This window comes from Scleropages formosus, chromosome 8 (assembly GCF_900964775.1).
Source record: "Scleropages formosus chromosome 8, fSclFor1.1, whole genome shotgun sequence".
In the NCBI taxonomy this organism is placed as follows: Eukaryota; Metazoa; Chordata; class Actinopteri; order Osteoglossiformes; family Osteoglossidae; genus Scleropages; species Scleropages formosus.
The window spans coordinates 13612992-13685080 of record NC_041813.1 but is presented as its reverse complement, the minus strand read 5'-3'; the positions used below and the strand labels follow the sequence as shown (position 1 = coordinate 13685080).

At 44.1% G+C, this 72089-nt stretch overlaps 1 protein-coding gene across 8 annotated transcripts; it reads left to right on the top strand.

Moving 5' to 3' along the window:
* The first annotated feature begins 12309 nt into the window (after nt 1-12309).
* tcea3 (transcription elongation factor A (SII), 3) lies at nt 12310-39965 on the top strand. 8 transcript variants are annotated; one of them, XR_001966240.1, is made up of 18 exons: nt 12310-12568; nt 14750-14812; nt 16834-16939; nt 17123-17243; nt 17463-17600; nt 24082-24177; nt 25921-26022; nt 27054-27119; nt 27391-27459; nt 29525-29587; nt 29783-29857; nt 31168-31337; nt 32790-32846; nt 36462-36616; nt 36864-37010; nt 37375-37446; nt 39397-39486; nt 39922-39965. XR_001966240.1 is itself a non-coding variant. In XM_018754825.1 (17 exons), the coding sequence occupies exons 1-17, from the start codon at nt 12500-12502 to the stop codon at nt 39403-39405; spliced, it is 1578 nt and encodes a 525-aa protein (XP_018610341.1). In that variant the 5' UTR covers nt 12310-12499; the 3' UTR covers nt 39406-39611. The 8 variants fall into 8 exon arrangements, 7 of the variants coding, with proteins under 7 accessions (XP_018610341.1, XP_018610340.1, XP_018610345.1 ...); XM_018754825.1 differs by lacking the exon at nt 39922-39965 and having other exon boundaries at nt 39397-39611; XM_018754824.1 differs by lacking the exons at nt 39397-39486; nt 39922-39965 and having other exon boundaries at nt 37375-37611.
* The last annotated feature ends 32124 nt before the right edge of the window (nt 39966-72089 follow it).

Genomic DNA, 72089 nt, shown 5'->3' with positions numbered 1-72089 from the left:
GTGCGGCGTCTGCAGTAATGCGGTCATTGTACCGGTCTGTTGTGGTGAAGAGGGAGCTGAGTCGTAAGGCGAAGCTCTCAATTTACCGGTCGATCTACGTTCCTACCCTCACCTATGGTCATGAACTCTGGATCATGACCGAAAGAATGAGATCGCGGATACAAGCCGCAGAAATGAGTTTCCTCCGCAGAGTGGCTGGGCGCACCCTTAGGGATAGGGTGAGGAGCTCAGTCACCCGGGAGGAGCTCGGAGTAGAGCCGCTGCTCCTCCGCATCGAGAGGAGCCAGTTGAGGTGGCTCGGGCATCTGTTCCGGATGCCTCCTGGACGCCTCCCTGGTGAGGTGCTCCGGGCTTGTCCCACTGGGAGGAGGCCTCGGGGCAGACCCAGGACACGTTGGAGAGACTATGTCTCCCGGCTGGCCTGGGAACGCCTTGGGGTTCCCCCAGAGGAACTGGAGGAGGTGTGCGGGGAGAGGGAGGTCTGGAGTACTCTGCTCGGACTGCTGCCCCCGCGACCCGGCCCCGGATAAAAGCGGAGGAAGATGGATGGATGGATGGATGGATGAAAGTCAAGGGAGAAAAAAACCTCAGGGGGGGGTCCAAGTGTCAGTGGCTGCCCACCCATCCTGGGCATTCTAGATTAAATAAAACTGCTAAATCAGATTACAGGTAACAAAGGCATTGTTGCTGTATTGTAACTTGATTTCTCAGTTCAGCAAGGCACACCTCATCCATCATGGTAGTTGGTTGTCATCTTCATTCAGCACGTCTGTGACCACTGGCCAGCCTCCTCAGGTCTTATGTATAGAGACAATGCTCAACAAGGAGTAATAGTTAGTAATTTGTACTTTACACACACACACACACACACGCTTTCTGAACCGCTTGTCCCATATGGGGTCACGGGGAACCGGAGCCTACCTGGCAACACAGGGCATAAGGGGAGGGGACACACCCAGGACGGGACGCCAGTCCGTCACAAGGCACCCCAAGCAGGACTCGAACCCCAGACCCACTGGAGAGCAGGACCCAGGCCAACCCACTGCGCCACCGCACCCCCTGTGCTTTAAACAAGTACATTTAATTTGCATTGGTATAAAGGTGGGAAGAACAAACACAGCCAAGGGGAATTACATTTCGAGGTGGAATGCCTGAGTAAACATGTAAGTCTTTAGTCTGGATTTGAAGATGGATACAGATGGGACAGGGGGCACAGGGGCACAGTGGTGCAGTGGGTTTGGCCAGGTCCTGTTCTCTGGTGGGTCTGGGGTTCGAGTACCACTTGGGGTGCCTTGTGACGGACTGGTGTCCCATCCTGGGTGTGTCCCCTCCCCCTCCAGCCCTATGCCCTGGGTTGCTGGGTTAGGCTCTGGCTTGCTACAACCCTGCTTGGGACAAGCAGTTTCAGCAAGTGTGTGTGTGTGTGTGTGTGTGTGTGTGTGTGTGTGTGTGTGTGTGTGTGTGTGTGTACGTACACACACACACACAAATGGGGTATTTCTGACTAACTAGTACACTATTCCACAGTTTAGATGCTGTATAACTAAAACGTGTCACTTCCTACTGAGGTCTTATTGGTCACGGATACTTTAAGGTAACCTGCATCCAATAAACAAAGATATCCTCCTAAGATACAAGAATCAATAATGTCACAAAGGTATGCTGAAGCAATGCCAAATTATCAGCAAGATAATTTCCTCTACAGTTATTAGTCAAAGCTACCGAAACAGCACGGACAACAAATATCATCATCGTCATAATTGCTTACACTGGATAGGACCAAACCAGATGGCACTATGGATTCCTGGATATTCTCTTATTCATTATTGAAAAACAACATAAATTCATCATTAGTAATGGTTGCAGAAATACATTGTTTCTCTGTGTGTTTCCCAGTTATGTAAGCAATGGTATTAAACAAGAAGCGAGGGTTTTTCTGATTTTCATCAAATAACTTTGCATAGTATTCGGATCTGGCATGAAAAAGTGTTTGTCTATATTTTTTTTAGAAAAGCAGACTATGATACGTAATAAACGTTTAATTGAACACCATTACACTCTAATTTACAAAATTCTAACTTTATTTCATGAATTGAGTCATTGAACCACGGCGAATTTCTTACAGTTTGAATAAGTTTAGTTTTTGGTGGAGCCGCAGAATTAAAGGTGAATTTTACCACTGAATTATACTCGTGTTATTTTATTGTTGACCATCATCTTTGTGACTTTGACAGTGAGCCTGGAAGGTGCCAAAATAGTTGTAACATAAGAGGAAAAACCTATCCACATAGGGTTACACATGGACCACTTTAAGATATAATTTATTTCCAGATACTTAAAACCGTTAATAAAATGCAGAAAGGTTATTTTTGATCCTTTAAAAACTGATGGTCTGCAAAAAAAGTTGAGTGTGCTGTTTGATAACCCAGGACCTTATAGTGTTTTAACGCCCCCTGTTGAGATCTTTTGAAAATACAAGGAAAACTTTTTTAGAAAGAGTATTTCTATTTCCATTCATTCTCTGCTGAATGCTTCCGTCCAGTGATGAGCGTAAGTTTATTCGTATATTGATTCTGCTTGAAATCAGTGCATATTATGCTGTTCCCTGAGAGCCTCAGAAAGACCTGAAGTGCTGTGATTAATAAACATTGTAATAACTGCATTAAACATGTACTTAATACTATTAATACTGAGCTTTTCACCATATCATTCACTGTTTTATTCATTCAGTTCTATTCTAATTAAATTTTAAGAATTAAGTGAAATCATCAGAATCACATTATCCAGACTCTAAGTGGATGCAAGTGTGTCAGCCTTACAGAAATTCAAGCATATGTTGATTAAAGGGTACAATATAAACAACTCATATCAAACCCTTTACCTTCATTATGATTATACAACCAATATGAAATCCCAACACAGTACCACTGTCAAGCAAGGTGGAGGGAGCAACATGCTCTGGGACTGTTCCGAGTTTAGCTGGACTGGGACTTTGGTCATGACAGGTGTAGCGTCTGGACAGGAGTCCGACACGGACGCGCGTTGTTACGTCCAAACACGGACGAAAATTAAAATGACCGTGCAGAGTGGTTTTTGAAGTGTACAGTGCAAAGTGTGAAGTACTGGGTGGAGGTGAAACAATGAACGCGGGGCAAAGAAATGCACATATACTCGCACAAAGGTGAAAAGTGAAACGTGAATCTGTGAGTTGAGCTTGAACACGGAGGCGTGACTAAATACTGGACTGGAACACTGGACCAGAACTGGAGAACAAGAGGCAGGAGTAGACAGAACGGGAACTCGGAACTGGACCGTAAACACCTATGGAACAAACTGAGAAACCAAGGAACTACTGATCACAAGGAGAGCACACTAGAAAATACTGATTAAGAATCCACAACACGTTCTCTGCCGCTTGCTCCTTTTATACCTCAGGAAGTATCAAATTGTGAACAGGTGCTTGGGTCTGGGCCAGCTGCAGTGAGTGGTACCTCCTCTGGCCTGTGGGGGTATTACCCCTGGGGGTCGTGACAAGATGGCTCAATAAAAACAGCTAGGTTTAATGTACTGGATGGTTTCTGTATCCCTTATTTTACCTTTCGATCCAAAGTACCCTTTACTTGATACAGCTTGTGTACAAGATCTTCAAGATCAGACTCATACATCCTAACAAATGGAAACAGAAAAAAGCCAGGCAACGGCTGTACCAACTGAGATAGCTGAGGAAAATAAAATATATTTCTCTTTTAAATATATTGTCTTGTTTGCACAGTCTACAGAGTTGACTAGATTAACATTTCACTACAGGTTGTATGTGTGTATAACTGTGTATGTGACAAAATCTTGAATCTTGAATCTTTAATCAGAAGATAATTTTCACAGAATGTTTCACTAGATGGATTTAGAACTTGGATACCCCTCATTATGTCACAATTTTGTTCTGAAAATCTAGTCCATTTAGCATCATGTCCAAAAATATTCCTGCTCTTAAATACTCTTTGCTTTCAGAGCTGCTTGACTTCCTGCCGTGGACATGACACAGGTTGCTTCTTGCTTATAGCTTAGTTTCCTTTTTCGTTTCGGAATGGTTTCCGTACAGATATTACACAGTTCAGCTATACCCAAAACCGTTGCCCAAACGTCATCAAATACCTGCTCATTCCTATAATTTTTAAGAGTGCAAATGAATGCCTCCACTAGGTCTACTGCTTTTGTCAAATCAAGACATGAAGACTGGAACATGTTCGAAAGGAATTTTGCATTTACAGAAAGTTTTTTAAATGTTGCTAGAAATGCAATAAACTCCAAGTCATTTTGAAACAGAAGGCCTTGGGCATCTACTGACCTTTCGCCAAATTGTTCCCCAGCTATTTCTTCTAGGACTCGTACTACTGCTGGCAACCTCTACCTTTGAATGTCACCTTCTTCCAGTTTTTAAATCCTGAGCTTGCAGTGAACACGGATTCTGTGTGGCTAGAGAGGCTAAAATGTCTACAAGCATAACACAAGGCAGAGTCTGCACTTGTGGAGTATTCTAACCAGGGGTGACTTGTGTACCATTCCCTCTTAAAGCTTCTTCTTCTGTCTCCCTGAAGACTCCTGGGAAACACCTTCAGTCATGGCTGTATTGGACCTTCACCTCTGGACTTAGAAATGTCTGTAAAATAACATTATAATATCATTTAATATGATCCTTCTTCTACATTATTTGAATATTTAGATGCCAATGATGCAAATTGGTTATTGGATTTTTTTTTATGTTTCCAGATACAACTTATGTAACCTACAAACCTGGTGGGCAATGACTGACTACATGAATGTTTCTGCTCATTTCTGATTCTGGTCTGATCTGTGTTGTCTCTGTAGAGCTCTCCACAAGCTCCATCTCGGAATGTATCTGTGCTTCCTCCTTGTCTCTCTTAGCAGCAGACCTTTTCCCCACTTCTTTCCTCTCTATAGCATTCATTTCCCCTGCCTCTTTGTCATTTTCAGTTTTGCTGGTACTAGTCCCTCTTTCTGAAAAAGGAATGTATCTTCCTATCTTCCCCTGCTTTCTTTTTCATGTTCTCTACAATTTAGACAAACACACCTATCATAAACACTTATTATTATTGAATTGAATAGCTACTTACAAAAAACAGTGACAGACTCATAATGTAAACATATGTGGTAACGTTTCTGTGGTAACACTATTTTTAAAAATTAGCTAGCTAAGCTAACAGTTGCAGTAACTTCAGCTGACATTAGCTAAGTTATGCGATATTTAATGGTAAACTAACATTTCTCATGATGAAACATCGCAGTACCTCAACTTTCACAAACTTTCATGAAATGGTAGTGAAATTTAGGTAAACAACACTGATTTTACTCACCTGATGATCACCGTATTCTCTTGCGTTGCTCACTTGCGCTGCATTTGGCTGGAGTAATGCTACCGAAATACAGTGTTACCACTACTACTCCTGCCTCATACACACAGAGGAGGTTTGTGCTGTGTGGACGATTCACAGCTGTTCTGCCCAATAGTGCCACAGACTTTGTGCTTCATAGAACTTTGAGCGGTGAAAAAAAGTCACCTCTCAGCGTTGTCAGAGTGCTTTGCATAACAGGGGTGGCCAGAGGGGTGGCCAAGCTTCAATCAGTGCCACCCACAGCCACCACGCAGCTATGCCCATGTCAGCAAGTACCTAATTGTGAACAGGTGCTTGGGTCTGGGTCAGCGGCAGTGAGTGGTGCCTCCTCTGGCCTGTAGGGGTATTACCCCTGGGGGTAGTGACAACAGGGGGAAAAACACACACAATGTCTACAATTGCATGTCCCGAGTGGGGCTGCAGTAAGCCAGAGTCTACCCAACAACACAGGGCACAGGGCCGAAGGGGGAGGGGACACACCCAGGACGGAACGCCAGTCCAAGGTACTGGAAAGCTGGCTGCACCACCACACCCCTCTTACAGCAGTAATTAAAGCAAACAAGTTTCCAAAAATGGTGTATGCAGATATGCAACAAAGAATTCATTTTTTTCATTATTATTATTTTTCCTAAAATGATCAACTTGGTTGGGGGGGCGCGGTGGCGCAGCAGGTTGGACTGGGTCCTGCTCTTCAGCAGGTTTGGGGTTCGAGTCCCGCTTGGAGTGCCTTGCGGCGGACTGGCATCCCGTCCTGGGTGTGTCCCCCCCCCGGTCTTACGCCCTGTGTTGCCGGGTAGGCTCCGGTTCACCGCGACCCCATATGGGACAAGCGGTTCTGAAAATGTGTGTGTGTATCAACTTGGTTTTCACTTACTTATTGTTGGTTACAAGATCTTATTAAAGATGAAAAAAGGTCAGATGGAATTTTTCGATCTGAGCATTAACATCAACAAAACCTTAAATTTCATTAAGAGTGTGTAAGCTTTTGATATCCACCTCACATATAATTATAATTTAATTAATATATACAGTACATAAAGAACTGGTTCTGTTTGGTTGATTCAAAAACAGAAACCAAACTAAACCAGAGCAAATCATTGCTTCTGAACAGCTGGATTTCTCTATTATGGCACTGGGTATGAAAAATTATATGATGGAAGAATTATGGAAGACTGTATGTAAGTAAAAAAATTTCTTTTTGTTCAGTGCTGGACTGAATTTAGCTCTGTAGATCCTGTGGAAAATTATTTCAGTTTCCATCTTCCAGATCACATGTACATACAGTATATTAAAAACTATTACATTTTCGATGAGTATGAAACAGATGTAGAACACTGTGCACACATTAGTGACTAATGTAATGTTTCTAGGGAGCACAGTGGTGCAGTGGCGCAGTGGGTTGGACTGAGTCCTGCTCTCCTGTGGGTCTGGGGTTCAAGTCCTGCTTGGGGTGCCTTGCAATGGACTGGCATTCCATTCTGGGTGTGTCCCCCCCTCCAGCCTTGCGCAATGTGTTGCCGAGTTAGGCTCCGGCTCACTGCGGCCCCACTCGGGATAAGGTGTGTGTGTGTGTGTGTGTGTGTGTGTGTGTGTGTGTGTGTGTGTGTGTGTGTGTGTGTGTGTGTGTGTGTGTGTGTGTGGTCTGGACATTCTTGGTATTATTGAATGCTGCTGGACTGGCACTGATCACAGGTGTTATGAATGGACTAAGATCATGTGGTTTGAAAATATCAGAATCAGCTTTATTGGCCAAGTGTACCTGAGCATACAAGGAATATGTTTCTGGTTTAGAGCAAACCTACAGTGCACATTCACACACACAGAGGTTACATACACACCTACTGGACTAGACATAGACTAATACAAACATGATTACAGATAGCACATGACAGTTAGCAATGCAGCAGACAAGAACACAGTACAATGCAGAACAGACACAACAAATGGCAGAAACACAGTACCACGCAAACATAACTAAATGACCAAGCATGGTAAACAGTACGCATTGGTCTGTAACAAAGTGACATTATAGTCCAGTGATTGTCAGATGGTTAGAGAACATATTGCACTTGAGTATGATTTTGCACAAAGTAGGGGAAAATACTTGAAATAACTGTAGTAGTACAGGGTCTATTTAAAGAACATATTACACATGAGTAGGGGGGTGTGGTGGCACAGTGGGTTGGACCGGGTCCTGCTCTGCGGTAGGTCTGGGGTTTGAGTCCCGTTTGGGGTGCCTTGTGACGGATTGGTGTCCCCTCCGGCCTTATGCCCTGTGTTATCGGGTAGGCTCTGGTTCCCCATGACCCCCGTGTGGGACACGCGGTTCCAAAAGCGTGCGTGCGTGCGTGCGTGCGTGCGTGCGTGTGTTGCACTGCACATGGGTACGATGTTGCTCAAAAATATAAAAAAACATACTGTACATGGATATGATGTTGCACAACAAAATATGTTCAAGTAGTTAATATTTTAAAGAAATTAATATGCTCTAGAGTGATGCAACAATGAAGTTTGTTTAAACAAAGAGTTTAGGGTAAGTCTCTTACCCAAAGGTACAACAGCCAGAGGTAAGAGTCAAACCTGTGATTTTTGGGTCTAAAGGCAGGCACTCTAACCACTACACTATGAAGTATGACATCCGAAGACCTGTCACTGCCAGTGAAGCAAGCCATCATTAGGCTGAAAAATCTAAACAAGCCCATCACAGAGATAGCAGAAACATTAGGTGTGGCCAAACCAACTATCTGGTACATTCTTAAAAAGAAATAATGCACTGGTGAGACAAGGAACACTAAAAGGCCCCAGGAAACCACAGATAACAACTGTGATGAATGAGAGAAGAATTCTTTCCCTGGTGAAGAAACACTCCTTCACAACAGTTGGCCAGATCAAAAACATGTTCCAGGAGGCAGGCGTATCTGAGTCAAAGTCAACAATCAAGAGACGACTTCAATAGAATAAATATGGAGGGATGTAAACTATTAGTATTAGTAAGCCTCAAAAACAAGAAGATCAGACAAAGTTTGACAAAAAAAAATCTAAAAAGCCTGTACAGTTCTGGAAGAACAGCCTATCAACTTGTACCAGAATGATGGGAAGAGAAAAGTATTGTAACGACCCGCGTTACTGTTTAAATGTAGATAGTTGCATTATGGGAAGTAATGTTAAATGTGTGTAACCACTGGGGGCACTTAGGGGGAAAATGGTGGGGTGACCGTGTCTCCCAGTGTGTTGAGAGAGCTTAGGGGTGCTAAGGCAGGCTGCCCGCCCGCCCGCGTGCAAGTGCAAGTCTTGGAGGAAAAGGGGTCTTCGGACCGAGAGCATTATTCCCTTTGTGTTGGTGTTCAAATAAACCGTTCGTTATGAACGCTGCCTCCACGTCCTTCTTCGCCCCATCCAAACCCACGGCGCTGCGCGCCACATTGGTGTCAGAAGTGGGATGGGGCAGGACGATGAGAGGCTGGATCAGGGAACAGCTGACCACCAAGCATCGGGAAGGAGAGAAGACCGGGACGGAAGGACGGTGTCCGGCGGGAGGAGCGCCTACGACGGTGGAGGTCGAGGCGGACGAGCCGCGGCGGAGCACGGGTGTCCAGGGGGACGCTGGGGAAGCGTGCGCAAGGGCGAGGAAGGCGGAGAAGAGCTGCGAGGTGCCGCTGGAGATGGGCGAGCAGGTCGAGTGGGGTCTCCCTGCGCCCAGAGAAAGAGCGGCAGGAACCGCCGTCGACCGCGGAGGAAAGTCGCGCCGCTTTCTCTAGCAGGACGGATGCCGTGCTGGGCGACGCGGAGCAGTGTGCCTCGTCTGTGGACGGGCAAAGCTCCGTGTCGGAGAGGAGCGGAACCGCCGACGCGAATTCTCCCGCGGAACGGGAGTCCGGCACTTTCGGGGAAAAAGCGCCCAGCCTGCCTGAAGCCCAGGCAAGCGTTGTCGAAGAGCGGCGCGGCAGAGCAAACGCCGCAAAAAGAGGAGGGCTGCGTAGCAAGAAGCGGCCAGTTTTGCGAGCGTCGCGGCGGGCTCAGCGGGCGGCGAATCGGCGGGGGCGGCAAGCAGGGCGGCTTTGCCGGGTCCTTCGCCGAAGGACGGCCGAGCGGCGAGGTGCGCGGCGAGAAGACGGGGGACGCGAGAAAGAGAAAGATGTTCGCCCCCGACAACGGAGCGGGGACGACGCAGAGCGGCTGCGGGGAGCCGTCGCGAAGGTCCCACGGAAGCCGGTTAGCGAAAGCCACGTGGGCGCCGCCATGTTCGGGACGCGCCACGTGCGAGTGAGGGAGTCCTGCAGGGGCCGAGGCCGGGCGGACGGGGGACGAGGATGGCCACCCCGACCCCCGAGCGCGCCGCCATGGGGGTCTCTTGCAGGTTTCCCCGCCCCAACCACCAGCGGTGAGCGTCTGGGACCTGTACTCCCGACCGGATGCACGTGAGAACAGCGCTGGACGTTGGGACAAATGTGGGGCAGGCAGCAGCGGGGACGCTGCTATTCTTTTTGATGGGGGGCTATGTAACGACCCGCGTTACTGTTTAAATGTAGATAGTTGCATTATGGGAAGTAATGTTAAATGTGTGTAACCACTGGGGGCACTTAGGGGGAAAATGGTGGGGTGACCGTGTCTCCCAGTGTGTTGAGAGAGCTTAGGGGTGCTAAGGCAGGCTATCTGTAAGTGCAGATCTTGGAGGTAAAGGGGTCCTTGGACCGAGAGCATTATTCCCTTTGTGTTGGTGTTCAAATAAACCGTTCGTTATGAACGCTGCCTCCGCGTTCTCCTTCGCCCCATCCAAACCCACGGCGCTGCGCGCCACAGTATGCAAAAGGAAAGGATCTGCTCACGATCCGAAACATACCACCTCATCTTCAAAGCATGGTAGAAGTATTGTTATACTGTTGGCATGTATGGCTGCCAGTGGAACTGGTTACTATTTATTGATGATGTGACTGCTGACAAAAGCAGCCAGATGAATTTTGAAGTGTATACATATATTATAGAGGGTGCTGTGGCACAGTGGCGCAGTGGGTTGGACCAGGTCCTGCTCTTCAGTGGGTCTGGGGTTCGAGTCCTGCTTGGGGTGCCTTATGACAGACCGGCGTGCTGTCCTGGGTGTGTCCTCTCCCCCTCCGGCCTTATACCCTCAGTGGCCGGGTTAGGCTCTGGTTCCCTGCGACCCTGTATGGGACAAGCGGTTCAGAAAGTGTGTGTGTACATTTTTATATTTATAGCTGATGCTTTTCTCCAAAGCATCTTACAATGATAAGATTACAAGTGTTAAAGTTACATACTCACAATTATTTACCCATTTATACAGCTGGATAATTTTAATGGAGCAATTTAAGTTAGGTGCTTTGTTCAAGGCTACTACAGCTGAAGATCAATGACCTTTTGATCTAAAGGCAATAACTCAAACCACTGCTCTACCAGCTGTCCCCCATAACATATAGTAGTATAGTCGTATATGTATAGTAAATATATTATCTACTCAGATTCAGCCAAATGTTTCAAAACTCATTGGATAGTGCTTGACAGTGTAGATATACAATGGCCTGAGTATTACCTGAGTTGCCATACTGAGTAAACAACCAAAGACTTTTTAAGGCAATGAAGTGCAATTTTTTGCAATGGCTGAGTCAATCACCTGACGTGAATCCAACTGAAGATACGTTTCACTTGCTGAAAGAAAATTGCCCCAAGCATCACCAGGGAAGAAACCCAGTGTCTCGTGATATCTATGGATTCCAGACTTCAAGCATTCATTGACTGCAAAATATTTGGGACTATGGGACAAGCGGTTCAGAAAGTGTGTGTGTGTGTGTGTGTGTGTATTAAAATAATTTAATTTAATTTATGATTGTTAGTTTTTCCAGTTTTTTTGAGCCCTTAAAATTGGGCATTTATGTATAAAGATAGCTCTAATTCCTACACTGTTCATATAATACATTTGACAAAACCCTTAAATTAAAGCTGAAAGTATACATTTAAGGAGCATCTCGATTGTTTCATTTCAAATCCATTGTGCTGGCATACAGAACCAAAATGATGAAAATTGTGTCACTGTCCAAATACGTATGGACCTGAATATACAGTATCCTGTACACAATCAGATTTTATATCAGTATGGAGCTGCAGAGAACTTTTTTATGTGTAAATTACTTTTAACCACAGGGGGAACTTTATTTTGGCCCAAAAAACCATGAAATGATTTTCATTTTGTCGTTGTTGGTAAGTGCTGTCAATTCCATGTTGACTCTTGAAAACCACAGAGGCCCTCCAAAATGTTCTGTCCTCCACTTGGCTGGAAAAGAGTGGGCCCAGTACAGCAGAGATTGACTCTATTCATCAGGTATGTATAGTATATGAATATATACTGTACAGAATATTTCAGTGGTGATGTAACCCTCAGATATTGACCAGACAAAAAATCAACAGTATAGATATTGACAATTGAAAGCATACTTCAGCATTGTTGGGTTACTATGTGTTTTAAGGTTGTTCAGTAGCAAGGAAAAAGTTTATGAACCCCTAAAGCTATTACTGCATGAATTCAATGATGTATAGAGCAAGGTTTTTTCAGTTGATCAATTCACAGTAAGTATACCAGCAGGAAATGTGATTCAAACTTGGTTCCTCAAATACAAGGCTGTAGCGGTAACCACTGCACCAGCTGCTCCTCCTACTAAAGAAGACCTGTTACGAAAAGTTAAAGTGCATGATACGGAACATTTTAAAACAAGCATTATGTGTGGACTGGATCTTAACGCTAACAGTGCGATGGTTGTAGATTCACAACACGGTCCAACGTCAGCCCTTCGATACTGTAAGTCTATATTTAGGCGTGTCGACGTGCGGCGCGCACTGGCAGGTGGTACGAGTCACGCGCGCCCCTCCTGTCCGGCTGCGTCGCTGAACACGCCCCCAAACTGGCCATGAGCCCGTACTGATCGACCGAGTGGACGCGCGTAGTTTCAGTGGGAGAACTGCACACATTGGTAATGTGTGTGATTATGTCTATATTTGTGGCATAGCCGTTTGTAATAATACACTACAGAGGGGCTCGCTGTCACTCGGTGCTGAAGTTGACGAAGGCCACACGAGTCAGCATGACGCGGGAAGAGGACCTCGTGCGGATCGCGAAGAAACTGGACAAGATGGTGTCTAGAAATAACACGGTGAGCACAGGGCATTCTCTGCGTGTGTCAAACAGCTGCCCCGTTCACAACTCAGGAACAGGACTGTCTTTCAGCTCTTCAAATGGCGAATTTCCACCTAAATGCAGCATCTGTCCAATTTGGCAAATCTTGACATGTCTCTGTGTGTTTCAGATAGACGCATCCGTGTGCGGATGTGTGACATGTCGTGTGTCTGACAGTGGCGTGCGTGTGTGTGTGTGTATATATTTTATATATATATATATATAATCCCCGGTGGCCACTATAAAAGCACTTTATTGTAGCCATTAGTCGACTCTGTTCTTTGATGTTTGTATTAGCTTGTCTTAAGCTGTGTCACTGCGTGAGAAGAGTGCGCTATAAAAATAAATTGAATTGAATTGCATTATATAATTTGTGTTACTGAGACACTGTGTGTGTGAGTGAGTTAGTGAGTAGCACATGTTGAACAGGTGTTGTGCAACCAATACAGAACTGCAACTCTCCACTACCTGCCTGGCCAGTGACAGCTTTTTCACTCCACTACACAGTAAGATCCATATAATGTAACTCTTCACATTCTGTTGAAGATAAATAAACTATATACATTGTTTTTGCTGCTGAACAAAATGCTAATGGAAACTGGGAGGATAAACTGATGCAACAGGTGAACTGATGAACAAGGTAAATTAGTGAATAGGTAAACTGCTGCAAGCTTGCACTCTTAGTTAAGTCAAAAAAGACAAACACACGTTGAACATTTTACTAAAACCTACGATAAGCAAATTGAAAGCCCTTATACATGTCTTTTTGCTATAAATGACTACTCTGCTGACATGCTGTAATTTATTTTTCAGACAAACTTTGGTATAGGATATGCTGATGATTTACTTGCAATAATCATTAAATTCACTTCAATATATTTTTACAAAGCATGTTTTTCATCAGAGTGGCACGGAGTGCTGAACGAAATAACTATGAGTGACCCAGTATTACTGGGTTTGATAATTAACAGATATATATTCTTTTTTAAGATGAATGGGAACCCAATGCAGTGATTTAAGAACCAGTGTGATATGATTGTACTTCCTAGTTCTTGTAACAGTTCTGGTAGCATCACTTTTATATTAGTTGTAACCTGGATATACTCTGATACAGACAGCCCAATAACAGAGCATCACAGTAGTCAAACCTACCAGTGGCTGCTCATCCCTCCTGGGCATTTTATTGTGGAGACGGGGACAAGTGTGGATATCTATAAAAAAAATGAGATGATGTACAATTGTCCTGACAGAACTGTAATCTACTGAAGCTGAATTTGTTCAATAGGCCCGATACATATATTCTTATAATGAAATATAATCTTCTTTTGACCAACATTCGGTTTGGGTGCTATTTTAATCTTTAATTTTTTTTTAAATGTTTTTTTCCATGATTGTCATACATTAAAGCTTATAATGAAAGTTTATTGGTATTTTAACTTTGTAAATTACGTTGACATTGCAGATACATTACATTTACATTTATTTATTTGGCAGACACTTTTCTCCAAAATGACTTGCAATGAATACTATGTAGTGTTATCAGCCCACACACCTTATTCACCACTTGTTCACTACTTACAATGGGCCACTCATCCATATACCTTGCTCGTGCTACTGTAATTATTGCAGCACATGTTGCAGTTAAGTATCCTTATTTAGGATGCTGTCTCAGAACGTAGTGTTCAAGTTGCCATCACCTTTTTTGGTAAAAATGAATAGTTCAATTAGTTCAATTTATAGCTTTATCCAAAACATGTCACAATGTTAGGTAATCAACTTTATGATATTCCCATGTTATACATAATGCCCTTTTTTACTGTTTTTATGCATGGTAAGTATCTTGGTAGGTATTACAGGAAGATGGAGAAATGGGAACCTTCAAACTGCACATCAAGCAGTCAAAATGCCAAAAAACTGTGTGACTACTGATTTATGCCAAAAGCTGCAGTTACTAAATTGAACTTTTGTTTGCAGTTTTAATGACGTTCATATGCTAAGAGGGAATCTTCTCCTGTGTACTGGAACAATTAGTGAAATGTTATAAAATTTAAAGTAAAACTACAGAAGTCTCTTTGTAGAATGTAAGGGGAACTAAAGAGGTATTGTGGGGCAACAGGTAGGTCCATTAGTTTTTCATATGTTTGTGTGACCTTTCTAGGAAGGTGCTCTAGATCTACTGAAGGAACTGAAGGGATTCAACATGACTCTGAAGCTGCTACAGGTACATCTGCTCAGCCTTGACCATCCTGGGAGGGCAGCCTGTGAACAAGGGCCACATACTTTATATAGAAGACCAGTGCTTTCTTTCTCAGTTTTCTGGAACAGCTCTACTAGCTGTTAGCTCTACCAGCATGTAACCTCTCATCTTAGAATAAAGTGCACTAAACCTTTTGACATTTTATACCAATTATGAAGTACCCCGATCCTGAACTTATGAAACAGTTAGAATCTTGTATTTCTAAGGGGGGTCAGCACTTTGTGTAAGTATTTAGAGCCATTGCCTTACACTCAAAGGTTCCAGGTTCAAATTCTACCCGTTACACTCCTATTTTTTCAAACTTATGCCTGGATGTGGAAATATAGGTGATATTTGTTCTAAAAAGAAACAATTGAAAAAGAGAAACAATGCGAATACAATTAGAAATAAATGGAAAATGTTTGTAACTTTAAAAATCCTTAACTCTGATGTTTGTAACATGAAGTCCCAGTGTACAATAACTTACAAAAGGTACTCAGATTCTGCAAATGTTTTAAATGTTGTTTGATTACAAATGAAGCAGTCGTATCTTTGTCCACTTTCTATTTTTCTTGCAATCTTACATCCTCAGAAACCATATTTCAGTTTTGACCTTTAAAATATCTGGAGAGAAATATTCTTGGTTTTAAATATTTCGTCTTTGAATACATGATGATAGTTACAATACTAAATTGATGAAGATCTGTCATTCGTAATCCAGCAACATTTCAAATGGTGATAAGGTCTGAATACATTTACAAGGCAGTATATCAAGGTTTGTGGTCATTAAAAAAATCTTAGAAGAAATTCTTTAATGTCTTAATGTTTGCTGTGATTATGGATACCAGTTGTCATAGGTATGATAAGTATAAAGTATTCAGCTGTTTAGGTGTTACTTTGGTACATTAAGTATAGCAGAACTGAAACTGCAAGTTGTACAGATACAATTAACTTGGCAGAGTGGAAACATGAAGAAAAGGCACAGCTTGTTCTGCTTTGCATGCTCAAACCTTAAATCCTGTGAAATAACATGAAGTATGCGTCACTGTATAATAGTTCTGTAAATGGCTCATTTATATCGAAAGATATATGGTGGGACAAGCGGTTCAGAAAATTGTGTGTGTGTGTATGTGTGGAATTTGCAGCAGGCAACATGAGGGGCAAAGGCATGTGCAGTAGGTGTGATGAACAAAAAAAGCTTTATTAATAGTCTATGTGGGATGTGGCCCCTGTAAACCATAATATAAAACAACAAACTCCAACTGAGGCACCAAAAATAGAACAAATAACCAGTTCCACACCCAGGCCAGCTCCACAAAAGCCCTCAGGCTTCCTGCCAGCAATCCCTAAAAGTCTCCTTGCAGTCCACACACCAGCTGCGTATAAATCCTTACAGATTCGATGCGGGAGCTGTTCATCACAGTAAATTCTGCCCCTTGCAGTGGCTGGAAAGAGAAAAAGAATGTAATATACAAATAAACAACAGTAGTAATTCAACTGATGAACAACTTGGATGTCACTTTACATCACAGCTTCGTGTAGCACTTATATTTTATACAGGGCTGTCTAGTGTTTTTCATCTTTCGCTAAATTGCTATGCAGTTATTGACATGTCTGAATGTTAACTCTCTCAATGTGAGAATTTTAAACTTTTGAGTGAATTTCTTTTTGAACATGCACAGACTTTAATTTGCCAGTTCAGGTCTAATAAATGTGTGAACTCAACTTAGATTGTCAAATAAACACCTTCGAAGAATGAAGGACTAGTTCTTGGAAATTATTATCTAATGAAAGCCAGTTTTATACACAACTACGCTGAAGTGACTTAATTTTTTAGTTGTACTATACCACAGTATAACTTGTATTTCTTATTCTTTTGTTTGCCTCTTGTCTATTTTAGTGAATATGCCTCATTTCAACTACAATTTGCAGCACCCATTTCAAATCCATCTTTGTTACTGTGTCCTGGCCTCATGCTCTTGTCATTTTATGTGTGGCTTATCAAGGATACAAGGATCGGCATGTCTGTGAATGGAATCAGGAAGCATTGCACAGACGAGGAGGTCATCACCCTGGCGAAAATCCTAATCAAGAACTGGAAAAAGCTTTTGGGTAGGATGTAAGCCAAGATGAAAGGATCGCTTTGCTCCAGAAAAATTCACAGCATACGAACAACTGTACATTTTTCTTGAGTTCACCTCAGTTTTGGTTTGCTGTCTACTGACCGAGCAGAAAGTAAAGGATGTAAAATAAGCACAGAAGTAGTAAACCTAGTGGATTCCCCTTGCCTTCCAGAATCAACTCATTCACAGAAGACAGACAGGCCAGGTGATAAGAACAGGAGAGACCCCAGCAAAGCCACTGCTGGAAAGGATGAAGGACTAGTACTCAGGCCATCATCGGAGAAAAAGTTAAGGTAGGCTACTGGATAAGAGTTGAGAGCACAAGAAGAGCATATTATTCAATTATTATACAAACTGATATTGCTTTCCTGTAGATGATCTGAATCGATAATGAAATTTGTTTTTGTATGCAACTAGGTGTTGTTATGGCCTTAGAATCCCATGTCTGTGACACAATTTTACTACTACGTCAATGACAATATGTCAGATAAGTCTTTTGTTTCTCCTGTAAGTCACAGAAAGCTGTCGGCTGAAACTAAACCCATGTCAAACACTGAGAAGAAACAAATGGGTGAAAACAGAAGAGAACAAACAGACGAGCACATGAAAAAATACAAACACGTGGGAAAACACAAAAAAAACCATGAGAGGTGAGACTCCTTATTCTGTCAAGACCTTCATTCCTCTGTTTCTGACAGACTGATTTTAACGGCGTTCCTCTGAGGGTTTTTTTCTTGTGTAATTCGGGAAAGCAGAACTGGATCCTGGTTTTCTTCCCCCCTTCCTCCTCAAATTCATTAGCTAGTTCCTCCCAGGCATCTACCGGTTAAACTAAAGAAGGAGAGATCAGGGTTCAAGGGTACTTCATTTTTATTGGATTTGACTTAATCCAGTGTGCTGCTTTGCATTGATATCACCATACATGAACTGGGGTCCTGACAAACCTCCAAACCAGGGTCCAAACAAACCCCTTGGACAAAACCCCCTGCCTTGAAACACAAAGTAGGACAAACTCTTCTTAATTAAATAATAATAATAATAAAAAAAAAAAAAAAAACCTGTTTTTTTTTTTTTGTTTGTTTTTGCTTCTTGATGCAATTTAATACCGTTGTAACTGGAAGAAAAATATAAATTAAGTAATTTAATACTGAAGTAATCCTGGAAAATATTACAATCTTTCTTTGTGTTGGTTTGTTTCTGAATGGCGTAGGACACAGTATCAGGTGGTAGTAAAGGAAATTTAAATAAACCTTAGCACTCAATGATGTTTTTAATGTTGCTTTTTTCAAAGATATGATATTGTGTTCTTTTAATTATGCTTTTTAATTATTTTTAATTATGCTCCAAAATAATTTTGTTGTAAAACAATGAGCTTTAAATTTATAATGCAAGTGTTAATGTATGCTACAATACAATACTTATAATGCCTTCCTTATTGCAGTCTCATTATATAATAGATGTAGTCTTCTAAAATTCAGAGAAATGTTCATACACTACAAATAATAAGAAAAATAAAAATTTTGCTAATTATTTTTCCTACGGGGGTATTGTCTTAGTGGGTTTTGTCCTATACTCACATAAACCAGTTGAAAATGTCCCTTTGTGCTGATTTTTCAGCATCATGCATGATTGAAAAGAGCTCCTTGATTTTGTGATGGCAGCATGCATGCTGCTATGGAATTATTTTAAGAACATTACCTGTTTTAGTAAGGTCATGACTTCTCTTGGAGTTCATTGATATTGAGAAAGAGCAGTCACAGGATTTTTTTTTTTTTAATCACTTCCATCCATCCATCCATTCATCTTCTGTCCCCTGCAACTTCCTCCAGCTCGACCTGGGGGATTCCCAGGCCAACTGTGAGATATAATCCTTCCAGCGGGTCCTGGGCCGACCTTGGGGCCTCCTCCCAGTTGGCCGTGCCTGGTATACCTCCAAAGGGAGGCACCCAGGGGGCATCCTTATCAGATGCCCAGACCACCTCAACTGGCTCCTCTCAATGTGAAGGAGTAGCGGCTCTACTCTGAGCTCTTCCCGGATGTCCGAACTCCTCACCCTGTCACGGAGATTGAGTCCCAGCACCCTGCGGAGAAAGCTCATTTCGGCCGCTTGTATCCGCGATCTTATTCTTTCGGTCATCGCCTAGAGTTGATGATCATAAGTGAAGGTAGGGACGTAGATTGACTGGTAAATGGAGAGCTTCGCCTTATGGCTCAGCTCCTCCTTCACCACTACAGTACGACGACCGCATTATTGCTGCCGCTGCTCCCAGACTGTGGCCGATTTCATGCTCCCTTCTTCCCTCACTTGTGAACAAGACCCCAAGATACTTGAATTCCTCCACCTGGGGCAAAAACTCTCCCCTTACCTGGAGGGGGCATACCATCCTTTTCCGTGAGAGAACCACGGACTCAGACTTTGAGGTACTGATCCTCATCACCACCGCTTCACACTTGGCTGCAAACCGTTCCAGTGCGTGCTGGAGGCAGCCATGTGACGGTGCCAAAAGGACAAAATCATCTGCAAAAAGCAGAGGTGTCACCTTCCGACTCCCACACAGAATGCCCTCCTGACCTCGACTGCGCCTTGATATCCTGTCCATGAAAACCACAAACAGGAGTGGAGACAAGACACAACCTTGGCGGAGTCCAACACCCACACTGAACAGGCCTGACTTAATGCTGAGTATGCGGACACAGCTTTCGCTCCGTATGTACAAGGACCGAATGGCCCACAGTAGTGGCCCCGGTACCCCATACTCCCGAAGCACCTCCCACTGAATTTCTCAGGGAACACGGTCATAGGCCTTCTCCAAGTCCACAAAACACATGTAGACTGGATTAGCAGATTGCCATGCCCCTTCAATGATCTGTGAGAGGGTAAAAAGCTGGTCCAGTGTTCCACGGCCAGGGCGGAATCCACATTGCTCCTCTTAAATTTAAGGTTCAACTATCGGCCAGAGCCTCCTCTCCAGCACCCTGGCATAGACTTTCCCAGGGAGGCTGAGAAGTGTGATGCCCCGATAGTTAGCACACACTCTCCGGTCCCCTTTCTTAAAGATAGGGACCACCACTCCAGTTTGCCAATCTAGTGGCACTGTCCCCGAGGTCCATGCAACATTGCAGAGGCGTGTCAGCCATGACAGCCCTGCAACATCCACGGCCTTAGGCATTTCCGGGCGGATCTCATCCACCCCCGGTGCTTTGCCACTGTGGAGTTTACCAACTACCTCAGTGACTTCCACCAGGGAAATGGACTCTGACAGCCCGAAAGCCTCCGGTCCTGACTCCTGTAAGGGAGGCATATCACTCGGGTTTAAGAGTTCTTCAAAGTGCTCCTTCCACCTCCCGACAATGTCCTCATCAGAGCTCAGAGTTTCTCCACTCCTGCTAAACACAGCCTGAGCGAAACTCCTCCGACCCCTTCTGAGCTGCCGGATGGTTCTCCAGAACCTCTTTGAAGCCGACCGATAGTCGTTTTCCATGGCCTCTCCAAACTCCTCTCATGCCCGGGATTTTCGCCTGGCAGTACCTGTCCGCTGAGTCAGGAGTCCCCAGAGCCCACCAGGCCCTAAAGGCCTCCTTCTTCAGCTTGACGGCTTCCCTCACCACCAGTGTCCACCAGCGGGTTCTCGCGTTGCCTCCCTGGCTGGCACCAACAAGGTTTTGGCCACAGTTGTGCCTGGCTGCTTCCACAATGGAGGTTTGAACAGGGTTCATTCCGACTCCATATCCCCTACCTCCTCCAGGACATGGGAGAAGCTCTCCCGGAGGTGTGAGTTAAAATCATTCCGGACAAGGTCCTCTGACAGTCGTTCCCAGCACACCCTCATTAAACGTCTGGGCCTACCGGGTCTGTCCATCAGTTTTCCCCGCCATCTGATCCAACTCACTACCAGATGGTGATCAGTTGACAGCTCAGCACCTCTCTTCACCTGAGTGTCCAGAACATGTGGCCTCAAGTCAGAAGAAACGACTACAAAGTCGATCATTGACCTTTGGCCCAAGCAGCTCTGGTACCAAGTACACTTATGAGCATCCTTGTGTTCGAACATGGTGTTTGTTATGGACAAACCATGACTAGCACAGAAGTCCAATAACGTTTCACCATTCGGGTTCAGATCGGGCAGACCGTTCTTCCCAATCACCTCCCCGCCAGATTTCCCAGTCATTGCCAACGTGAGCGTTGAAGTCCCCCAGCAGAACTATGGAGTCTGTAGGTTGGGCCCTGTCCAGAACCCCTCCCACCTTCTCCAAGAAGGCCAAATACTCTGAATTGCTGTTTGGTGCATAAGCACACACAACAGTCAAGGTTTTCCTCTCTGCGACCCTAAGTCGCATTGAGGCAACCCTCTCGTCCACCGGGGCAAACTCCAACTGTATGGCAGCCAGCCGGGGGCTTGTGAGTATCCCCACACCCGCCCGGCGTCTCTCTCTTCGTGCAACTCCTGAGTAGGAGAGGGACCACCCCTTATTGAGGAGTTTGGTTCCAGAGCCAACACTGTGAGTGGAGGTGAGCCCAACTATATCTGGTTGGTATTTCTCAACCTCCCACACCAGTTCCGGCTCCTTCCCCCCAAGTGAGGTGACATTCCACGTACCAAGAGCCAGTTTTCATCGTGAGGGGCCGTGGACGCCATGCACCACCCCGCCCCCTCCCGCCGCCAGGTATCGCTGCGATGATGCAAAACAGTGCATATTCTTTCAGTTGTATTATTTTACAAACATCACTTTGCCTCAACACATGGAAATAATACACAGCTGATATGAACTTCCAAGACACATTACAAGGTATTTGTTATGAATCAGATCAGTTCTGCTTTGGAGCAGTTGAGAAGTACTGGTTCCTCACAACTCTTGGGTTCTGGATATAGATCTGGATTCAAACCCAGCTCTATGTGAAGTTTCCCCATATTAACATGGGCACAGTGCTTTTCTCAGACAGTCCAAAGGCAGGTGAACTGGTGACCCTAAATTGCACTTGGTGTGCATATGTATGAGTAGATGAGAATGTGTAAAATTGCCTTGTGATGAATGGGTGTTGCTTCCAGGATTGTACCCCACAAATGTTGTGTGCTTCCAGAGTAAGCTCTGACTTTGTATTGGACAAGTAGTTAATGATAATGAAAGACTAAAGTCACAGCCAGGAAGAAAGGCCACTGGAACAAATGGAATTGCTGCAGAAATTCTATTACCAACAGGAAGGATCAGTCAAGTTGCTAAAGAGTTTATGCTTGCAAATTTGAAAAAAGTCACTTTAAATGACAAAACCAAAGAAAGGAGTGTGCAAATAGTGATGTTGAAGGTCAATCAAAATTGACTGTATCCACACATGGAAAAAATAATTTCCCCATTCAAGGTGGAATCTGAAAAGGATGACAAGTAGAGGTGAGCTGCTGAAGAAGTAAGAAAAGGTTGCCTTTTTAACTACTGCATTCAACACATTATATGCAAAGTCAGAATAGAAGAAGAGAAACGTGAATTCAAAATTGAAAAAATCACTAGTTTTCAACATGCTGACAGGACCACGGTAATGACAGAATAAAGTGCTGTTTAAAATCCTCTTTAAAATCCTGTTTGAAAAGGCAATATGGAGAGTGAAATTAACTATGATTAAATCTCCTAAAAATTAGAATCATCAAAACCTGCACAGCAGCAAACTTTAAAAGTGATCTTGTAGGATCAGTGATCAACTGCAAAGGATCTAGTGGTCAAGACATACACCAAAGCTACAAGATCTGAAAATGGCCTTCAAATATACCGTTTCCATAAGAATGAAGATGAGAATTGTTAAAGCACTTGCTGCAGTGGTGTTTTTCCAATAAAAACCACATGGATCTGTAAGATGGACACTGTAGCAGCAGTGAGCTAGCAGACTATTGTGCTGAAGGAAATTTTAAGGATACCATAGACAGCCAAAATAATTCTTGGATCAAATCACACCAGAAACTCACTGGAAGCTCAGAACACCAAGATTATCATGCATCATGCTAATTTGATTGTTACATGCTGATACGGTCATACAGAAAACAAACTTTGTTGCCACTAAAGGGGGTTCTGCAAGCTGCTGAATCATGGGGTGCACTTTGTCACACATGGCTTGTGAATGTTAACTTATTTTTAGTTAAACAGTGACAAAGAAAATTCTGTTGTGTGTTGAATTTGTTTGCTTTTACGACTTGGTGAGGACTAGATGAAGGGTAGTTGTAGTGCTGCTTGGAAGTCTGTGAACCCTATAGGGATAGCTATTCTTGCATAAAATTTTAAAATAAATTTTTTAAAAATAAATAAATTATTGCTTTGCACACCTGATTCTACTTACATCCTTGGTTTAGCTAGTGTAACTTGGGGTTCACTTAGTTTTGTACCTGCACCACTTTCGTTTTTATATCACAAACACGATTTCCTTAAAACTCAGGCATGGTATTGGTAATTATGCACCTATTATATCGGATGAGAAAGATTGCTTCTGATTAGATAATGATTTTGTGTTAAAACTAAAGGACACAAGGGGTTCACATACTCTGAAGCAGGACTGTATGTCCTAATATGTAAAACCATAAAGCTGAAACATTCTTTTCATATCACGTTATGCAGTGTGGTTGGTATACCAGTGGTCCCTCCTTCTCATGATAACTAATTTGCTGTGTTAAAATTTGAAAGCTTTTTGCAGTTGACCCAGTTAATCCAAATTAAACCAAGACAAATGACATTCCATTAATTGCCACTGATAATGCCTATCAGCATGATCTGCTTATTTTTTCCTCATTGTCTTTTTATGATTCAGGAATATTGCAGTGTGCAAGAACAGCTGATACTCCTTATTTGTAAACCCATTGTGCTTGAGACCTTAAGGAGGTCTGTTGAGATACTTAACAATTCTGCTACAGAATTATTAAGAGAATCACCACAGCTACAGAATCTGGTTTAAAAGATTGCAGTGATGAAAATGACACTGTATTATTTGTGTATATTTTCGATGGGCAGCGGGAACTAAGTGGTATGACATTTATTTCCGATCCCTGTAATTACCAATAATTAAAATAAACTCAACATAATATCTGGCTTTGCCAAGCCAGCAAAATGCTTGCTTTAGTGAGTGTGCATGTTACCAGGTTTTTTTTAATTATTTAGGAAGAAAGTTCCTGATCCAAGCGTTCCTATTCCTCCTCTCCCTGTTCACTCTCCCAACTCGCCTAAACGGCCATCAGCGGAACACAAGAAAGAGAGGTCAGGAATTGGCCTATGCATGCACTGTGTTCGTGTTCAGTTAATAATGGTGAAAGATGCTTTGCTTTAATGTTTTTTACCATGATATGAGCATTATCCATTACATGATCCATATCAGTGAGTAGAAATAAGGAAAAGTAGCAGTTTTATAGTGGCCTACATATTGAATGTAAAATGTAGTCAGTGGGTATGTTCTTCCTTGGACAAGCGAGAACCAAAGTGCCAAAGGAGACATATGGTCATTCTGAAAAATTTAATGTGTTAAATTTGAACTGTGTAATTTGCTATAGCTGTGTCTGCTATATGTATTTCACATACATGTGTCATGGCTGTTACTTTGTTTATTTTGCTGTCGTATTATAAGTAAACAAGGTGAAGAAAATCCTGTTACATGTGCTTGCTTTGGCAGCACACAAACAATTTTTTAATACTCATAAAAGCAGGTACAGTACTGTGCAAATGTCTTAGGCACTTAGATGTTTCACAAAAATACTTGTTTTGGACGGTCATTTAATGTCTTCTGCATTAGTGTCAATGAGAAAGACTGTATTTTAGATTTCCAAGCATTGCGTTTGCAGAAAGTTACAGTATTGCAGTAAGGATTTTGTTTGTCATTAAAGAAAGTGTACACACATACACACACGCGCGCACACACACACACTGTCTGAGACCACTTGTCCTGAGCGGGGTTGTGGCGAGCCTAACCCAGTAACACAGGACGCAAGGCTAGAAGGGGAGGGGACACACCCAGGATGGGACGCCAGTCCATCACAAGGCACTTCAAGCAGGAGTCGACCTCTAGATCTGCCAGAGAACGGAATCCAGCCAAGCCCACTGCGACTCTGCCTGGGACAAGCGTTTGTTGATGATGGATGGTTACTTAGCTTCGTAGGAAGTTGAGTAATTAAGAACATCATTTTTGGAAGCATTCTCACTTTACAGCCTTTTCCCCCAACCAAGTGCCTAAAACTTTTGCACAGTACTGTATTTTGATATATTGCATATATTAGGGGGTGCGGTGGCGCAGTGGGTTGGACCGCAGTCCTACTCTCCGGTGGGTCTGGGGTTCGAGTCCTGCTTGGGGTGCCTTGTGACGGACTGGCGTCCCGTCCTGGGTGCGTCCCCTTCCCCCTCCGGCCTTACGCCCTGTGTTGCCGGGTAGGCTCCGGTTCCCCGTGACCCCGTAAGGGACAAGCGGTTCTGAAAATGTGTGTGTGTGTGTGTGTGTGTGTGTTTAAATAGAATTGCAATTACAAATTGGATTTACTGTTTGTGGTAATTATTTTTATTTGCTATATAAGTTGAACAGGTCTCTCCATAGATCTGACATGATTACAGAAAAGGGAAAATCAAGGTGATGACAAGCTGGCATGAATGTTGGAGGTTCCATCCTGGCCTCCCCTGTCTGCGTGAAACCCGTGTTTATATGGAATGTTTGTATGGCATGTGTTTATATGGAATCCTTCTGGATTCACCACGTACATGTTCAGTTAAACTGGCATCATTTCTAAATTGACCTAGGTGTGTGACTGTGTAAGTGAAGGCATAAATGTTAGCCCCTGGCGACAGGCTACCACACTATTTGTTCCTTTTGCTTTCTGAAATCAGTTCAGATCACCCTGTTTGAATAGTTTATAGTTAATGAATTTATAGATAAATGGAATGATAGAATTTTTGGCCAAGGGGATAATTTCTCACTAAGTTCAGAGTTGACATATTTCCTGTGTATTATGTTTCACTTAGGAAAATTGCTCTAGACCCCAACCTGCCTGTTCCTCCTCTTGCTCTCCACCTTCATCCTCTACCCCTTCCCAGACGACCATCAGTGGCAAGCAAGAATGAGAGGTCTGGCCTGACATGAGCTGCGGTGTCCTTTGATGCATTAACGACCTTATAACTTTAGCCTTCACATTTTGTGAGCTCAAGTATAAGTGTAAGCACTGCATTATGATGAAACACTGTAACTATCCGTGAATAAGCTTCAACATTAGATTCTCTTGCTTGTAGAAAGGAGATGACAGATTTTAAAAAGATTTTCCTAAAGCAACTGTCTCAGGATTCCAAAAACGAAAGGTTTGGGACAAAAAGACTTATTCACTTATTTATAACCTTACAACTTCTGTTTTGGCCCTCAGGGACCCCAGCTTTTGCATATTCTGTAGATCTTTTCATGTATATTCTTGGTTTTTTGTTTTTGAGCCAGAACTTTGACATTTGGGGGTGTTTTTGTATTTATTTTTGTGATATATTTTAATAACTTTGTGTTTTATTCAAAAAAGCATGTAGCAACTTTCATTAGTAGATTTTGGCTCAGTATTTACTGTGAAGTGGAACATTTCTGTTCTGTTATACAGTTTTATGCTATTGTAGTGTAGCGTGTCCTGAGCATGGGCCCTGTTTGATATGGTCTTGATTAAGTCTTGAGTCTTGATTAATCCCACTTTGAATGAAATCTGTACTGTCAGTTTCTGGTTACGGCAGGGACACTTCTGGAAGTGCTGAAACTATTTCCTGTTTCCAGAGAAGACCATACAGATCACAGACTGCCAAAACAGCCATGTGTGGAAACCAAAGATGTGGAGAAAAACTTAGATTAAAGCCTTTCTAGTTCACATAATCTGCCAGTTTTTTTGTTCTGGTATAGAGATTATTGTGTACCAATTTTTTTTTTTTTTTTTTTTTTTTAATAAAAAAACCTGTTTTTAGCATTAGAACACACTTTTAAGATTAAGTAGTTATTGGTTATTTTACATTTAAGAATTATTTTACATTTCTCTAACACAAATGCATATCTTGCTGCTGCCAGTTACGTTAAATTTGAACATACAGTATGTTTCTCCAGTAGTTACTTTTCTCAAAAAAATGTCTTATTCCAGGAAAAACTCCCCAGATTCAAAAGTTTTGCCTCCTAAGCGACCCAGTCAGGATGCCAGAAAAGACAGGTGTGCTATGGATGTGTGCATTTGTGTGCAGTGATCATCATGTAATACATTGTAGTTTCCCTGGAAGAAGCATTTTGCAGTGAAACAAGTTTGACTAACTTTTGACCTGTCTTTTGATTAAAAAACGTGAGACGTTTAGACTTTTTTTTTTGTTTATCTGCATCTAAGGTGCCATCTACTTCCAGTTTACTGGTGCAACTTTGCACAATGCTTCCCTCCCTATGCAGCTATAACTGCTCCTATAAAACCCTGCTTTCTATTTTTGTTGCAGAAAGGAATCTATGGACTCCAAGACTGCTCAGGCCATGAAGCGACATGTGACAGAATGTAAATCTGAGAGGTACAAACTGCTCATATTTATAGTTCTACATCATTTGCACAGAACAAAGTAAGCTTCCCCCAAACTTGCCAAAGGTATACTTTTACTGCAAGGGTCATGCTACCAGTACCATCGAGTGTAAGTTGTCATAAACACATATGTCTGCAAAGTAAAACTGTAGTATGTTTATTTCCAAGGATGTGTGTACATGCTACAGAAGAAACTTGTAAAGAATGTGCAAAACAAGTAAATAATAAACTAATTTTTTGCCTTACTGCATACACTTGTTCATCAGCTTACAAACACAATTGAGACCGGAGGTCCATTTGAAACTCAATTTCATATCCAATGTAACAAAATCCAACATTGGTTTTACGAGGTTCACAAGTAGTAAATGTTTCATAATATCCCTCAATTTATTTGCTAATTAGGTTCTTAGAAACCTTAGGTAAAGAAAGCTACAGTAAATACAGCAAATACCCTGTAAAACTCATTTTATTTTTTTTTATTCAACTTCAACAACATTAAAATTGAAACCATAGGGGGGGTGCAGTGGCGCAGTGGGCTGGACCACAGTCCTGCTCTCTGGTGGGTCTGGGGTTTGAGTCCCGCTTGGGGTGCCTTGCGGCGGACTGGCGTCCCGTCCTGGGTGTGTCCCCTTCCCCCTCTGGCCTTACTCCCTGTGTTGCCGGGTAGGCTCCGGTTCCCCGTGACCCCGTATGGGACAAGCGGTTCTGAAAGTGTGTGTGTGTGTGTGTGTGTGTGTGTGTGTGTAAAATTGAAACCATGTTAAAAAATCTCTAATTTCCACAACCTCCTAAGCAGGCATGACAGTGTCCAATTAATCCCATTTGCATGTCCAACACTCTTTAACTTCTGGCCACTTTCAGCTTTCTTTATTGTATGAACAATCAAGAAAAGTTTCTAAAAAAGTCTGTAAAAATTAGTTTCTGTAAAATTCTTGGATAAAGCTGTTATATATTAAAAAATCTTTGATTTTCATTTAAAATGATTGGGAAAAAAACACTGTCTGTAAATGGGGGGGGGGGGCATGGCACGTTCAGCCGGTGCCTGCTGTATGGCGTATCTGGGGTTTGAGCCCTGCTTGGGGTGCCTTGCGATGGACTGGCATCCCGTCCTGGGTGTATCCCCTTTGGCCTTGTGCTCTGTGTTGCTGGGTTAGGCTCTGGCTCGCCGCAACCCTGCTCGGGACAAGCGGTTGTTGTCAATGGATGGATGAATGGATATCTGTAAATGTAACATTAACAGTTAAATGCTGTTTTGTTTTGAGTGCATTTTACTGCCTAACAACTGGATGTGGAAATGCAAGTTGCTTTTACAGTATTTTGCAAAAGACATCGTCATAAAACACAACAGTGAGGAAAGTAAATAAATAATCTGTTAAATGTTTCTGTGTTTGAAAATTTGGAAGTGAAATGTTTTTAACACAAGGAGCAAGTGTAAAAGGTTAAAAAGTAAAAATTAGACTGACAATCCAGAATGAAATGTTGCTATACAGCGAACATAAGAGCAGCATAGGACTTAGAGTAAGCAATCATAGGAATTAAATAAAAGAAAATAAATTAATTAATTAAGAGTAACAACACTGTATAGACAAAGCACAATTATTACAAAAAGCAAGGTTAAGAACACAGTCAGATATTTAGAGAAAAATCATGAGTAACACAGAAGAGATGTTTTGACAGTTCCAAGATAGGAAATGAAGAAATGGGTAATTCAAATGAATGTGGGCAGTCACAAGGCAGGGAGCATACTTTATGTTGAGCAGAAGGTCATTTTACAGCTTAGGAGCTGGAAGAAAGAATAAACAATCCTTTCTCATTGGCTTGGGTAGAGGAGGTACAGAGAAGGCAGGTGGAAGTGGAGCAGAGATTACAGCAAAGGCAGCAAGGATAGATGAATATCTGAAGATACTGTGTAGCTAAGCCATGCAGGGACCTGCTCATAAAGCATGAGGATTATAAGGTAGATCATTGCAGGAATGGGAAACAGTGGAGAGACAAGACCAGAAAAGCTCTTTTGCCATAGCCCATCACATCAACCCCTCCTGTGGTCATTTTCTCAGAGGAGACTCAGCTGACACGAAGAATGGCAGTTGCCAACCTGCAAAGAAGCTCTCATATGACAGGTGTGAAGAACATCTCCACACACAGACTGCTATCCAGCATGACCTGTCTTTGTATTGTGAAGTACAGTATACAATTAGTGTTAACATATTAGCAACCTGTCCCACATCTGTGTAAATGTATGGGCAGCAAGTAGAGTAAGGTAGGGCGGGTCTTGAAGGGGACATGCAAGTAAAGACTTCCTGTTTGCTCCTCAGGAGGGACTCTCAAGATCCTCAGTCCCTGAATGCTGGGCTCCTACAACCAAAGCCTTCTACTGACAGCCGTGATCGGTAGGCCTCTACATTGAACGCGTGCTTTTAGAGAGTAATAGGTACACCCCCAAGATTTATCAGTTTTTAAAATGTAAGAAATGGCAATGATAGAACACAAATACTGCCTTTACGTGGCTCCACCTGCTGTTATTATAGTTCCCCTGCAGTGAGAGGTATGGAGCAACCGTGTGGCAGTTGGCCAGGTACAGTGACAGCTGGCAGGTATCCCAGTTCTCTGCAGTAGCATTCGAGTTGTGCACCACAAACATCTCTGCTAATAGCCGATTGAGTGACAGCAGCGATAAGCTGTTAATACCAAGCAGGCCTATGCAGGTATTAGGCTCGAGAGGGCAGGCTTAGAACTGGTTGGGGTGTCTGACTCTATCTCATACCTTCAGAGTGGGATTGCACCAGTGCCTTAGTATGCAACCAGCGGTTTGGGGTTTCTTTGTCTGCAGTGCAGTAGGGGATATAGGATATTGCACTATATTGCTTGTGAGCACCTTATAAGGTCACTGCATTGCACACTAACGATGAGGGTGTAATCACATGCTCGCACGCCGATTATGTGCTGATTACGGGAGTCTGCCATGGAGGTGGAGTATAGATGATTTTTCTGACACTGATTGCCATGCTATCTAATTTACAGTAATGAGCCCACACACCTTATTCACCAAGGTGACTTACACTGTTAGATATGCTACTTACAATGGGTCATTCGTTCATACATCAATAGAACACACTCTCTCTGTCACTCATACACTATGGGTGAACCTGAACAGCATGTCTTTGGATTGTGGGAGGAAACCGGCATGCAAACTCCACACAGACTGAGCGAGGATCAAATGCATGTCCTCTCACACAGGTGCTGTGAAACTGTGCCACCGTGCTGTCCTACAACCTCCCTACAGTTAGTACATCTTTATGGGAAGACAGAAGATGCTGTCAGTTCTCACACACACACACACACACACACACACACACACACACACACACACACACACACTGTCTGAAACCGCTTGTCCTGAGCGGAGTCATGGCAAACCAGAGTCTAACCCGGCAACACAGGGTGTAAGGCTGGAGGGGGAGGGGAACACACCCAGGACGGGACACCTGTTCATCACAAGGCACCCCAAGCAGGACTCGAACCCCAGACCCACCAAAGAGCAGGTCCCGGCCAAGTCCGCTGCGCCCCCCCCCTTGCTCTCAGTTGTGGACATAATATTATATTATGTGTGCCAGTAGTTTTATTGCTACTGTCTGTACTGGAATTTATAATCCTTACAACATGTTGATGGATGCTTGAACTCCTGTTTCTGTTTTGGTAGGGGTAATTGCAAGTCTAAGCCTGAGACCCCAAGGACCCCCACCTCCCCGACCAGCCCCATCTCTCCCTCTTTTAACCCCACAGGAGGGATACTGCCCTCCCATCTGCTGACTGGGGACTCAGTTAGGGACAAATGCATTGAGATGCTGGCCACTGCATTGCGCACTAACGGTGAGGGTATAATCACATGCTTGCACAATGACATACACTCGTGTGTGCACACAGATATGAATGCAGGTGGTCCTTGACTTATGACGGGGCTTGATTCCGACAACTTTACCATAAGATGACTTTAATTCAAATTGTAAATCCCCTTATGTTTTACATAAACCATAAGGACATATAAACAATTAATATACATGACCACTTTGTTGTATAAAAGTTGTACAGCACAGGATTGTAGTCATATTTTCATGCTGCACTATTGTTTTCAGTTTAATTTCTAATTCTGTTTTCAATCACTTTTTCTTTTCATCACTACCAGAACACCCACTTTTTCACTTGCTTGTCATTTTGAATACATTTACATTCATTTACATTTATTTATTTAGCAGACACTTTTCTCCAAAGCGACTTCCAACAAACTCTATGTAGTGTTCTCAGCACCAACACACTTTATTCACCAAGATGACTATAAATAGTAATCTTAAGAGAATCTCAAATTAAAAGGCTTGCAAACAAAATGCAATTGCTGTTAATCACCAAAACATTGTCAGAGATCCAACCAGTTAGAAACATGGTTCCTTGTAGTAGCACAGTCAGCCCATGTTAGCGCACAGCTGATGGAGTGGTTGTCCTGAGACGTTGAGACTCAAAATAATGTAGTGAATTTGACACAATGACTGTTGTAACACGTTGTAAGTCGAGGACCACCTGTCCCACTGAAAGGAACATGTAGGAGAATGACTGGTGTAGTTTACATATCAGCATAATTTGTCAGTACAACCAGTGTTAGAAACAGGGTTCCTTGTGGTAGCACAGTCAGCCCATGTTACCGCACAGCTGATGGAGTGGTTGTCCTTAGACGTTGAGACTCAAAAATAATGTAGTGAATTTGACGCAGTGACTTGTAACACATGCTGTAAGTCGAGTATCACCTGTACCACTGAAAGGAACATGTAGGAGAATGACTGGTGTAGTTTACATACCAGCGTAATTTGTCAGTACAACCAGTATTAGAAACAGGGTTCCTTGTGGTAGCATGGCCAGCTCATGTTACCGCACAGCTGATGGAGTGGTCATCCTTAGATGCTGGGACTCAAAAATAATATTTAGTGAGGCTGACGCGATGGTAGAAGTAGCACATGTTGTAAATTGAGGACCACCTCTACACTGAAAGTAACCAGTAGGAGAATGACTGGTGTAGCTTACGTAGCGTAATGTGTCCTGTATAAATTAACTTTTGAAATAAAACATATTTAATACATTATCATTCGTTATATTTTTAGCAAGTCATATGTTTTTACATGCGACATACTAAAAATTGTAAACTTGCTTACTAACAATGATAAATGTGGGGACACTACTCTCCAAGTACTTCAGATTTTTCCTAGATAAGGAATGCTCACTTTGTGTTTGCGTGAAAATATGACACAGGTTAAAGTCTGCCACTTCTATATCCAGATGACTATATGGACTTCGGCACAAACTGTGACTCCATGGCAGCGGAGATTGAAGATCATATCCTTCTGTGTTTCTGCTGGTTTCTCATGTTCTTGTCTTCTGCTGAAATGTATGGTCTGTGTACCATTCAGTGTGCACTGCCTGAATGACCTTTTCCTCCCATACTGTAAAAATATAAATAAAAATATAAATAAATAAAATGTACATGCCACATTCCTGTAATCCATACATAGTCCATCCATCCATCCATCCATCTTCCTCCGCTATCCGGGGCCGGGTCGCGGGGGCAGCAGTCCGAGCAGAGTCTCCCAGACTTCCCTCTCCCCGCACACCTCCTCCAGTTCCCCTGGGGAAACCCCAAGGCGTTCCCAGGCCAGCCGGGAGACATAGTCTCTCCAACGTGTCCTGGGTCTGCCCTGAGGCCTTCTCCCAGTGGGACATGCCCGGAACACCTCACCAGGGAGGCGTCCAGGAGGCATCTGGAACAGATGCCCGAGCCACCTCAACTGGCTCCTCTCGATGCGGAGGAGTAGCGGCTCTACTCCGAGCTCCTCCCGGGTGACTGAGCTCCTCACCCTATCTCTAAGGGTGCGACCAGCCACTCTGCGGAGGAAACTCATTCTTTCGGTCATGATCCAGAGCTCAAGACCATAGGTGAGGGTAGGAACGTAGATTGACCGGTAAATTGAGAGCTTCAATGGCTCAGCTCTCTCTTCACCACAACAGACCGGTACAATGACCGCATTACTGCGGACGCCGCACCGATCCGTCTGTCAACCTGCCGCTCCATTTTTCCCTCACTCGTGAGCAAGACCCCGAGATACTTTAACTCCTGCACTTGAGGGAGTGGATCCCCCCCTAACCCGGAGGGGGCAATCCACCTTTTTCCGACTGAGAACCATGGTCTCGGATTTGGAGGTGCTGATTCTCATCCCCGCCGCTTCGCACTCGGCTGCAAACCTCCCCAGTGCACGCTGCAAGTCTTGATTTGATGAAGCCAACAGGACCACATCGTCCGCAAAAAGCAGAGACGAGATCCTGCAGCCACCAAAACAGACACCCTCCGTTCCCTGGCTGCGCCTAGAAATTCTGTCCATGAAGATAATGAACAGAATCGGTGACAAAGGGCAGCCCTGGCGGAGTCCAACATGCACCGGGAACAGGTCTGGCTTACTGCCGGCAATGCGAACCAAGCTCCTGCTCCGGTCATACAGGGAACGAACAACTCGTAGCAGCAAGCCCCGAACCCCATAATCCCGAAGTACCCCCCACAGGATGCCACGAGGGACACGGTCGAATGCCTTCTCCAGGTCCACAAAACACATATGGACTGGTTGGGCAAACTCCCACGAACCCTCCAACACCCTAGTGAGGGTATAGAGCTGGTCCAGTGTTCCACGGCCAGGGCGAAAACCGCATTGCTCCTCCTGAATCCGAGTTCGACTATCGGTCGGATTCTCCTTTCCAGTACCCTGGCATAGACTTTCCCAGGGAGGCTAAGGAGTGTGATCCCCCTATAGTTGGAACGCAATCTCCGGTCCCCCTTCTTCAAAAGAGGGACCACCACCCCGGTCTGCCAGTCCAGAGGCACCGTTCCCGAACTCCACGCGATGTTGCAGAGGCGTGTGTCAGCCAAGACAGCCCCACAACATCCAGAGACTTGAGAAACTCGGGGTGGATCTCATCCACCCCTGGAGCCTTGCCACTGAGGAGTTTTTTGACTACATCAGCAACTTCAGCCAGGATAATGGACGAGTTCCCCTCCGAGTCCCCAGCCTCAGCTTCCTCTACGGAAGGCGTGTCGGAGGGATTAAGGAGATCCTCAAAGTACTCCTTCCATCGCCTGAGGACATCCTCAGCTGAGGTCAGCAACGCACCACTTCCACTGTAAACAGTGTTTGTGGAACACCGCTTCCCCCTTCTAAGTCGCCGGACGGTTTGCCAGAATCTCTTTGAGGCCGACCGAAAGTCTTCTTCCATGGCCTCACCGAACTCCTGCCAGGCCCGAGTTTTTGCCGCAGCGGCTACCAGAGCCGCGTTCCGTTTGGCCTGTCGGTACCCGTCAGCTGCTTCAGGGGTCCCATGAGCCAGCCAGGCCCGATAGAACTCCTTCTTCAGCTTGACGGCATCCCTTACCTCCGGTTTCCACCACCGTGTTTGGGGATTGCCGCCGCGACAGGCGCCGGAGACCTTATGGCCGCAGCTCCGAACCGCTGCCCTGACAATGGAGTTGACAGCTCAGCCCCTCTCTTCACCCGAGTGTCCAAGACATATGGCCGAAGATCAGAAGAAACGACTACAAAGTCGATCATCGACCTCCGACCTAGGGTGTCCTGATGCCAAGTGCACTGATGGACACCCTTATGCATGAACATGGTGTTTGTTATGGATAAACCGTGACTAGCACAGAAATCCAATAACAACTCACCGCTCGGGTTCAGATCAGGGAGGCCGTTCCTCCCAATCACGCCCCTCCAGGTGTCACTGTCGCTGCCCACGTGGGCGTTAAAGTCCCCCAGTAGAACGACAGAGTCCCCAGTGGGAGCGCTTTCCAGCACGCCCTCCAGGGACTCCAAAAAGGCCGGGTACTCTGCACTGCCGCTAGGCACATAAGCACAAACGACAGTGAGAGACCGTTCCCTGACCCGAAGGCGTAGGGAGATGACCCTCTCATTCACCGGGGTAGGCTCCAACACATGGCAGCTAAACTGGGGGGCTAATAATAAGCCCACACCCGCCTGCTGCCTCTCACCCTGGGCAACGCCAGAATAGTGGAGAGTCCACCCTTGGTCGAGAAGAGTGGTTCCAGAACCCTAGCTGTGAGTGGAAGTGAGCCTGACTATATCTAGACGGTATCTCTCAACCTCCCGCACCAGCTCAGGCTCCTTCCCCGCCAGTGAGGTGACATTCCAAGTCCCAAAAACCAGAGTTGGCGCCCGAGGTTTGGGTCGGCCAGGCACTCTGCCCCGACCACCGCCCAAATCACAATGCACCGGCCCCATTATGGTCTCTCCAGCAGGTGGTGAGCCCACCGAAGAGCGGCTCCACGTCATGGCTTCGGGCTGAGCCCGGCCAGGCCCCGTGGGCATAGACCTGCCCGCCAGGCGCTCGCATGCGAGCCCCCCCAGGCCTGGCTCCAGGGTGGGGCCCTGGTGACCCCATACCGGGCAGGGTAAACGAAAGCCTTGGTTTTAGTTTCTTCATAAGGGGCTTTTGAACCGCACTTTGTTTCGTCTGTCATCCAGGACCTGTTTCCCATGGGAGACCCTACCAGGGGCATATAGCCCCAGGCAAAATAGCTCCTGGAGTCATTCAGGCACTCAAACCCCTCCACCACCTTTTCACAGAGGGGTCCATATGTAGTATTAATCCAAATAGCCTTTTTTTTAAATGACTCAGATTTAGGCCACTTGACCCCTGCATGAAGCATAAGTATCCTTATTTTGTACACACAACAAAATTGTTGGACACTGATAAAATTAACACACAAGTCAGTGTTTTTACTTGAATTGATGAAAATTATTCTTGGACTGGGACATTTTTTTAAAATTTTTCTGTCTTGTGTGTTTTTAGTCAAGGCAGTTGCTCTAGAGCAGCTCTGGCCTCTCTGTATGCAAAGCATATTAATAGATATGAATAATTGTACAGTACCTTAGCACTACTTGTCCATACATATCTACCAGGAGATGAGGTCCACGGACATGAAGTACAAGAACCGTGTGCGCAGCCGCATCAGCAACCTTAAGGACCCCAAAAACCCTGGGCTTCGCAAGAACGTCCTGGCAGGAGTTATAGAGCTGTGCCGCATTGCCAGCATGACTGCTGAGGTGGTATATTCCTGGGGTGGCTGGGTCAGAAGGGGATTATGGGGAATGTTATCTTTATTTTTTTCTCTCAGTCATTAAACTTAATATGTTTTCAAATGAGAACTGTGTATCATCATATTTATATATGACAATGATGTATACAATGATGTGACAGTCCTTGGGTTCCTGTGTTCATGTTGTCCCTCATACTCTTACTTGGATTGTGTAATATTTCATGTCAATATTTTGGACATGTCAATCAGTACAGGAGATGGCCAGTGATGAGCTGAAGCAGCTGAGGAATGTGCTAACACAGGAAGCCATCCGGGAGCACCAGATGGCCAAGACTGGGGGCACCACCACGGACCTGCTGCAGTGTGCAAAGTGCAAGAAGAAGAACTGTACCTACAATCAGGTGCGGCCCCTGTGCACAGTCTTTCTCTCAGGATGTGGCAGGGTGCAGGGCAGCCCCAAGCTTATGCTTGGGTTCCTTATAATTTCATCTGCACATTTGTATATACACTGAGGCAAGAATAAAGGCAGTCCCAGTCCCTCTCTGTGTTTCTGGCCATTAGCTGTTTAGGTTTAACTTGTTTAGCTAATAAATCTGTTGCATTTATACCTCTATGAGTAGCTTTGTCATTTAAATTGCATCTGTCGTCACAGACATTCTCCATTGGGCGAAAATTCTGAGCAAATTCAATTGTCCCTTACCAGGTGTCTGACATATGGTTGGAAATGTTGGCTGACAGCCTGGGTGTCCTTTGTTGCCTGCACAGGTGCAGACACGTAGCGCTGATGAGCCCATGACCACCTTTGTGCTGTGCAACGAGTGTGGGAATCGCTGGAAGGTAAGGCCATAATCACCACAGAACAAGGTTTCAGAACTTTCTTTGAGAAATACTCCTAAATTATTTTCCATGACATTATGGATTAATAATGTGATATGTAACAAAGGTTTTGCACTGTACACTCACCGGCCACTTTATTAGGTACACCTTGCTAGTACCGGGTTGGACCCCCTTTTGCCTTCAGAACTGCCTTAATTCTTTGTAGCATAGATTCAACAAGGTGTTGAAAACATTCCTCAGACATTGTGGTTCATACTGACATGATAGCATTACCCAGTTGCTGCAGATTTGTCGGCTGCACATCCATGATGCAAATCTCCTGTTCAACCATATCCCAAAGGTGCTTTATTGGGTTGAGATCTGGTGACTGTAGAGGCCATTTGAGTATAGCAAACTCATTGTCATGTTCAAGAAACCAGTTTGAGATGATTTGGGCTTTGTGACATGGTGCGTTATCCTGCTGGAAGTAGCCATCAGAAGATGGGTACACTGTGGTCATAAAGGGATGGACATGGTCAGCAACAATACTCAGGTAGGCTGTGGCATTTAAATGACGTTCAGTTGGTACTAAGGGGCCGAAAGTGTGCCAAGAAAATATCCCCCACATCATTACACCACCACCACCAGCCTGAACCGTTGATACAAGGCAGGATGGCTCAATGCTTTCATGTTGTTTACACCAAATTCTGACCCTACCATCTGAATGTCGCAGCAAAAATTGACTCATCAGACCAGGCAACGTTTTTCCCAATCTTCTATTGTCCAGTTTTGGTGAGCCTGTGCAAATTGTATCCTCAGTTTCCTGTTCTTAGTTGACAGGAGTGGCACCCGGTGTGGTCTTCTGCTGCTGTAGCCCATCTGCTTCAAGGTTTGACGTGTTATGCATTCAGAGATGCTCTTCTGCATACCTTGGTTATAAGGAGTGGTTATTTGGGTTACTGTTGCCTTTCTATCAGCTCAAACCAGTCTGGCCACTCTCCTCTGGCATCAACAAGGCATTTTCACCCACAGAATTGCCGCTCACTGGATATTTTCTCTTTTTCTGACCATTCTCTGTTAACCCTTGTGGTAGGAGAAATAAACAAACACTCCAGACAATCAGACAGAAACTTAATGCTTTATTATCGAATGCATGCACACAGGTGAGCCTCTCTATCAGAGTCACATACCTTAGCATCTAAGCAAGCAGATATTTATACAGCTCTTGTCACGCACACCAGGCAGGGCCCCCTTCCTTTAGACAAAACAACCAAATCTGCTTCTCCCCTCTTCTCAAGGAGAGCAGGAAGCAGCCCTCCCCGTGAGGACAGTTTCACAATACAGCTATAGTTCTTAGGGAACCTTCCTATATCACTCTGACCTGTCTTCTTCCTTCCTTGCACATACATATATTCTTTAAGCAGCTGCATAGGCATGAACACAGACTTAGTTTGACGCAATCCATAATCACAGAGGAACATATGCTGGGTCACAGTGACCTTGCACAATAGTTTCAATACAAGCAAAATAACTGGAACAAAGATCACAAATTAAAATTTTCATTCCACACCATAGAGATGGTTGTTTGTGAAAATCCCAGTAGATCAGCAGTTTCTGAAATACTCAGAGCAGCCTGTCTGGCACCAACAACCATGCCATGTTCAAAGTCACTTAAATCACCTTTCTTCCCCATTCTGATGCTCAGTTTGAACTTCAGCAGATCGTCTTGACTATGTCTACATGCCTAAACGCACTGAGGTGCTGCCATGTGATTGGCTGATTAGATATTTGCATTAATGAGCAGTTGAACAGGTATACCTAATAAAGTGACCCATGAGTGTATTTCAACCAGTCTTGTGGACCCAATTATTGTGTCAGTTATGGGTTGTTATTCCTGCCTGTTTTTACTTTGGCTTTCCAGTAGGAAAAAGTACTTTTTTATTCAGTGTGATCTATTTCATTCTTTTTCAGTTCTGCTGATGAAAAACCAGATTACCAACCACAAGTCTAATCTAATGACGAATTTTTCTCAGTTGATATTTTTGGTTTACCATGGAGAGGGTAAATGATGACACTGTGTGATTTTTACAGTAATAGTATTAATTCATACATGGTTTTAAAACATTTTTATCATTACTGCATGTAATCTGCTAGATCTGAAACTTGGATTTTTTTTGTATAGAATCAAGGGGAAAATTAATATTTTTAATCTTTCAGTTCATTAAAGCAGGTTACACAGAGTAAATCAGTAGAATGAACATTTTTCAAAATGGCAAAGTTTAGACATTTCTTAGTTTATTTCTTTAAACTATACTCTAATTTCTCAAAAGGAATTTCTGCCATGTCAGTGACTTTTAACACATTACAAAATGGGTGTTATGGCTTGATTCATATCAAGAAAATGGGTGGTTTGAATCACAGAATTAAACTCAGATCCAGAGTTATGGAAGGCCATTCAAATAGTTGTAGTTTCTAAAAGGATAATCTCTGTTGCAGGACTAATAATACAACACAGACAAAGGATTCAAGAGTAATCAGACCACAAATGTAAATACAATAAAATTAAAAAAAAAAAAAAAAAAAACATTTAAATAAATACCTTTTATATTATTAAGTTTTTTTCTGTCAAGTTCCTATTCCAAGTATCATTATTTTTGCCATTGAATGTAAAGTTTTTTCAGTACACTTGCTCCTCGCATTACAAACAATTAAGTTGCGAATTTTCACACATACAAACATTTATCTAGTTTGTTCACGTTTAACTCTTATTTTCTTCTCTTATTGAGGACACACATAGAACAATCACAAATGTGTGCTTATGAACATTCTTTCCCTTGTTTCCAGTGTCTACTGATTTTATTTCAGGTGGTTTCTGTGGTTTGCTGTGATCCAAATGTTAACTGAAAGACCAAACCGAACTATCTTGGTGAAGGCGTCTATACTTTTTCAGCTGTGTTAAACCAGGATTTGCACTGTTATAAGAAAATTGTTAGCTGTGTTTGTGATAGTAACATGTTCCATTTATATCATTCCAAAAAGCTGAACAAAATGCAAAGCATTACTGTTGGATTTAGTTTTATTAATCCCTTATTTAAGTTTTCATATTAAGGGAGAAAACTCTTTTCTACGTAGTAGCTTCTCTGTGGCAGACATCCAACAAGTAAAATATTTTGATGGGACATTTTAATTGGATGAGCAGTATTATAATGTATGATTAAAAGCTGCTCTTGAACAAAAGCCAGTGCACAAAGGGAGCTGCAATGACCAAGGCTGCAAGGCCCTACTGCAAAATTTTCAAATATCTTGAGGTCTTTATTGAAGAGTGAAAGTGGTAAGTATTTTTGGTTATAATCCATGGCATAACATCCTTGTTCTTTTATAACACAGTAGTTGGCACACTTTAAATTTTACCATTTTTTCATTTACATTTACATTTATTTACTTAGCTGACGCTTTTCTCCAGAGTGACTTCCAATGGATACTATGTAGTGTTACCAGCCCACATAACTTATTCACCAAGGTGACTAACACTGCTAGATACACTCCTTACAATGGGTCACTCATCCATACATCAGTGGAACACACTTTCTGTCACTCACACACCATGGGGGAACCTGAACAGCATGCCTTTGGACTGTGGGAGGAAACCGGAGCACCTGGAGGAAAACCACGCAGACACGGGGCGAACATGCAAACTCCACACAGACTGAGCAGGGATCGAACGCATGTCCTCTCCCACCATCCAGGCGCTGTGAGACAGCAACACTACTTTTTTCAATTCAATTAATTTTTATAAAGCACTCCTCTCCCCAGAGCAACACAGAATTTTGAACGATGTACCAAGGAGTGGTACAGTAGAAAAGAAAATGGTACAGTACAGATTTACCTTTTCTAAGGAGACAGATATAGATAATTATTAGGATACACCTGCTGCTAACCTAAACCAGACTAAAACTACTTTGCATATAGAGACCTCTTAATAGTAAGAAAATTAATTAAATATTTTTGTATTTGTATCTTGGTGTAGGGACATGGTAGCACCACAGGTGCCTCACAGCCCTGGAGCTGTTTGATGTGCTTGAGATTTGAGTCCAACTCCAAGTATGCAGAGTTTGAACGTTACACCCAATGTTTCTACTCCCGCAGATATGCACAGAAGAAGGCCCTGACTTTAGTTCCTTCCTTGCCTTTCAAACCAAACATGAGGTTGCTTCTAGTTGGACCCAAAATGATAGCACTTCAGGCTGTCTATCTGTCCATCTTGTCATTGTTTTAGTGACACATGTAGTTTAAATTGTAGAAACCACTGACCACCAGCTAGACACAAGTGCTTTACTGGGCCAGTTCATACAAAGTTGTGCAGTACTAAACAGCCAGTTGTCCATTTGCTACATACACATATCTGCCATCTTTGTACATTTGTACTTCAGACAAATATGCCATTAGGGTACAATGTTTAACTCTGTATCCCTCAACTGTGCAAAGGATGGCTGTGGTTTCCCAATGCTTTAACTATCTCTTATTTCCCAGGTGACATCCTTAAAGAAGAGAGCTGTACTCAGAAAAGATAAATGGCAAGCTCCCTGTTGTAATACGTGTATGGAATAGGATGTCTAAAGATTCCTCCCAAAGCATCCTCTGTCGGATCTGGTACTTGTGTCAATTTCTTCTACACAATGAAATTATGGTCCACAAAACCAGTGTAGTTCTGTCAGTTGTAGCAGTCTGATGTGTAAACTTGGCTGCCCCCTAGCTTGTGTGCACATTCATTTGAAATATCCTGTAGCAAGAGGTGTTTATATACTGAATGCATGAAGTGATTACTTTATAAACCTTTATGAAAAAAATAACAGAAGGAAGATAAACCCTGAAGGATAGTCAGTGAGAAGTAATAGTAAACAAACATGCAGGAGTGTTAAGGGATATTCAAGAGAGTGGGAAGCCCCTTGGTGTAGTTCTGTGTGTGAGGATTTATATGACTGGGATTATGGCTGTGGGCAGGGGCGTACTGGCCATCTGGACTTTCTGGAGAAGTCCAGAAGGCCGTCGGCCTGGCTGGTTCATCATCAAAGAAAAAGTGTCGGATTAAGTGACGTTGACAGCCGACAAAAGGGGGCGCTAATGCAATCTTTTTTGCTTATAATGAACCGAAACTGACGCAAAGGAGGGCGGGCTCATGACGGCGAGCAAAAAACGTAAAGATAAAGGCAGTTGGGAGAAGCTAAAAGAAAAAAAAGCAAAATCCTTAGAGACCGACGCTACAAAATGCAAAAAAAAATAACAGAGATGTTTGGCAATAGTGTTTCCGGCAGCAGTGCAACTGCAGGCAGCAGTAGCCCTAATCTTGAGCCTGATGAGGGAGAGACAGCAGCAGTTGCTTCTGAGCCAATGGTTTTGGTGAGTCGCCCGTCAGGACAGTTGCATCAGATTACCTTTGCCCGCCTCTCTCACTATAGAGCATGTAGCTTATGAACAGCACTATAGTAAAATCCCAGGACATCCCTAGTCCGAACATTCACTGCTATTTATTTTATAACGTTCATTGCTATTTATCACTCTGCATTGTCTGACGTGAATATTCCATTCATTCATAACGAGACAGCAGCGATTCTACAACGGGTTGCATTGCTACTGAGTTAGAAAATAGAGTAAATGAAGTAGCTAAGGTGGTTGCTCCGATTAACATGTAACATGAGAATGAGCGAGTTTGCAAATAATTTGTGCACACATGGTCACTCTCACTCAGCTTGGCTGCGCCATGACTTTTGTCGTTGCGTGGCAACAGTAGATGCCAAAACTATATTATTTTGGTCATGGCATGTAGGCTAACCCAGCCAATATCCAAATTCACACCCATTCATCCCATTTTAAATTGCCCACAAACTGGTCATGAACTCACATCAAAGCAAACAGAATTTAACAGTTCTAATGGTGCTACGTGTCAGTTTGCACAATCAGGTGTAATAGCATAGGCTATAATTCTTCCCAAGATGGAGATAACATCACGCAGACAACCATTTTCTTTGAAAATAAACCTAAAACAATGTGTTTGCTTTCCATAACATTCAAAGTGTTATAAGAATATATAAGTAATCTAAAAGTAATTCAGTATTGGTTTAATATTAAGTGACAGATGTTATACTGAGACTTATCTGAAATCAACTTATCTATTCATTTGCTTATTCAGGGTGAAGGTGGTTGCAGGAGCGAAAAGCATAGTGTCAAGTGACACACACACACAGACAGACAGACAGACATATGAATACTCAAATTGTAGAATAGTTTCAGGTTTCTAGATTCTAGGTTAATGTTTATCATTATATGTCACATTATACATTTTTGCGTTCTGCTCTTTTTATGTAGATTTCAAGTATTTTAGTTCATACAATAATAAAGTTATTTCAATCACCATGGGTTTTGTGATGTTATTTGCCATAAATGCGATACATCGACTGCTGCAGCTGTTTGTAGTTGTGGTGGGGCCTATTTGGGGGGAAATCCAGGGCCGTTTTTTACTCCCAGTCCGTCCCTGGCTGTGGGTGTGAGAGCCAATGCACATCAGTGCGGTACCTCTTGTCAGTCCTCTGCAGGCTGCCTAGAGAAGACATGTTGGCATCTCTCATGCTGCAGTTCTGCTGTTATTCAAAGTTGGTCACTCCACCATGACAGCGCTCCTGGCAGTTTCTGATGCTTTCCAGTAGACTAGAGTGGCCTCCGTCTCCTCGGTCCTCGTCCTCCTTGACCTGTCTGTAGCATTTGACACTGTCAACCACCGGATTTTACTCTCCTCTCTTAGTCAGCTTGGCATCAAAGGAACAGCACTAAAATGGCTTGAGTCCTACCTATCAGACAGATCCTATCAAGTGGTCTACAAGGGTCACCGTTCTTTTCCCCTGCCTCCCTCAACTGGTGTCCCACAGAACTCAGTACTGGGCCCTCTACTCTTCTCAACCTACACCATTTCCCTCAGCCCTGTCGTCGTCCCCATGGATTCATCTGCCACTGCAACGTAGATGACACCCAGTTCTTCCTCTCATTTCCACCTGGAGCATCAGACATTTGTGCACACATCACTGCCTGTCTGTCGAACATCTCTGCATAGATGTCTGATCTGGTTTTTTCTCCCTCGACTTTCGGTTGGGAGTTTCTGTTCCCATTAGTAGCATTGATAATGTATTATGCTAGTTCTGTAGTTTATTTGTTTCCTTGTCTGGTGTAGTTCTTTCTTTGCTCTATTGTGTTAAAACACTCTTTAAAAAATAAATTGAACTGAATTGGTCACCACCTACAACTTAATTGCTCCAAAACAGAGATCTCCAAAACAGAGAGCTAGCCTGTCTTTCTGTCATGAACTCTCTACCAAACTGGACACACTAATTTTGTAACCCTCCTCAGCTAATAGCCTGGGAGTGATGACTCAAGTCCATCTTTCTCTCAGCATATTGACGTCACAACCTGGACCTGCAGATACATCCTGCACAAAATCCACAGGATCCATCCTTATCTCACAACAGGCTCTGCACAACTACTTGTCCAGGTCATGGTGATATTCTGCCTGGACTACTGCAACTCTCTCCTGTCTGGCCTTCCAACTACTGCCATCAAACCTTTACAGCTGATACAAAAGGATGCTGCACGCACTGTGTTTGACTTGCCGAAGCGTTCCCACATGTCTCCCCTCCTCATCTCTGCATTGGTTTCCGATAGCTGCCCAGATAAAATTAGACAAGATAAAAAATCCCGATTATGGCCTACAAAAGCAGCAGTGGAACTGCTCCCAGCTAGCTACAAGACTCGATCATCCACAAAACCCCAGCTGTCGCAAAGAGCAGACCAGAGACCTGGATGTGGACCCAGTCATGGGATCGTTTACTGCAAGATTCTTTGGATAAGGCAACACTCGTAGTCTGGGACAAGCATGGTAAATTCAAGGCACAAACATGGTGCGAGGGCAGAATACGAAGACATGGTCGATAAAGGCGTTGCAAGATTTGATGCCATTGGAGACAGGAACAGGAGCAAGTTTACTGGTGAGGGAACAAGGAGGGAGGTACACAGAGGAGACCAGGTAAGATGCTGTGGAAGAGTCGTGAACGCAGGATGGACGGTTGTCTTGAAGAGATTCTGTAACTGGGAGAGGACTGGGTATTGTTTTTATAGCTGAGTGCTCCAATTGCGGATAGGTGCCTAATCGAAGCCAGGTGCTACTGCTTGTGGTGTGTGCATGGGAGTGACATCATACAGACTGCTATGCTCCTCTACATCTGCCTGCTTGGTGGTCCCTGGCAGTCCCATGCTTGAAAGGTGAAGCACGAAGATTCTCGGTTCTGGCTCCATTGTAGTGGAACGACCTCCCCATTTCACTCAGAATTGCTGAATCTCTGTCCACATTTAAAAAGGGTCTTAAAACTCACCTCTTCTGGACTTACATCACACATAATCTCTTAATAATAATAATAATAATAATAATATGATCAAAGACAGATCTTCAGCAAACATAGGGCAAGCTTTAAACTTTAAGGTCATGCCTGTTAAACAATGGACAAACCTTCATGCAGCTACTCCTGTAACGTAACATAAATGTTTATATAAATATACTGTATATATTATATAAACATTATATAAATGTGTGTCTTTGTGAGATTAGGAATCGTCGCTATTCGGATAAAGTTCTATGCAACTACTCGTGATGTACGTTGGTTCATATGGTGGATAGAAACAAATTAACTGTACTTAAGAATCGTGTCTGCACTGAAGTCTCTTTTTCTACTAATGTAATGCATACCTTGTATTTTCTATGAGATGTACATCATCCTGGACAAAAGCATCTGCTAAATGTAAATATAAACTCACCACATGCAAACCCCAGTATATGAGAATAAGACTGGGTATGTTATGCAAATATCCCAAATAATTTATAGTACCAAGAGCAAAAAAGCTTAAGAAAATTTATATGGATGGGAATTCGTCCATCTTTTGTTGCAAACCATCAGTAACAAATTTCGAGTTACAGACTTGGGGTTACACATTTCATTATTTTACATTATTTTTGTGAAAAGCTCAGGATTTAAATCATATATAAGTCCATTGCTCACAGAAGAACTGGGGCTTCAACCCTTTAATCTTTTGTGTCCCTGTAGGTTTCTGACTAATGAGGGAGAGATGTGACAGACACAACTAGACAAAGAGTTAAGGACCTTCAAAAGATAATGTGACCTCTGTCCAAACTAAAATATCAGGAAAACAGAGTGATCACTGTCACTGGTACTTTAGTACCTCTTCCATGATACCCCAAAGACTACATAAAGTGTTATACAAAGTAAAACACGAGACACACGGGGTCAAACACAATGTAGGTAGCCTAAGTACCCCAACCCAGATCAGTGCATTATTTTAGAGAAAACTTTAGATTACTTCAGGCTGCACCCAGGATGCAGCACTCAACACCCAGCATCCCGCAACTCCCACTCAGCATCAAGTGACCAGCATCCAGTACCTAGCATCTGCCATTCAGCATTCAGCTCCCAACATCCAGTATTTAGTATCCAGCATGCAGCATCCAGCACCAAGCACTAAACATCAAGTCACCAATAATGACCAAACTGGTGACCTGTTGAGAAATGTACTTACAGTGCTCGTCTCAGTCACATTCTTGCTTTGCGGTTATTTAATACGATACAGCAGCGGAATTCATTTTTCGTCTTTCTATGTAAAAGTAGAAATGCCTCATGTGCCACAGTGAAAGCAATGCTGGGGTTTTTGTGAAGATGGTCCGCGCATGTGCTCTGCCTCGTGAATGTGAATTACAGGCAGTTTGTTCATGGAAAAAAAAAAAAAATTAGTTTATAAAGCATTTCATCTACGCGCCTTCAACAGTGTTTTCAAGAGGGTGGCACTGCAAGGCATCAAGAAAAAGTATGAGTGTGTATATCAATATTTATAACCAAGGTTATGGTAATCCATTCAGGGATCCCTGGTTTAATTTTTTTAATTGAAATGCATATAAGGCACAAAGGTATGAGAGACTTTTAAAATCAACCTTTATGTTTTTGAATGCAAATTACTGTTTTTAATTAAAATGCATTTTATGAAAACAAGTTCTCCAGTTATGTGATGTGTTTTTTTGCCTTAAGTATGCTAAAAAATAAATAAATAATTGGTCTTTTATTCTGAACAGTGAATAAGCGGCTGCCTGAAACTGCATTGCAATTGTTGCGTCTCCATTCGATCTCTAGTGGCAAATGGCTACGGGCCACCAGATAGTGCAATTTCACCGTGTTTGTAATAGGTTCTTTAAACGTGTTACTCACTCATTGCAGTTTCAGTTCACTCCCTTGGCTTTGGCTGTGTTGTTGAACGGATACAATAACGTTCCATCAGGAAGTTCTCAACCTGGTTCTCACTACAGATCATCATCTTATATTTTAACCTTATAATAAAACAATTTCTTTTTAAAAATAATTGCTTTACTACCACATTTTCATCAATTTGCCTCAGCAAAACAGCAGACTTCAATATATATTATAACTGCATACTGTATATTTTAAATTTCTTTATATCTTCAGAATATGTTTTTCAGTGTATTCTATTTGTAAGTTATACTGCTGCATTTTAAAACTTCGTATAGGAGAATTAAACGCATCTCTTATTATCCTGTCTTTAACTAATCCCGTTGTTTCCGGTGACTTACATTTTACATTTTCTCATTTAGCTGATGCTTTTCTCCAAAGTGACTTACACTGTTTAGCTTCATACAATTATTTAACTATTTATACAGCTGAGTAATTTTACTTGACCAATCTTAGGGTAAGTACTTTGCTCAAGGGTATTACAGCTAAAATTTGGAATCAAACCTGTGACCTTTGGGTCCAAATGCAGCAGCACTAACCACTACATTACCAGCTGTCCCTTCACTTAATGTCAGACAGCTTACATTACGTTACAGTAGTTTACCCATTTACACCACAGCATATGTCCAATGTATCCATTCAGGGTAAGTACTTTGATCAAGAACACTACTGCAGAGAGGGGTTTGAATCTCAGACCTTCAGGTTATAAGGCCAAATCCAAAACATTGTGATACAGGCAGTCCCTGAATTACGAACGAGTTCTGTGTCCTCGGTCCGTCTTTAAGTCAGATTTTGACGTAAGTCGGAACAGTTTGGTATGGTGGGTATCTAATGTCACTTTGTCAAATGTGTACCTTTCTATGCATAAAAAAAAAACATTAAAGAGAAACTTTGGATACACAAACATATTCAATATAACAATACAGCAATAATAATAATAATAATAATAATAATAATAATAATAATAATACAATGATGTAATATAATAATGATAAGCGGTTCAGAAAATGTGTGTGTGTGTGTGTGTAAATTTAACTACAGTATTTATAATAGAAAGAGAGAAAGAAAGACATAAGTGTTGCTAGTGTTATGATGAACAGAGGACACGGAGGAGGCTGGACCCAAGTGCAGGATCATTTATTCAGAATCAAAGGACTAGACGTGTTCTTGTGGTTGGGGATAGGTGAATGGTCAATTGATTAGCGAACTGAACAGAGGCGAGGATCTGAAATCGTGGTCGAAGGACAAGGCAGGTGGTCATTATCAAAGAGATGTGGAACAGGACTGGGGAACAATGAGGTAGAGGTAGATTTGAGAATGTGGGGGATTGTCTGGAGTGAGATTTTGCAACTGGGAAAAGTGTCTTTTGTAGCTGAGTGCTCTCTCAGAGAGAGAGAGAGAGAGAGAGAGAGAGAGAGAGTGTGCGCGCACGTGCAAAACATTAAAGAAACTAATGTCCGCTTCTTCAATGTTCGTTGGCGTTTCACCTTCCACTTTAATTTCAGTGGAAATCATTTTCCTTTTCTTGCAAAGGAATCACCATCACTTGCATCACATTTACACTTTGGTGCCATGGTTAAGAGGGCAAAAACAAAAAAGCTAAAGCTAAATACAGTAACACATGAGGCACTGTTAATGGGAAAAGAAGGAAGTCTGTCCTACCTTGGGCTTGTGCACCCCACCCACGAGCCTTGCATTGCAAAGTAGTATCTGTTTCTTATTACGAACCATTGTATATACAGAAAGTCCATTTTTATATATATATACACATGTACACACATATGTGTGTGTAAAAAAAAAAAAAAATTCCCCACTCGCCCCCTTTTTTGCGGGCGGTCTTACTCCTTCAAGCTCGGGTCGTCTACCAGAGGCCTGGGAGCTTGAGGTTTCTGCGCAGTATCTTAGCTGTTCCTAGGACCGCGCTCTTCTGGACAGAGATCTCGGATGTTGTTCCCGGGATCTGCTGGAGCCACTCTCCCAGTTTAGGGGTCACAGCCCCAAGTGTTCCGATTACCACAGGGACCACTGTTGCCTTCACCTTCCACATCTTTTCTAGCTCCTCTCAGTCCTTGGTATTTCTCAAGCTTCTCATGTTCTTTCTTTCTGATGTTACCATCGCTTGGGATGGCGACATCTATCACTACGGCTTTCTTCCTCTGTTTGTCCACCACTACCATGTCCGGTTGGTTAGCCATTACCAGTTTGTCAGTCTGGATCTGGAAGTCCCACAGGATCTTAGCTTGATCATTCTCGACCACCCTTGGGGGTGTATCCCACTTTGATCTTGGGACTTCCAGCCCATACTCGGCACAGATGTTCCTGTACACTATGCCAGCCACTTGGTTACGGCGTTCCATGTATGCCTTGCCTGCTAGCATCTTACACCCTGCAGGTATGTGCTGGATTGTATCAAGGGCATCTTTGCACAGCCTGCACCTGGGGGTCCTGCCTGGTGTGGTAGATCCCGGCCTCTATTGATCTTGTACTTAGAGCTTGTTCCTGTGCTGCTATGATTAGTGCCTCTGTGCTGTCTTTCAGTCCAGCTTTGTCCAGCCACTGGTATGATTTTTCGATATCAGCCACTTCTTCAATCTGCCGGTGGTACATACCGTGTAGGGGTTTGTCCTTCCATGACGGTTCCTGTTCTTCCTCGTCCTCCTTCTCGGGTTTCTGCTGCCTGAGGTATTCATTAAGTATCTCATCAGTTGGAGCCATCTTCCTGATGTAGTCAAGGATCTTTGTTGTTTCATCCTGGATAGTGGCTCTGACGCTAACTAGTCCTCGGCCTCCTTCTTTCCGCTTAGCGTACAGCCTCAGGGTGCTGGATTTGAGGTGAAACCCTCCATGCATTGTCAGGAGCTTCCTAGTCTTGATGTCAGTGGCTTCTATCTCCTCTTTTGGCCAGCTTATTATGCCAGCGGGGTATCTGATGACTGGCAGGGCGTAGGTGTTGATAGCCCGGACCTTGTTCTTCCCATTCAGCTGACTTCTCAGGACTTGCCTTACTTTCTGCAGGTATTTGGCGGTTGCCGCTTTCCTTGCGGCCTCTTCATGATTCCCATGCGCCTGCGGGATTCCAAGGTACTTGTAGCTGTCCTCAACATCTGCTATGTTGCCTTCTGGTAGTACAATCCCCTCAAGTTCTGACTACCTTCCCTCTCTTTGTTACCATCTGGCTATACTTATCCAGTCCGAATAACATTCCAATGTCATTGCTGTAGATCCTGGTGGTGTGGATCAGGGAATCGATGTCTCGTTCACTCTTGGCATACAGCTTGATGTCATCCATGTAGAGGAGGTGACTGATGTTTACTCCATTCCGTAGTCGGTATCCGTAGCCAGTCTTGGTGATGATCTGGCTGAGGGGGTTCAGGCCTATGCAGAACAGCAGTGGGGACAATGCATCTCCTTGGTAGATGCCACACTTGATGGTGACTTGCGCAATTTGCTTGGAGTTTGCCTCTAGGGTTGTTTCTACTGCCCCATTGAGTTCCTGATGAAGGCTCTTAGTGTCCTGTTGAGTTAGTTCTAAGCATTCCAGGATCCATGAGTGAGGCATCAAGTCATAGGCTTTCTTGTAGTCAATCCAGGCAGTGCACAGGTTGGTCTGTCTGGTCTTGCAGTCTCGAGTGACTGTTCTGTCTACCAGTAGCTGGTGTTTTGCTCCTCTGGTGTTTCTACCAATTCCTTTCTGAGCCATATGCCTGTTCATCTTAGCCGCTATGATACCTGAGAGCAGCTTCCATGTTGTGCAGAGGCAGGTTATCGGGCGATAGTTGGATGGGACTACTCCTTTCTGGGGGTCCTTCAGGATCAGGACTGTCCGGCCTTCTGTTAACCTGTTAGTTGGTTCATTTGTGTTGCCAGGTACTCATGGAGTGCAGTTAGCTTCTTTAGCCAGAAGGTGTGGATCATGTCAGGGCCTGGTGCTGTCCAGTTCTTCATACTTAAGACTCTTTCTTGGATGTCTGCCACTGTGATGGTTACTGGATCCTGTTCAGGGAGGTTGCTGTGGTCTGCTCTTAGATCCACTAGCCACTGGGCTTTGTTGTTATGTGATGCCTCCTTCTCCCATATATTTTTCCAGTATTGCTCAGTCTCCAACCTTGGTGGGTCTGCTCTCATGTTATTACCCTGCCACTGAGAGTACACTTTGGATGGTTCTATGGGGAACATCTGGTTTATTCTTCTGCCCTCTATTTCTCCCTCTTCTCTCTTTACGCATGATGGCGCCGCGGATGGCCGCCTCGGTGTGGAGCTCCACAGTTGTTTTACTGTTTTTGTTAGTTTGCCCTGTCTTTAGTTATACTCCGACAATCAGTTTTACCAGGGAAGAACTGCTGAACATTCGGCAGTACACACCACCCGACATTTTACCGGTTTTCGACTTTTCTGACGTTTTGCTGGACATTATAGTCGGAGGTGCAGCGGCGCTGCTCAAGCGCTCCAAGACGCGCAAGCGCGGAAAGCGAGCCGGCGCGCTTGTCAAGCTCCGAAAGCGCGGCTTTAGAACAGCGCTGCCTAGTATCCATCTGGCGAACCTCCGCTCCTTACCCAACAAAATGGACGAACTTTTCCTCCTGTCCCAAAGAAACAAGGACTTTTTCAACTCTGCTGCTCTGTGCTTCACGGAAACCTGGCTGAATGAAGCCATCCCGGACAGCGCGCTACATCTGCAGGGCTTCCAGCTGTTCAGAGCGGATCGCGACGCGGAATCAGCGGGGAAATCACGTGGCGGTGGGACATGCTTCTACATCAACGAAAGGTGGTGTACAGATGTGACAGCGTTGAAGAAGATGTGCTGTCCCGACCTAGAAGCGCTCTTCATCAACTGCAAGCCCTTCTACTCGCCGCGGGAGTTTTCCTCCTTCATTCTCGTAAGTGTTTACATTCCACCGCAAGCGTGCGTGAACGCAGCGCTGCAACAGCTGGGTGACCAGATCACTGACACAGAGCAACAACACCCGGACTCTGTTATAATCATTCTCGGGGACTTTAATAAAGCAAATCTCTCCCGTGAACTGCCAAAATACAGACAGCATATTACATGTCCCACCAGAGACAGTAATATTTTGGACCACTGCTACACCACAGTAAAGGATGCATATCACTCTGTTCCACGGGCAGCTTTGGGGCTCTCTGATCACTGCCTGGTTCATCTTATACCGACCTACAGGCAGAAACTGAAATCAGCTAAACCTGTAATAAGGACTGTTAAAAGATGGACTGGGGAAGCAGAGCAGGACCTACAAGCCTGCTTCGAGTGCACTGACTGGAGTGTTTTTGAGGCTGCTGCTAGCGATCTGGATGAGCTCACAGACTCTGTAACATCATATGTCAGTTTCTGCGAGGATATGTGCATCCCTACCAGGACTCGTTTAACATACAACAATGACAAACCGTGGTTCACTGCAAAGCTCAAACAGCTTCGTCAGGCCAAAGAAGACGCCTACAAGAACGGGGACGGAGTCTTGTATAAACAGGCCAAAAACACTATGGCAAAGGAGATCAGAGTGGCTAAGAGAAACTACTCTGAAAAGCTGAAGAAACAGTTTTCAGCCAACGATCCTACGTCGGTGTGGAAAGGCCTGAAAGACATCACAAATTACAAGACACCACCCCCCGGCACCGTGTCAACTCAACAACTAGCCGACGATTTGAATGAGTTTTATTGCAGGTTTGATAAACCCTGTCTCACACCCTACACCCATTCAGACCCTCTCTCCACCAATCACTTAACAACTCAAGTAACCCCCACCTCCCCCCCTCCTGTACCTTTGATCTGCGAAGAGGAGGTGCGTCGGGTCTTCATCAAACAGAAGACAAGGAAAGCACCAGGCCCAGACGGTGTCTCACCGGCCTGCCTAAAAACCTGTGCTGACCAGCTGGCCCCTATCTTCACAAAGATCTTCAACAGATCACTGGAGATGTGCGAAGTTCCTTCCTGCTTCAAACGCTCCACCATCATCCCCATCCCAAAGAAACCCAAGATCACAGGACTTAATGACTACAGACCTGTCGCCTTAACATCTGTGGTCATGAAGTCACTTGAAAAACTGGTGTTGGACTACCTGAAAGACATCACTGGACCCCCTGCAGTTTGCTTACCGAGCAAACAGGTCTGTGGATGATGCAGTCAACATGGGACTTCACTACATTCTGCAACATCTGGACAAACCAGGGACTTATGCGAGAATCCTGTTCGTGGACTTCAGCTCAGCCTTCAACACCATCATCCCACACCTCCTCCTGTCCAAATTAACCCAACTCTCTGTGCCCACCTCCATCTGTCAGTGGATCACCAACTTTCTGACAGACAGGCAGCAGATAGTGAGGCTGGGAAAATTCTCATCCGAAACTCGCACAATCAGTACTGGAGCCCCCCAGGGATGTGTGCTCTCCCCACTGCTCTTCTCCCTGTACACCAACGACTGCACCGCGAAGGACCCCTCTGTCAAACTCCTGAAGTTTGCAGACGACACCACACTCATCGGCCTCATCCGGAATGGCAACGAGTCTGCCTATAGACAGGAGGTCCAAGAGCTGGCTGTCTGGTGCAGTCATAACAACCTGGAGCTGAACACGCTCAAAACAGTGGAGATGATCGTAGACTTCAGGAGAAACACCTCAGCATTATCCCCACTCACCATCATGAACAGCACTGTGGCAACAGTGGAGTCATTCAGGTTCCTGGGCACCACCATCTCACAGGACCTGAAGTGGGAGCCCCACATAGACTCCATTGTGAAGAAGGCCCAGCAGAGGTTGTACTTCCTTCGTCAGCTGAGGAAGTTCAACCTGCCACAGGAGCTACTGCTGCAATTCTACTCTGCAGTCATTGAGTCCGTCCTCTGCACCTCTATAACTGTCTGGTTCGGCTCAGCTACGAAGTCTGACATCAGAAGACTGCAGCGGATAGTTCGGACTGCTGGAAGAATCATCGGCACATCCCCCCCAGCTCTCCAAGAACTGCACTCGTCCAGAGTCAGTAAAAGGGCGAGCAAAATCATTCTAGACCCCTCACATCCAGGCCACTTCCTCTTCGAACCCTTGCCATCTGGCCGGCGCTACAGAGCACTGAGCACCAGGACAGCCAGGCATAAGAAAAGTTTCTTTCCTCAGGCCATCTACCTCATGAACACCTAAATCTCTCCCCTAGAGAGTAAACCGTGCAATACATAATGCTATTTATATTTATAACTATTTATCACATTTCTCTTACACTCCCTTGCATTTGTATCTAGCGACTATTTTTGTACTATTTTTTGTATATTGGGTACTTTATATTTTTTAAATATTTTTTATTCTTTGCTCACATAGTCTATCTTCTCATCTGTGTCTTGTCACTGTCATTCTGTCTGTGCTGTGGTAGTTCCTGTCACCAAGACAAATTCCTTGTATGTGCGAACATACTTGGCAATAAAGCTCGTTCTGATTCTGATTCTTGTGTACCTCTTCAGGCAGTTATCCAAGGCTATGAGTCTTTGCTTGGCAGTTTCTAAGGCCTCAGGTATAGACAGGTATACTTCTTAGGCAGGGTCTTCATCTTCATCACACCTTTCTGCAGTTCCAATAGCTGGCTAACTTCCCTTTGTGCTGCCTTGATCTTGGCCTCTAGCCTTCTTTTCCATAGAGGATACTGCTTCTTATGCTTGGTATTCATCTTGTATCCAAGCATCACTATTGCTGTGTTGTACATCAGATGGTTGGTCTCAGTAGGGATTGTTCATAGTGCTGCATTCACATCTTCTAGTAGACTTTCAATAGGTACTTCACTTGGTCTTGGTAATCAGCCACAGGGGCTCCAGGTGTCCTTCTTAGCCATGATCTTATCTCTTAGGTCAGCTGCTCTTGCATTCAGCTTACAAGGGCTCATTGTTCTTGGGGCTTGGTACCCAATCTCAAAGTGTGGAGATGATGATATCTCCCTCTTGACCTGTTGTCCTGGCTCCCCCTTGCCATAGCATTTGTGTTGTACCTCATCAATCTCTAGTTATGATAGCAGTTGTTTCTTGTAGATGTTGGAACACTGAGCTATCAGTTGTTGAGGCATTAGTCTTGATGTTGGGTTTTGAAGTATCCATAGGTCCCACATCCTCTTCATGTAACACCTTTCACTGGGGTTACTTGTGTAGTAGCATTCCAGTAGGTCCCTATTCTCATCTCTTGTCCATGCATGCCTTGTTCTAGTTCCAGTAGCCTACTTATTGTCAGTATGTCCTGGTTCCCCAACATCTGGCACAGACCTTGTTAATCCAGGCAATGTCTGACTCTGCATGACTGAATGCATGACTCTCTTTGTTTGTTTCACTCTCATATCCAAGTTAGGCAGAGCTAAGCATAAGGAGGTCTTGCCTAAGGACCCCTTACTGGAGGTAGGCCATGACCAGGATTCAAACCCCAGTTTCCGAGGTGAAAGGCAACAATCTTACCACTACACTATCCAGCCACGATTTTATATTTATAAAATTAATATTATATATATTATTTATATATACAGAATTAAGACTTTTTTATATATATATAAATATATATAAATATAAAATATATTTATATGTATTTTTTATATATATATATTCTGTCCTCAGTGCGTGTCTAATGCAAATCGACAGATAGCTAACAAGCTTCCAGAGAAAGTCAGAGGCTGGAGTAAAGTTGAATGCCTTTACTGTTGTCTTCCTTCTCATGAAAGTACAGTCTTTTTTGTAAAAAAGCGATGCTTTCCAAGGCACAAACAAGGAGGGAAGGCGCTGGAGCCGCAAGTGACCGCATGGCACACATCGACTGAAAACACTTCCCGATTCTTAAATCATATCTATGCCTGTGTCACATGGCACATCCATCCAATAATGTAACAGTACGAAATAACGTAAAGAATAACGTTACTCTCCTAAATGACCGCTAGGTGGCAGAAACCCAAAACAAATCTAAAAATATCTCACAGAACAGTACACTCCCCGCCTGGTATTAAATAAATACCACTATCTAGAACAAGGGGAATAAAGGTTAGTCTGTTGCTTCAGCACTCCTGAGTAGGACTGTCTCAGAGACAGGCCTCAGAAAGGTCTTAGCTGACCCAGATCTTGCGACCTTGAGTTCCACCTTTCTGACCTTCCCATCCTGGTCGGGGAAGGTTCTTGTCACCAAGGCCATGGGCCACTCATTCCGCTTCGCCTGGCTATCCTTAAGCAGGACCAAGTCACCGTCTTTAAGATTAGGCCGTGCATCCTGCCACTTGGCCCGGCTCTGCAGAGTTGGAAGGTACTCGTGCCTCCATCTGCTCCAAAAGGTGTTAGCTAAATGTTGCACCTGCCTCCACTGTTGACGGTGGAGATCTTTGGCATCAAAGTGCCCTGGAGGTGGAGGGTACGTACACAACCTTTGTGTTAGGAGAGAAGCAGGAGTCAAAAGAAAAGGCGACTCTGGATCTGAAGAGATAGGTGAGAGGGGCCTAGCATTAATGATTGCAGTGACTTCTGCCATCAAAGTAGACAATGCCTCATGCGTGAGGCGAAAAAGACTTGTCTGCTTGAGCATAGAGTCAAGTATGCGTCTGGTGATACCGATCATCCGCTCCCAGACTCCTCCCGTGTGAAAGGAATGAGGGGGGTTAAAGACCCAGGAACAACCTTCTTCTCCCAAGTACCTCCTGATGTTGGGCTGATCAGGGTCGGTAAGAAGTAACTGCAACTCCTTTCAGGCGCCTGTAAAGTTGGTTCCACAGTCAGAACGGATTTGTTTAGCAGGTCCCCGCAAGGCAAAGAATCGTCGCAAGGTGTTGATGAAACTTGAAGTATCCATCGCCTCAATGAGCTCTATGTGCACCGCACGGATGCTCATACAGGTAAAGAGTACTGCCCAGCGCTTGCTATTGGCCTGTCCTCCACGAGTTCGCCTTGTGGTAACAGTCCATGGGCCAAACACGTCAATACCCACATAGGTGAATGGTGGCTCTGTGCTCAGGCGATCAGGCGGTAAGTCTGCCATCTTCTGTGCAGTCATTCTTCCACAAAGCTTGTTACACATGATACATTTATGTACGATATTGTTGATGCACTTCCTGGCTCGATAATCCAAAATCCTGCTGCGCGCACATACCCTTCTGTGAAGACACGACCTTGGTGCTTAACCTTCTCATGGTAATGCCTCGCAAGCAGTCTGGCAATGTGACTGTGGCCAGGAATGATGAGAGGGAATTTCTCACTTCTGTCAAATGCTGATTGACTGAGCCTACCCCCAAGTCTTAGAAGACCTTCTTCATCCACACAAGGGTTCAACTTCCTCAGTGGGCTGTCTTTTGGGATGTTCTTTCCCTCAACCAGGCAGGTGAACTCGTTATTATACGTCTCTCTTTGCACACACCTGATGATCAGAGTTTCTGCCTTTGCCAGCTCTTCGGCTGTGGGAGGTCTTTTACACTGATGCCAACCATTGCATGTCTCATGCTTAGCTTCTCCCGCATTTCTTTTGGACTGAATGATATGCGACAAGAAAGCTATAGCTCTTACCAGAGACTTCCAGGAAGAAAATCGCTCAAAGCGATGGGATCCTAGATCAGGTGGAGAAACAGTTGTGACATGAGAACGAACCTCAGTGTCAGAATCTGGGTTAACTAGTTCATACGACTCCTCCTTTAAGGTGGATAATCCTGCAGGAAGAGAAAGGAATGGGGGTCCTGTGAGCCATGGTGAAGTAGCTATCTTAGCTGTGGACACAGATCGAGTTGCCTGGTCTGCTGGGTTCTGAGTGCTACAGACGTAGCGCCACTGATCGGGCTTGGTGAACCTCAGGATGCGCTGTACTCTGTTGCAAACATACACGTAGAACCGTCTGGTCCTGTTATATATGTAACCCAAAACAACCTTGCTGTCTGTGTAGAACTGCAAGGCATCGAGGCTAATGTCCAACTCACTCTGAATCAGCTCTGCCATTTCCACTGCCAACACAGCAGCTCCAAGCTCCAGTAGTGGGATGGTGTGCACGGACAGAGGTGCAAGTTTCGTTTTCCCCAAAACGAATCCCACGTGGCACTTTCCGTCACCGCCAATCACCTTGAGGTAAGCCACAGCGGCAATGGCCTTCAGAGAGGCATCTGAGAAAACATGCAGCTCTTTTCTTTGAGCAGTGGCAAACCTTGCATTGGTGTAGCATCTTGGTATCTTGAACTTACTCAGATCTTGCAAGGAGTCTGTCCATATTCTCCATTCTGCTTCCTTGTTCTCTGGCAGAGGGCTATCCCAGTCAAGAGCTTCGCTGTTGGTGAGCTCTCGCAGCAGGAACTTCCCTCGGATGACGACTGGTGCGACAAATCCGAGAGGGTTAAACAGGCTGTTAACTGTGGCTAAGACACCCCTACGGGTGAAAGGTTTCTCTGCTGGCACCACTCTGAAGGTGAAAGCATCCTGTCTGAGATCCCAGCTTAACCCTAAGCTGCGTTGGATGAGAGATGAGTTGTCATCAAAGTCTACGTTCTGCAGGTCCCTTGCATGGTCGTCTGGATGGAAGGCCTTCAGGACATCAGGGTGGTTTGATGCTATCTTATGAAGCCACAAATTGGAGATAGCAAGCATGTCCTGTGCTCTTTTCAGGAGGTCAATAGCTTCAGCCGCTGTTGGGAGTGACTTGAGACCATCGTCGACGTAGAAGTTATGTTCCACAAAATCTTTGACATCCATACCGTACTCATTTGCTCCGTGCTGAGCTGCTCGACGAAGACCATAGATGGCTACGGCTGGAGATGGGCTGTTGCCGAATACATGAACTTTCATTCGGTACTCGACAATCTCTTTGTTGAGGTCGTTGTCCTTGAACCACAAAAACCGAAGAAAGTCTCTGTGATCTTCCCTGACGATAAAACTGTGAAACATCTGCTCGATGTCCCCTATCACAGCCACTGCCTCTTTTTGGAAGCGCAGCAAGACTCCCAGTAGGCTGTTGTTGAGATCTGGCCCAGTAAGTAGCACGTCATTCAGACAGATGCCACAATGCTGTGCACTGGAGCCGAAGACAACTCTGATCTGACTTGGCTTGCGAGGATGGTACACGCCAAAGATGGGTAAGTACCATCGTTCCTCTCCCTCAAGCAGTGGTGGAGCTAGCTCGGCTTGATCATGATCGAAGATCTTGTGCATGAAGTTCACAAAGTGAGCTTTCATCTCAGGTTTTTTCTCTAAGATACGACAAAGAGATTTGAGGCGAGTAAGAGCTTGGTCCCGATTGTTTGAGAGCCGCTGCCGAGGGGATCGAAAAGGAAGTGGTGCCACCCAGCTATTGCTATCGTCCATAAACATCTCTTTGGCCATGACCTGTAGAAAGAGTCTATCTTCAATGGAGAGACCAACTTTGTTATCATCCTTGGTTCTCCGAAAGATCATACTGCCAAGGTTGCAGTCCTCAAGCATTGCAGTGTCGTGTGCAAGTCCATGCAAAGGGTTGCAATGCTGGGCCTCGACGTCAAACCTCTCCTTGACCTGGAGGTGATTAGGACATGGAGTAAAAAAAGATGGACGTCCGTTTTCCAGAATGTTGGTCCGGAAGGAAGTTACAGGACCTGGCTTGTGTGCTGAGCCCAGGCAAACATTGCCTCTAACTACCCAACCAAAGTCTAATCTCTGAGCATAGGGCGCATTGTTTGGACCATTGCGTTGCTCTCTGACTTTGTGAACCTGCAAGATGTCACGCCCTAGAAGCAACAGTATCTGGACTTCTGGATCTAGCTGTGGTATTCTGTGAGCAATGGGCTTAAGATGACTGTGGTGCTGTGCGACTTCTGGAGTCGGAATCTCTGACCGATCATCTGGCATGTGATTGCACTCAATGAGTGTGGGGAGCACGACACTTGTCTTACCATCCAATGATTCCGCCATGAATCCTGTGGCTCTCCTCCCAAATGTCTCGGTGATTCCTGAGCATGTGCGGAGAGTATATGGCGAGTGTGACCCACCGATGTGGAAGAGGTTAAAGATTTCAGATTTTGCCAATGATCTATTACTCTGGTCATCCAGAATAACATAGACTTTAATGGCCTTTCCTTGGTGTCCAATGGGATAGATCTTCACCAAACAGATTTTAGAGCAAGATCTAGGTCCTTTAGCTTCATCACAGACCTCTGTGCACGTCGAGGTGACTACGGACTGAGAAGGCTCTTGTTCACCCTTCCCGCCATGCTCTGAGGAGGGGTCTGCTACATTCCACGGAGGCGGTCCAGGGTGAAGCGCAGAAATGTGAGCGTCACTATCACATTCTTTACACTTTAAAGCTGCCTTACAGTTTTTAGCCAGGTGAGTAGTAGAAGAATAGCATCTGAAACAGATATTGTATTCCTTAAGAAAGGTCTTGCGCTCTTCAAGTGGTTTGCTCCGAAAACCTCTGCACTTTTTTAGAGGATGAGGTTTCTTGTGAATAGGACATTGTCTGTCGACATCACTCAGCTTCCCACTTGAGCCATCTTGCTGAGAAGCCTGTTGATGTGATGTGACTTCAGTCTTGTGAGCAGAAACCTGAGTCTTGAAATATCCCGATCTCCTCTCTCCTCGTTCGTGTTTTGGTGATCCTGATGAAAACCTGTAGGAACTGTCTGGCGGAGTGGTAGAGACTGTTGAGAGAGTAAAGCTAGGGTCATTCCTTTTGCGTGCTTCACTACATACAAAGTTCGTGAAGAATGAAAATGGAGGAAATGAAACACTGTACTCTTCTTTGTATAATGAGCCTTGAACTAACCACCTCTCTCGAAGACCAGGTGGCAACTTTTCCACTGTGGGGTTGACGCCCTTGGCGGTGTCTAGGTAGGAGAGCCCAGGCAAATAGCCTTCAGACTTAGCGGACTCTAGCTCCCTAAGCAGGTCTTCTAATTCCCTGAGCTTTAAGGGATCCTTGTGACTGACTTTAGGAAAACTCTCTATCCTGTCAAAAAGAGCTCTTTCAATTACTTCAGGGGAACCATAGCACTCCTCTAGGCGTTCCCAGGCCATCTTCAATCCTGTAGAAGGGCTGGCAATGTGCACGGAACGGACTCGCGTTACGTGCTCTGAAGACTGTGGGCCTAACCATTTTGTTAAGAGGTTGAGCTTCTCGCTAGCAGTTAAGTTTAGCCCTCCAATGGTGTTGCAGAATGAAGACCTCCATGCCCAATAATTTTCTGGTCGATCATTGAACTTGATGAGACCAGAATTCACAAGCTCTCGGCGTACCAGGTAAGTTGCGATGTCACTCATACCAGTCCTGTCGTCCTGCAGCTGGAATGAGGTTCTGTTGAAAGAGGGAGGCTGCAAATGAGCAGAAGGGTACTGACGATTGGGATGGTGATGAACTGCAGGCATTGGTCCTTCAGGTAGCTGTACCCTGTGGTTGTAGTTGTCCCTCGTGATGTGTTGACAAGCCACTGGTGTTGACCTCTCAGGCTGCCTTGCTGCATGTTTAGGTAATGTGTGAGGAGCTCCGCTGTGATCGGGAGTCTGCTTCTGTGCACCTGATGTAGCTTCCGGTTTGGTGTTGGGCAAAGGAGATGGTGAAAATGGCTGAAGCATTGGGGGTTCTGTATCACTATCAGATAGCTGGGAATGTTGTTTGACATAGTCGCGGGTACGCTGCATGACAACATGAGCTGTTGCATGGTAACTCCCGCCGTCCTCTCAACCCTCCATCTCTGCTGCTGCCTCAAAGACTTCAGCTTTTGCTACAGCTACTGCAACTTCTTTCTCCTGCGCCAGTGCTGACAGCTCGGCAGCTGTGACTTTCAACTCCGCCTCGTGCTGAATGAAGGCTGCACGAGCGCGTGCAGCTTCAACTTTGGCACGAGCTCTGACTGCAGCTAAGCTGGCTGAGGAAGATTCTGATGAAGTAGAACGTTGTGATTTTGTTTCATACACATTGTCCCGTCGTGAAATGCCCTCATCGGAAATGGACAATCGTTCCAGTTCGGCTACTGGGGTGTGCGACATCATGAGCTGCGTTTCCCTTGCTTTCCTGTTAACTGTAGTGCCCGCCGTGAAGTCGCTTTTTTACTATTCTGTCCTCAGTGCGTGTCTAACGCAAATCGACAGATAGCTAACAAGCTTCCAGAGAAAGTCAGAGGCTGGAGTAAAGTTGAATGCCTTTACTGTTGTCTTCCTTCTCATGAAAGTACAGTCTTTTTTGTAAAAAAAGCGATGCTTTCCAAGGCACAAACAAGGAGGGAAGGCGCGGGAGCCGCAAGTGACCGCATGGCACACATCGACTGAAAACACTTCCCGATTCTTAAACCATATCTATGCCTGTGTCACATGGCGCATCCATCCAATAATGTAACAGTACAAAATAACGTAAAGAATAACGTTACTCTCCTAAATGACCGCTAGGTGGCAGAAACCCAAAACAAATCTAAGAATATCTCACAGAACAGTAGAATATATATATATATATATATATATAAAAAAAAAAAAATACGCTTAATTCTGAAGCTTTCATTTGATTGTTACTTCAGGGTGACGACAAAAAAAAAAAAAAAAATAAATAAAAAAATCAACTTCCAGTCAGTAAGGGGGTGGTTCGTAAGTATGGGTTGTATTTAAGTCGGATGTTCGGAACTCGGGGACTGTTTGTACCTGCTGCCTATTGACTTCTACAATAATTGAGACTCTCACGTGTGAGACTCCCCAGCGCGTATGAATGCTGCATTAACGGAAAGTTCTCTTTGTAGACTTGTGTGTCTACATGTGTTTTTCTTCCACACTTACCTTACAAATTTTGTAGAAGAGTTTCCTGAATCCTACTCCTCTGTCCCATGCCACCATTTGCTCTTCTCCAACCTCCAACCTCCTCTGATGCCCCCAGCAGGGATGTTATGTGCTGTTGTACACAGGAGTTTATACACTCAGACACCTGCAAATGAGCAATATAAAACCTGCAAATAAAAATGTACATGGCAGGAACAGGACAACATGGTGGCATAGCAGGTATCTCTGGGTTTTGGGTTCAGGTGTGGGATTCCTTCCTCTTCTACTTCCAGAGCACCTGAGGGAAACCTTTTCATATGGATTTCCTTCAGGTGCTCTGGTTTTCTTCCACAGTCCAGTCCAGTAACATGTGTTTCAGGTGAACTGGAGATCTAAAAGTCCAGTGTCTGATCATGTGTGTTTTATTGCCCTGTGATGGTTTTACTCAGCCTTGCACCCTATGGATGACCATAACCCTCCATTGGGACAAGGGGCTATTGATAAATGATGGCTCGATGAATGAATATAGAGCAGCAAAATCAATTTACATTTATTCATTTAGCAGATGCTTTTCTCCAAAGCAACATGTATCTCATAGAGAATACAACTTGTGCATTACCTTAGGAGAACGAGACATAGCTGCAGATGTGTGATTCTTAAGTACAGTCAGTTTGTTTCCTTCACCATATGCACCAGCATTCATTTACAGTTTCATATGGTGGAATGTGATAAATTGACAAACTGACTGTACTCTTCAATCACGTGTCTGCATCCAAATCTCTTCCTCTGTTGATACAAACATCTCGATAGAAAGAATGCATTGTAAGTTTGGAAGAAAAAAAAAAAAAAATTCTGCTAAATGAGTAAATGCAAACAGCCTGTCAACAACCTACTTGTGTACCTAACCTCACTAAGAGTCAGGAGAAAGGTCCACTTTAAGCAGTGGCTTTACTCTCAAATTTTTGAGATTTCTATACAATTACAAATGATCTAAGGAGTCCCAGGTTTTTCATTTTATCACTGAGTTCCATTTGGGAGGCCAGTTAGCCAACTGTTCATTCAAAAGATGATATGCTTTACTCACTACAGAGGGAGCTGGTCTGTTTTACTTCTCTCTTTACATGTCAGTAAAAGTTTCCCTTTTCTTCATGTTCTTTATACCTTAAGTTTAATATCACAGAGAACAAACAAACATGTTGCCAGTACTGACATTAACATGCAATACAGTAGTAAAGTTCACCTGAATTATCTTTAATCATTAAAATTTTCAAATATAAATGATCAAACTTTTTAATGAAAAGTTTCTAGAGGTAGGCAGTTGTCACATCCACAAGCCAAGCAGCCACACCTGACAACAGTCAACAAGGCCAAGGATAAAGGCAGTGCGTCCCAGCACAGGATTGCGGAATCTTACAACACCTTGGCTTGCTGATTCAGCGCCTCATCCCTTACAGCCTGTTCCTCGTTCTTGCATTCACCTGGCTTTCAACCTCTGCTTGCTTTCTCTTGTACTGAGTATTGTCTTGCCCCAAAAAGAACACTTGCACCCCAGAAGACCAACACCTGTCCCTGACCATCGATTTTGCCTGCCTCTGTGTTTTTCGAATCCCAAATAAACACAGCCGCGCTCGGGTGCAAAACACCTACCTCCTGCCTCCGACAGCAGTAGTTATCATGGCCATAGTGTAAGGAAGTGACAAACTCAAGTGCAGACAGTGTTTTCCTTTTATTGAGGAAAACAGGGGCCAAGTAAAAGGTATGGTCAAGGGACAGGCAAGGATCAGGTGATCAGCCAATATTGTTGAAAGGACAAAACAGGAATCATAGTCAAAACAGGGCAAGCAGGACTCAGCAATAACACAAATCACTGCAGGCCCCACAATTGCTTGAAGTGAGGTTCTACATTAAGGGCTCATTGGCATTCCCTTTTATCCGCTACCCCATCAGGGGAGAGCAGGTGTCGCCGATGTGCTGGCTGATGAGGACGTGACAGTAATGAGTTACAACCGCATTTCCCCAGGACTGTTGAGCAGCTGAAGCCTTATATCAACCAAGAATGGGAAAAAAAAATCCCATTTTCAACACTACCACAAATAGTGTCTTCAGTTCCCAAGGGATTATTTAATGTTATAAAAAAGAAAGGTGATCTAATAAAATGGTAAACACTTTTTTAGAACGTGTTGCAGGCGTCAAAATCAGAATCACCTGATATTTACAAATTTATTTTAAGTTCATGAGGTAAAACATTAAATGTCTTTGTATTGTTTCAATTAAATACAGTATGGGTAAAAGCATTTATAAATCACTGCTTCTGTCACGACCCCATCTGCCAGCACATCGGCGACACCTGCTGCACCCTGATGGGAGGGCAGATAAAAGGCAGTGCCGGGGGTTCTCCATGCTGAACCTCAGAAATGAGCAACTGCTGGTTCTTGTGGGAGTGGTAAGAATTCTTGGATTACCAGCTTTTTACCTGTTTTCCCCTGTTTTCCCCTTGACTGCAATTCCTTTCTTATACTTTTCTTTCAATGAAGTTTGCTGATTGCCTGCTCCTTGTTTTCCAATAGTGATACATACTGTGCTTGAGTCTGTTGCTTTCCTGAGTCCTCCTGCCATGACAGCTTTTTTTTATTTTTAAAATCTTATATGCTGTACCAACATTTTTGGATGTGTGTGTGCGCGTCTGTGTGCGCGCGCGCATGTCTGTCCAGGAAAACTAGAATTTGACACTGGGGTTTTTTTAATCCAAAAGTTTAGGCTCCATTGGCAACTTTATGTATTTTCATTAACTTTGTAAATGAAAAGTATGAAACTACTGCAGGAAACTCTAGTAAAAGATGACATATTTACAATTATTTCATGAACTTTAAGGCATAGGAATGAAAACTGGAATGTGCAAAAGTCTGGACACCCTAGTAAGGCAGTATTTTGTTATATCCTCCTTGGCACATTGCAGCTTGTAAATGCTTTTTGTATCTAGCTAAGAGTCTTGCAATTCTTATTGTAGGATTTTTGCCTAGTCTTCCTTCTACTTCTAAGATATTCTTAGGCTATCTTGTATGCGCAGTATGTTTAAGATCTACCCACAGATTTTCAATGATTAAGTGAGGGGACTGAAGGCCATTCCAAAACCTGTAGCTTGCTTTTCTTCACTTCAAGTAACTTATGGTGGCTTTTGAGGTATGTTTGGGATCATTATCTTATTGTAGAAGCCATCTCCATTTCAGCTTCTTGGCTGACTATTTAACATCAACATCTAAAATTTATTTAGTGGAATCTATTCTTCCCTCTAGGGGGGTGCGGTGGTGCAGTGGGTTGAACCACAGTCCTGCTCTTCGGTGGGTCTGGGGTTCGAGTCCCGCTTGGGGTGCCTTGCGATGGACTGGCGTCCCGTCCTGGGTGTGTCCCCTCCCCCTCCAGCCTTGCTCCCTGTGTTGCCGGGTAGGCTCCGGTTCCCCGTGACCCCGTATGGGACAAGCGGTTCTGAAAGTGTGTGTGTGTGTGTGTGTGTGTGTGTGTGTGTGTGTGTGTGTGTGTGTGTGTGTGTATTCTTCCCTCTACCTGTACAATGTTTCCTATTCCACTGGATGTAACACAACCCCAAAGAATAATGGCTCCACTCCCAAGTCTAATAGTTGGCAAGGTGTTTTCATGCAGATCATGCTTGTGCTTGCAGTGCTGCACTGTAGAATGGTGCACTACCACTCCTGTAACAGCCAAAACTTCTTGCAGGCCCTTTGCAGTCATGTGAGGGTTTACCTTTGCCTTTCTGGCCAGCATGCAAGCAGCAGTCAAGCAGTCCTCTCAAAGTTTTCTTGGTCTTCCAGTTCCCCTTAACCACCATTTCTTAATGACAACATGGAAATTGCAAGCTGAAGTGATTTGCAATCTTTTTTTTATAGCCTCCCCCCTGCTTTGTAGGTATCAATTAGCATCATTTTCAGATTCTCACTCACTTGCTTGGAGAACCCATGGCTGCTGAGGGACAGCCCAAAATTTGGCACATCAGGGCATTTATTAAGCTCTGCAATTGTCAACAGGTAACAACTCCTAATAGCTAATGAGGTTATTAGACTTTTTTGCAAGGTCTCTTACCCTATCACTGGACCAGTGGAAGGGTGTTCAAACTGCTTACACATTCCACAACTGCTATAGTGTGGTGGCACAGTGGATTTGTCCAGTGTCTCACTGTTTAGTGGGTCTGGGGTTTGAGTCCTGCTTGGTGTTTTGCGATGGACTAGTGTCCTGTCCAAGGTGTGCCACCTCTCCCCTTCTCCCTTGTACCCTGTGTTGCCAGGAAGGCTCTGGTTTGCTGTTACCCTGCTTCGGACAAATGGTTGTTGACGATGTATGGACCATTACTATAGTCTTTGTATCTTTTAAGGTTCATGAAATTTCCTGCAGCCCTACTTTTCACTTACAAAATATATAATTTGCCCAGTGGTGCCAAAACTTTTGCATACTTAAATTTTGGTGTTTAATATTTTAATATTCTATCCTTAAAAGCAAAGGTCTCTGTTTACCCAACATAACCACCTCTCTTATAGTTAGCTCTCTTCTGGAGATTTTTGCTCATTTATCACTTATCAATGAGAGTTTACTGCTGACTTTTGTCCTACATTGACTGACAACCTAGTTCATTCAAGTTCAAGAAAGGGGAGAGAAACTGAAGAGAAAAACACCTTTAAATATGTATATCAATAGCTCTCCTCCTCACTTTGTAAAATCTGAATTTTTTGAGATTTAGTACAAATTTATATTGAATCGGTTTAAGTCACTCGTATTTTATAAATTTAAGGCTATAGCTTCCATGCTAACTATTACCTAATTAACAACCTCTGTATGCTTTCTAAGGAAAATGTCAATCCTATGTCCCACCATAAAACTGACATGTAGAAGGTATTCTCACAAAGGTGAAAAGTGAAACACAAATCTGTGAGTGAAAGTTGAACACAGAAGAGTAACGGAATACTGTGCTGGAACACTGGACCTGGACAGGAGCACAAGAGACGGCAGTACAAAAGACAGGAGTAGACAGTACAGGTACTCGGGGAATGAAATGTAAACAACTATAGAAAAAGACTTTGGAAAGAGGTAACAAATCCTCACTAGGAGCTCACAATGGAACGCCGATTAAAAAATTCAGTCTTGCCTCAGTTTGTTCCTTTGTTACTCAGACTGTCTGAAAGGACACTATAGTGCCCAAGAATGTAGTACTGCAAAAGAAATAGAGTACAATTTTTGAAATCTTAATAGTTGAGGTATTACCATGACCAGTAACTAATGGCATACAGACATTTTCAAGCATGAAAGATGTCTGACTCCTTGTCATTTTGACATGTGAGCAGCAGTTATATTTCCCAATATGAAAGAGAAGACAGCAACTTAAGGAGAAAGCAATGCACTAGTCTTAGTGTCACAAAGAACTGGACACATTCAAGCGTTTTGGTAAGGAACTGCCCACATAAACAGGTCCACTGCCTTTTCCTGCATAGTTATGATTAAGCAACCCTCTCTCCAGACTAATGTCACCAAACATGCTACAAATGTGGCCCTTCTGAATGAGTAGTCTAGCACAGCATGCAATTCCACACACCAAGAAATATGCAGAAAAAACACAGAAGGTGTCTAAGACCTCTGTGACCCACATGTTGGAATGTTTTCCTGAAGCATTAAATGAAGGTACGGTCAGAATAAACATGTTTGGAGCTCCAACTGAAGATAGCTGGCATGGAGAAATGGGTCTGCATTAGGAAATTTAAGCCCTTTTTCAGTTAATTGCAATTGGAAAATTAATATTGTGCCTACCTCAAGAGAACCACCTTCCTCCATTAAAATCCCAGCACAGATAGCTGTGTCTCTACTGCTGGGACCAGCCCTTATATAGTTGGGGAATAATCCTTGGGATTGCGTGTCATTTTTAAAAGGTCCTGCTGCGGATTTTGTATAATAACCTTATTGTTTCATTTACAAAATTAAAAACCAGAAAGCATTTTGGCAAGTTAATCGTGAACAGACGACAGTCTTCTCAGATGAGTGTAGAGGAAAGAGCAGGCCCAACAGCTGTGCTGCTTTGTTTTTCCTGTCTCTTTGTGTTTACCAAATGAGATTTTTCTGGCTCATTTGACACACAATTGTCCTGTAATGCAGATATACATCCACAAGCAGTCAAATATTGGGGGGGGAAAAAGGAAACATCTATAAACAGTTTTTTAAATGTGTTGTGAGATAACATGGGTGGATGTGAAATGTTATTACTCACTTACATTTGCTTCTTATAAATTATGTTCAAAATTAATAGCAGTGACAATTTGTCATTCTCCCTGATCATCTGAAAAAGCACTATTCAATTGCTCCAATTTTTTATTTTTTTTGTGGCAATATATAAAGTCAGTATCATATGTTCCCCTGGATGAGCACAATGTTGAAGTCTTGTTTAATCTAGAATGTCCAGGAGGGGTGGGTAGCCACTGACCCTTGGACCCAGAGGTTTTCTCCCTCAATTTTCGGCTGGGAGTTTTGGTTCCTTTCCTCCATGGCCAGTAGGCATACTTATAGCTGTATAAAAGCATTATATTATGATACTCGGTAGTCAGCTGTCTTTGTTTCTTCCTCTGATGCATCTGTTTTTCTTGTCTTATGCCTGTGTTAGTGTTCTGTGTCACTGCATGAGAAGAGCGCTCTATAAAAATAAATACTGTAGAACTGAATTGGTGTGTTTTTATATAAGCATTTATTTTGAACTGATGACCTGAGAATTTCAGTAACTGCCTCTTTGAGTACTGAGAGTGTAACTGATTTCAAGAGAACATCATCTATCCAGGACAATGGAGTGGCAACCTTGCGTTGTAGCTTGTAGTATTTCCTATAATGCGCTAGCATCATGGTAAGATAACACAATGGTAGTGCAACCACTGGGACCAGCAGAGCTTATCTCCACACTCCAAAATCTGGTGCACAAGCTGCCAGTCTGCAGACCCGCCATGTTGCTCGAACCGGTCGCTGTGAGAGCACCAGCGGCCACTTCCGCAGCACCACCCGCGTCACCAGAAGTTGCCGCATGCCTGCCAGCGACGGGCCCCTGGCTGGCCACGTCCAAAAGGTACGACTGCTTGCCTGAGAAATGCTGTGGTTTCATCCTGCAGTGCGAACTAGTGTTCGCGAGCCAGCCCCACGTTTATCAGACACCAGCAGAATAACTTAGCTGTTTGCTTTCCTCACCAGACCTGCGCTGGACTAGGCTATGGCAGTTTGGCACAAACAGGAGTCCACCACATATGAACGCTTCCTGAAGCAGTTCCAGGCGGTGTTCGACCACCTGCTGTCGACGTGCGTGGCTAGTGACCGCCTAATGGTGATCCGACAGGGGAGGCAGACTATGACTGCATACTCCCTCAAGTTCCAGACCCTGGTGGAGCAGAGTGGCTGGAACCGGGCCGTGCTCATGGCCTCGTTCCATTGCGGGCTGAACCTGTGGGTACAAGCAGAGCTTGCGTATAGAGAGGAGGACTGAACCCATCGCGACTACTTCTGGTGGCGCTTCCCTGCCGGCGCTTCTGTGCCGGCAACTCGGACTCGTGTTTATTGTATGTTATGGTATGTATCATTTTATGTGAGTCCAATTTTGTGCACTGGCCGTGTCATGGTTGCCCAAGACAAATGTCCCAGAAATAGGACAATATAGTATATTCTATTCCTTGACTTTTTTTTATCAAAAACGTGATCATTGTGGACAACCTTGCAAGGGACCAACCCCCTCCATCCCAGGCCAACACGTCTGGAGACCCTGATGACCCCAGAGGCCCTGGAACTGATGCAGCTGGGACAGGGAAGCCTGACTTCTGAAGAGAAGCAGTGATGGTTCCAGGGCCAGATGTCTGCACTGCGGAGGGAAAGGGCACTTCAGAGCAGATTGCCCTGTGAAACCACCTGCCAGCCAGCTCTGCCGCAGAGCAGCTGACGGTACTGCTGGAGGCATCCTGGGGGGGGCCTCATGGGTACAGGTCTGTGCATTGATAGATTCTGGGGCTGCCAGCTGTTTTATGGATGCAACCTTTGCCCAGCAACATGGCATCCCGGTGTGGGAGTGCGAGGTCACACTCCGGATTAGTGCCCTAGATGGGCAACCATTGGGTACGGGGCTAGCAGAGAACCAGACGGTGCTGTTACGAGGCCAGGTCGGGGCTTCTCTCATACAGATGACCTTTCTTGGTTTTTTTTTTTTTTAAATTGCTAAGAAAGACAGAGGCCTGTGGCTCTGTATTGACTATTGAGGGCTGAATGTGGTTACGGTAAAATACCGACACCTCTTGCCCCTCATCACCGCTGCTTTGCAACAGGTCCATGGGGCTTAAGTGTTTGTCAAGCTGGACCTGCGCAGCACCTACAACCTCAACCGGATTCAGGAAGGCAATGAGTGGAAGACTGCATTTAGCACCTCTTTAGGGCATTACGAGTACCTGGTCATGACATTCAGCCTAGCCAATGCACCATCCGTGTGCCAGGCATTTGTTAATCATGTTTTGGGAGACATGATAAACAAGATAGTCCTAGTGTACCTTGATGACATCCTCATCTAATCACAGATGATGGGCAAGCATGTCTGCTCATTGAGGCAGGCATT

Bases quoted from the DNA above. Each gene is read 5' to 3' on its own strand.
- tcea3 (XM_018754824.1), top strand. From the start codon at position 12,500: ATGACGCGGGAAGAGGACCTCGTGCGGATCGCGAAGAAACTGGACAAG. The intron at 29,858-31,167 runs GTAGGCCTCTAC...CTGTTTTGGTAG, and splicing joins TCTACTGACAGCCGTGATCG to GGGTAATTGCAAGTCTAAGC. The intron at 32,847-36,461 runs ATATCCTTCTGT...ACTTGTCCATAC, and splicing joins GGCAGCGGAGATTGAAGATC to ATATCTACCAGGAGATGAGG.